The 62,039-nt window shown below is 40.1% G+C and overlaps 2 protein-coding genes and 1 pseudogene across 2 annotated transcripts; 2 read left to right on the plus strand and 1 right to left on the minus strand.

The window, feature by feature from the left end:
- Positions 1-18,606: 18,606 nt before the first annotated feature.
- Positions 18,607-19,281, minus strand: LOC124406400. The gene is made up of 2 exons (XM_046881809.1): positions 18,909-19,281; positions 18,607-18,818 (listed from the first exon to the last, which is right to left on the minus strand). The coding sequence occupies exons 1-2, from the start codon at positions 19,279-19,281 to the stop codon at positions 18,607-18,609; spliced, it is 585 nt and encodes a 194-aa protein (XP_046737765.1).
- A 7,247-nt stretch (positions 19,282-26,528) lies between these two features.
- LOC124406227 lies at positions 26,529-27,812 on the plus strand (annotated as a pseudogene).
- A 26,450-nt stretch (positions 27,813-54,262) lies between these two features.
- LOC124406228 lies at positions 54,263-54,947 on the plus strand. The gene is made up of 2 exons (XM_046881583.1): positions 54,263-54,663; positions 54,776-54,947. Exons 1-2 carry the CDS (start codon positions 54,263-54,265, stop codon positions 54,945-54,947), a joined length of 573 nt encoding a protein of 190 aa, XP_046737539.1.
- Positions 54,948-62,039: the final 7,092 nt, after the last annotated feature.

Below are 62,039 nucleotides of genomic sequence, written 5' to 3' on the forward strand. Positions count from 1 at the left end.
CGTTTACCATCGAGTCGGTTACAAGTTTCAATTCCGGATTTGACCCGATGTATGTTGATTATGATTACTGCTAACTCTTTGCTGAGTTGGAAAACCAGGTGGCGGAACGTAAATATTAGGCATTGTAAGTAGATAGGATATGAGAGTTCTGGATTCTAGTTCCAATTTCCGCCACCAGCCCCCCTATTCCTATAGGCCGGGGCGACTGCAGCGCCGCTAGGGAGCAGGGGGGGGAGCGAGGGGGGAGCGAGGGGGGAGCGTGGGTGGCAGGGGGGGGGGGGGGTTCCTGTCGGGTCTTGTTCGGCAGCGAGAGGCTCTAGGTTAGATAACGCTAGACCACTTGAAAAAATTCCTGGAAATGCTGCCTCTCAGCTCATGCCGATCATAAACGCAGTGGGATAGGGACACAAGAAGGAAATTAAAACCAGGCCAGAATATTTGGAAATGTGTTTATGCACAATTATGAACCATCGCAATAACCTTATGCAGAAATTTACCAAGCGGTTCAGTCTTGGCTAATCGTCGCAGAGTCGGATTCTCACCATCTGGGTGCAATAATTACTGACTGCTGCTACGTTTTCTCAAAAGCCTTTTCCCAAACAACCCTTTTCGTCAGGTCCCATAAACACAAATCACCCGGTCAAGAGTCTAGGGATCAGAATTCATCGATATGCCGCTCGAAGCCGCTTTTCGCCAGCCGATTCTCCCACTGGGTATCTTCAACGTTTTTTTCACCGATAGGGGAGGGGTAGGCGTGTGCAGGCTCAGACGTGATTGACCACAATTTTTATCTTGGAAGCTGCTGCTGCTGCAGAACGCGAAGACCCCTCCCCCCCCCCCCCCCCCCCCCCCAGGATCCTTCGGCATAAGGGCAACACATCCATTGCAGACTCATCAGTCTTACACAACACGTGAAAGTGAAAAGTTCAGAATATCATCGTCACCAACGTCAAAGTTATGGCCGCCGAAGCATACATGGGACTCGTCGAACAGATGGGGGAGGCGTACAATTTGTTGCGCGAGCAAACTCCCGGAGAAGGAAGTCACGATGTCTTTAATCAATGGATTGGTATTGGAGTGGCAAATATACAAGTTTTGCGAGATATTCTTCAACAGCCGAGAATGAGTGTGGGGGCGAAACAGCAAATCCAACATAAGATCTCCCTCATACAATCCTGGGTGGCAAAGATCCAGCAGCAACAGCGGCAGCATGGCCTGGTGACTGGCGGCAATATTGACAGTTCTGCGGGTGTACAGTGGGATGATGTCGATAGCGCTTTTGCTAACCGGATTCGCACCGGCATTGTCACCAATCTTGGCCATAAGGATTTGGAGGTCTTTTTGAGCGATGCGCGGCAGATCATCGTCGGAAAATTGAAGCTGGCACAGCGTAATGAGGGGAATGTGAAGGTCAACATGATATTGACATGCGAATTTGAACACGTCAAGCATGACGAGGTCGCTGTGGAAGTTAAAAGCTTCAATACATCCAACGTGACGATCCTCCCATCGAGTGATATAGACGGCTGGTTCGCGGACGCAAAGAACAAACTGCTCGTAAAGGTCGAAGATTTCGAACAATGCGATTCCGGCTGGAGTATGATCGAGATTTTAAATATTGCCGTAAATATCAACCGATACCAGCCTCTCGCTGCAGGAGCTTCAACATTCGTTACGCTACCCATGGACATTCAACGCAAGAAGGCAGTGGTCAACGTCAAAAACGAGGATGAAAGATGTCTTCTGTGGGCCGTTACCGCAGCTCTCCACCCGGTCGACATCAATGTTAGCCAGATGCATAGCTATCGCCGATATATTCGAGAGTTGGACTGCACAGGCATCAAATTCCCCGCTACTCTGCATGACGTGGAAAAGTTTGAGAAATTAAATAATTTGCGAATCAATGTATATGCAATAGAATCCAAAACTTTTTCGCATCATGCAAAATCCGCAAAAAGCGTCATCGTACCAATTTATTTGAGTAAAAATTTGCATAGCGCAAACGTTGACACGATTCATCTTCTAATGCTTGAAAGTAGTAATTGTGCCGAGCATGATATGAATCGCGAATTCACACCAAGATTCCACTTTGCTTGGATCAAAGATCTCTCACGATTGGTTAGCAAACAATTGTCTCAACATAATGGCCAACTGTTTTTATGCGACAGATGCCTATGCCACTTCGCTGTGAAACACGCCTACGACCACCATCGGCAGGATTGTATTATGTTGAATAAAGTGCGCATGGAATTTCCAAGATCTGAAGATTTAAATTTAAAGTTTAAAAATTTCAAAAACAAAGGCACTGTCCCGTTTGTTGTTTACGCCGATCTCGAATGTATATTAAAATCCGAACCTGTAGACGAATTTCAAAACCATAAAACATATGAAATTCAAAAGCATATCCCGCACAGTGTAGCATACAACGTACATTGCGCGTACGATGAGACCTTATCTGAGTTTCATGGTAAACGCGGCACCGATTGCATAGATTGGCTCATGCAGCAGCTTAAAGATTTATCGGTTAAAGTAGAGTCACGAATCAAAAATATAATTCCGATGGAGTCTCTGACCCAAGTGCAACGCGATCGTCACATGCGCGCGAAAAATTGTCATATCTGCGAAAAGCCGTTTACTCCGGAGGAGAAAAAGTGCCACGATCATTGCCACTTCACGGGTAAATATCGCGGTCCTGCGCATAATCGGTGTAATTTGAATTTCAGCGAGTCGCATACAATTCCAATAGTTTTCCACAATTTGTCCGGTTACGATTCACATTTTTTGATTAAATCCCTGGCCTTAAATTTTCCCGGAGCGGTTACACTGCTACCCATAAATAAGGAAAAATATATATCCTTCACGAAGCAGGTTGATGGGACGATGATGCATTTGAGATTCATCGATTCGTTTCGATTTATGGCTAGCAGTATTGATAAACTTTCTTCGTATTTAGGCGATGTCGATAAACGTATAACACGTCAATTTTACAATAATCCCGCGCAGTTCAGCTTGATGACCCGCAAAGGCGTATTTCCTTACGAATACGTCGATTGTTGGAAGAAACTCGACGAAACTCGATTACCTGCTAAGAATCATTTCTACTCGCACCTCTGCAATTCGAATATCACAGACGCCGATTATGAGCACGCTAAAAATGTTTGGGAAGAATTCCGTGTAGAGTCTTTGGGGGCCTATTCCGATTTATATTTAAAGACTGATGTTTTGTTACTTGCTGATATTTTCGAAAATTTCCGGGTTAGCTGTTTTAAAACATACGATTTGGATCCGTTGCACTACTACACGGCGCCGGGGCTTGCTTTTGACGCGATGCTTAAACACACAAAGGTGAATTTACAACTTTTCGATGACCCCGAAATGGTTTTATTTATTGAAAGAGGCATTCGAGGTGGCGTAGCGCAATGTTCTAATCGACACGCTCGCGCCAATAACAGATTTATGGGCAAAGATTTTGATCCGAACAAGGTGGAATCGTATCTTATGTATTTCGATGTGAACAATCTTTACGGTGCGGCTATGAGTGCACATTTACCAATCGACTCGTTCGAGTGGGAGCATGATCCTATCGATATAACAACCCATCCGGACGATTCGCCGATCGGTTACATCCTGGAGGTCGACTTGGACTATCCTACAGAGCTCCACGAGGAACACAAAGACCTACCTCTCTGTCCGGAGCATTTCACGCCGCCAGGTAGTAAAATCCCTAAACTCGCCACCACCCTTCTCCCCAAAACGAAGTATATACTACACTATAGAAATTTAAAGCAATGTCTGAGTTTAGGTTTGAAATTAGTCAAAGTGTATAGAGTTTTAAAGTTCGCACAATCTCCATGGCTCGAGCCTTACATCACGCTCAACACCAACATGCGCAAACAGTCCAGAAACGAATTTGAGAAAAACTTTTACAAATTGATGAATAACGCTGTGTTTGGTAAGACTATGGAGAATGTGCGAAATCACACGGATGTCAAATTAGTTACAAAATGGGAGGAAAGAGGTGGTGCGAGAGCGCTTATCGCTAGAGCAAACTTTCATAGTTGCACCGTATTCGAGACTGATATGGTTATTATAGAAATGAATCGCGTCAAAGTTTATTTTAATAAACCAATTTATATCGGTGCGGCGATTTTAGACCTATCAAAAATTATTCTGTACGATTTTCATTACAATTATATAAAGCCGAATTTTCCCGACAAAAAAGCTAAACTGTTGTACACCGACACGGACAGCCTTATTTACCAATTTAATGTGCCCAACATCTACGATATCGTCAAACGTGATGTTGACTCAATGTTTGACACCTCGGACTACCCTCCCGACAATGTGTACGGTATTCCGCTTAAGAACAAGAAACGTTTGGGCATAATGAAGGACGAGAACAACGGGAAAATTATGACAGAGTTCATTGGGTTGCGCGCGAAGCTGTACACCTTTACAACGATGGGCGAGGATGACGCCGATGGTACGAAAGTAAGCAAACGCGCAAAGGGTGTCAAGAATTCAACGCTGAACACCATCACGTTTGACGATTATAAGCGCTGCCTGTTGGCTTACAAGGAATTGGCTCGATCGCAATGTCTAATTCGTAGCAAAAAACATCAAGTAAGCACTATCGTACAGAAGAAATTGGCTCTGAGTTGGCAAGATGACAAGCGGCAATTGATACCTGGGCAGACCGACAGCTTACCTTGGGGGTTTGCCGCTGCCCCATAAGAGTGATCATAGGATTAGCTGTATGTATAAAACTGCCACGAATACTTACGTTCGACACCTTGGACGATCCTATGTCAAATCATTTATTCAAAAATGAAAAAAAGTTTTCAGGTAATGAAAAAAAGTTTTCCGGAAACAAAGATAAGTTTTCAGAAAACAAAATCCCCATTTGATTAACATGTAAAAAAAGTTTTCCGAATATAACAAAAAGTTTTCCAGAAACGAAAAAAAGTTTTCAGATAACGAAAAAAAGTTATCAGAGAATGAAAAAAAGTTTTCCGGAAACGAAGAAAAGTTTTCAGAAAACAAAATCCCCATTTGATTAACACGTAAAAAAAGTTTTATAGAAACGAAAAAAAGTTTTCAGAAAATGAAAAAAAGTTTTCCGGAAAAGAAGGAAAGTTTTCGGAAAACAATATCCTCATTTGATTAACACGTAAAAAAAGTTTTCCTACTATGAAAAAAGGTTTTCCAGAGATGAAAAAAAAAGTTTCCAAAAATACACATGTGTATTAGCCGGATGGAAAAAAATTCCTTGCATCATTATTATTACTGTTATCACGGATATGATCTATATGTATACATGAAAAAGAATTGACGAAATATTTTGTATAACTGTATGTTTTATTGTTATTCTGGAGAATAAATACAAATTATGCTACACGTCTGTTTTATTTATCCAACTGTTGTGTGAACTGTCAAATCCCAACCACGTCTCATGGAGCTGAACCCCACGCTTGCGTAATACTTTTCCCACTAAGTAGCCATTGGGGTATTTAACGTTACTGAGTTCCTCCTTCTAGAAGCCTCCTCCGATGGGATGATCTTGATAATCGGTAAGTTTGTACGTCGATTGGTATTTTTCAAGTCGTTCACGGTGAATATTTCCGTTATCCACGTGGGCATAAACATTAATTGCATAACATCGAATCATTTCACTTAATGCGATGCTACTTACACCGATCATCTGCTCATGAAAAGTACAAACCCACGCCAACGCTTATCATGTCCAACAGCCTCCCCCCCCCCCCCCCCCTCCCCCGAGACGTGCGGCCGAAATGCAGCGCGGGAATATGCAGATAAAAATTTATCAAGACACTTTACCAGAAAGGTCTCTACTCGGGAGGTTTTCCCGCCAAACACCGTAAAACTTCGTAACGTGGTTCTGCGCTGCCCGCCTTTCATCAAGTGATTTCTCCCTCCTAGCCACATTTGATTAACACGTAAAAAAAGTTTTCCGAATATGAAAAAAAGTTTTCCAGAAACGAAAAAAAGTTTTCAGAGAATGAAAAAAAGTTTTCCGGAAACAAAGAAAAGTTTTCAGAAAACAAAATCTCCATTTGATTAACACGTAAAAAAAAAATTTCCGAGTATGAAAAAAAGTTTTCCTACTATGAAAAGTGGTTTTCCAGAAATGAAAAAAAAATTTCCAAAAATAAACATGTGTATTAACCGGATGGAAAAAAATTCCTCGCATCATTATACGGTATTTTACGTCACTGAGTTCCTCCTTGTAGAAGCCTCCTTCGATGGGATGATCTTGATAATCGGTAAGTTTGTACGTCGGTGGATTGGTATTTTTCAAGTCGTTCACGGTGAATATTTCCGTTATCCAATTGGGTGTATACATTAATTGCATAACATCTAATCATTTCACTTAATGCGATGCTACTTACGCCGATCATCTGCTCATGAAAACTACTCTTTATCATCTCAATCCGCCAGCCTGTGGTGAAATTTTGAGTACGTGAAAAAATATAAATATCTAAATAAATAAGCAAGAACATTGAAAAGTGCTCGAAAAAATCATTCTGCATGCTAGTTAAATAGGAAAATGCTGGAAAATGCTGGAAAATGCTGGAAAATGGGGAAAAAAATCGAAATGCAGAACAACCAACACAATCAGCTAAGCCGTTTATTTTAACCCACAATATTAGGGGGTTCGGTAGGCTGAAAGAGCTAACTCCGAGTCAGGGGGCCTTTTAGCTACTGAACAGCAATGATCAGAAGTAATTCATACCTGGAGCAAGTCGGCACCTTACCTGCTATAAAATGTGTAGATATACCCGTTTGGCGCCTCGGGAAGTCCTTCTTCAGATCCAGACGCCACCCCTCCAAGGTCGTATTGAATGGATCGAAGTTTCAAATATACGATTTCACATTTTATGTATTGAGCAATTAATACATATTCAAACAATGGGAGCGGGAACATCCAAACCAGCATCCATGACGTCATATGCTCAAGCGATTGATAGGGGAGTTCAGACTCAAGCACGTTTTCCGAGCAGCATAGCCAACGTGATAACCAAAAATCATAGTTATAATGATTATATATATACGATTTGAAACGGCTACAGAAAAATTTCCATGAGATGAAAAAAAAAAAAATTTCAATGGTTGCAATTGTTGCAAATACCTACTCACAATCCTCGATAAATTTTCCAAGTATGCATCGGCGGGATTGATAGATATGAGCCAAGAGCGTGAAAGATGTAGCTGTAGACATAAAATTAATTCAACCCACAATATTGGAGGGTTCGGCAGGCTGAAAGATCTTACTCCAAGTCAGGGGGGGGGGGGGGGTCATTCCTGGACCAGATCGACACCTTACCTGCTGTGAACTGTGATAAATCCCGGTAAAACAAGGACGCAAAACTGAGTTTTTTACCTCAAGTATTTATAATACTCGTCTTCGTCTCACATATGCATACTTGCCTCCGGCTCGTATGCGTGCTCACCTACGACTCATATTATAAATACTTGAGGTAAAAAACTTAGTTTTGCGTCCTTGTTTTACCGGGATTTATCACAGTTCACAGCAGGTAAGGTGTCGATCTGGTCCAGGAATGACCCCCCCCCCCCTGACTTGGAGTAAGATCTTATAGTAAAATCGTATATTTGAAACTTCGATCCATTCAATACGACCTTGGAGGGGTGGCGTCTGGATCTGAAGAAGGACTTCCCGAGGCGCCAAACGGGTATATCTACACATTTTATAGCAGGTAAGGTGCCGACTTGCTCCAGGTATGAATTACTTCTGATCATTGCTGTTCAGTAGCTAAAAGGCCCCCTGACTCGGAGTTAGCTCTTTCAGCCTACCGAACCCCCTAATATTGTGGGTTAAAATAAACGGCTTAGCTGATTGTGTTGGTTGTTCTGCATTTCGATTTTTTTCCCCATTTTCCAGCATTTTCCAGCATTTTCCAGCATTTTCCTATTTAACTAGCATGCAGAATGATTTTTTCGAGCACTTTTCAATGTTCTTGCTTATTTATTTAGATATTTATATTTTTTCACGTACTCAAAATTTCACCACAGGCTGGCGGATTGAGATGATAAAGAGTAGTTTTCATGAGCAGATGATCGGCGTAAGTAGCATCGCATTAAGTGAAATGATTAGATGTTATGCAATTAATGTATACACCCAATTGGATAACGGAAATATTCACCGTGAACGACTTGAAAAATACCAATCCACCGACGTACAAACTTACCGATTATCAAGATCATCCCATCGAAGGAGGCTTCTACAAGGAGGAACTCAGTGACGTAAAATACCGTATAATGATGCGAGGAATTTTTTTCCATCCGGTTAATACACATGTTTATTTTTGGAAATTTTTTTTTCATTTCTGGAAAACCACTTTTCATAGTAGGAAAACTTTTTTTCATACTCGGAAATTTTTTTTTTACGTGTTAATCAAATGGAGATTTTGTTTTCTGAAAACTTTTCTTTGTTTCCGGAAAACTTTTTTTCATTCTCTGAAAACTTTTTTTCGTTTCTGGAAAACTTTTTTTCATATTCGGAAAACTTTTTTTACGTGTTAATCAAATGTGGCTAGGAGGGAGAAATCACTTGATGAAAGGCGGGCAGCGCAGAACCACGTTACGAAGTTTTACGGTGTTTGGCGGGAAAACCTCCCGAGTAGAGACCTTTCTGGTAAAGTGTCTTGATAAATTTTTATCTGCATATTCCCGCGCTGCATTTCGGCCGCACGTCTCGGGGGAGGGGGGGGGGGGGGGGAGGCTGTTGGACATGATAAGCGTTGGCGTGGGTTTGTACTTTTCATGAGCAGATGATCGGTGTAAGTAGCATCGCATTAAGTGAAATGATTCGATGTTATGCAATTAATGTTTATGCCCACGTGGATAACGGAAATATTCACCGTGAACGACTTGAAAAATACCAATCGACGTACAAACTTACCGATTATCAAGATCATCCCATCGGAGGAGGCTTCTAGAAGGAGGAACTCAGTAACGTTAAATACCCCAATGGCTACTTAGTGGGAAAAGTATTACGCAAGCGTGGGGTTCAGCTCCATGAGACGTGGTTGGGATTTGACAGTTCACACAACAGTTGGATAAATAAAACAGACGTGTAGCATAATTTGTATTTATTCTCCAGAATAACAATAAAACATACAGTTATACAAAATATTTCGTCAATTCTTTTTCATGTATACATATAGATCATATCCGTGATAACAGTAATAATAATGATGCAAGGAATTTTTTTCCATCCGGCTAATACACATGTGTATTTTTGGAAACTTTTTTTTTCATCTCTGGAAAACCTTTTTTCATAGTAGGAAAACTTTTTTTACGTGTTAATCAAATGAGGATATTGTTTTCCGAAAACTTTCCTTCTTTTCCGGAAAACTTTTTTTCATTTTCTGAAAACTTTTTTTCGTTTCTATAAAACTTTTTTTACGTGTTAATCAAATGGGGATTTTGTTTTCTGAAAACTTTTCTTCGTTTCCGGAAAACTTTTTTTCATTCTCTGATAACTTTTTTTCGTTATCTGAAAACTTTTTTTCGTTTCTGGAAAACTTTTTGTTATATTCGGAAAACTTTTTTTACATGTTAATCAAATGGGGATTTTGTTTTCTGAAAACTTATCTTTGTTTCCGGAAAACTTTTTTTCATTACCTGAAAACTTTTTTTCATTTTTGAATAAATGATTTGACATAGGATCGTCCAAGGTGTCGAACGTAAGTATTCGTGGCAGTTTTATACATACAGCTAATCCTATGATCACTCTTATGGGGCAGCGGCAAACCCCCAAGGTAAGCTGTCGGTCTGCCCAGGTATCAATTGCCGCTTGTCATCTTGCCAACTCAGAGCCAATTTCTTCTGTACGATAGTGCTTACTTGATGTTTTTTGCTACGAATTAGACATTGCGATCGAGCCAATTCCTTGTAAGCCAACAGGCAGCGCTTATAATCGTCAAACGTGATGGTGTTCAGCGTTGAATTCTTGACACCCTTTGCGCGTTTGCTTACTTTCGTACCATCGGCGTCATCCTCGCCCATCGTTGTAAAGGTGTACAGCTTCGCGCGCAACCCAATGAACTCTGTCATAATTTTCCCGTTGTTCTCGTCCTTCATTATGCCCAAACGTTTCTTGTTCTTAAGCGGAATACCGTACACATTGTCGGGAGGGTAGTCCGAGGTGTCAAACATTGAGTCAACATCACGTTTGACGATATCGTAGATGTTGGGCACATTAAATTGGTAAATAAGGCTGTCCGTGTCGGTGTACAACAGTTTAGCTTTTTTGTCGGGAAAATTCGGCTTTATATAATTGTAATGAAAATCGTACAGAATAATTTTTGATAGGTCTAAAATCGCCGCACCGATATAAATTGGTTTATTAAAATAAACTTTGACGCGATTCATTTCTATAATAACCATATCAGTCTCGAATACGGTGCAACTATGAAAGTTTGCTCTAGCGATAAGCGCTCTCGCACCACCTCTTTCCTCCCATTTTGTAACTAATTTGACATCCGTGTGATTTCGCACATTCTCCATAGTCTTACCAAACACAGCGTTATTCATCAATTTGTAAAAGTTTTTCTCAAATTCGTTTCTGGACTGTTTGCGCATGTTGGTGTTGAGCGTGATGTAAGGCTCGAGCCATGGAGATTGTGCGAACTTTAAAACTCTATACACTTTGACTAATTTCAAACCTAAACTCAGACATTGCTTTAAATTTCTATAGTGTAGTATATACTTCGTTTTGGGGAGAAGGGTGGTGGCGAGTTTAGGGATTTTACTACCTGGCGGCGTGAAATGCTCCGGACAGAGAGGTAGGTCTTTGTGTTCCTCGTGGAGCTCTGTAGGATAGTCCAAGTCGACCTCCAGGATGTAACCGATCGGCGAATCGTCCGGATGGGTTGTTATATCGATAGGATCATGCTCCCACTCGAACGAGTCGATTGGTAAATGTGCACTCATAGCCGCACCGTAAAGATTGTTCACATCGAAATACATAAGATACGATTCCACCTTGTTCGGATCAAAATCTTCGCCCATAAATCTGTTATTGGCGCGAGCGTGTCGATTAGAACATTGCGCTACGCCACCTCGAATGCCTCTTTCAATAAATAAAACCATTTCGGGGTCATCGAAAAGTTGTAAATTCACCTTTGTGTGTTTAAGCATCGCGTCAAAAGCAAGCCCCGGCGCCGTGTAGTAGTGCAACGGATCCAAATCGTATGTTTTAAAACAGCTAACCCGGAAATTTTCGAAAATATCAGCAAGTAACAAAACATCAGTCTTTAAATATAAATCGGAATAGGCCCCCAAAGACTCTACACGGAATTCTTCCCAAACATTTTTAGCGTGCTCATAATCGGCGTCTGTGATATTCGAATTGCAGAGGTGCGAGTAGAAATGATTCTTAGCAGGTAATCGAGTTTCGTCGAGTTTCTTCCAACAATCGACGTATTCGTAAGGAAATACGCCTTTGCGGGTCATCAAGCTGAACTGCGCGGGATTATTGTAAAATTGACGTGTTATACGTTTATCGACATCGCCTAAATACGAAGAAAGTTTATCAATACTGCTAGCCATAAATCGAAACGAATCGATGAATCTCAAATGCATCATCGTCCCATCAACCTGCTTCGTGAAGGATATATATTTTTCCTTATTTATGGGTAGCAGTGTAACCGCTCCGGGAAAATTTAAGGCCAGGGATTTAATCAAAAAATGTGAATCGTAACCGGACAAATTGTGGAAAACTATTGGAATTGTATGCGACTCGCTGAAATTCAAATTACACCGATTATGCGCAGGACCGCGATATTTACCCGTGAAGTGGCAATGATCGTGGCACTTTTTCTCCTCCGGAGTAAACGGCTTTTCGCAGATATGACAATTTTTCGCGCGCATGTGACGATCGCGTTGCACTTGGGTCAGAGACTCCATCGGAATTATATTTTTGATTCGTGACTCTACTTTAACCGATAAATCTTTAAGCTGCTGCATGAGCCAATCTATGCAATCGGTGCCGCGTTTACCATGAAACTCAGATAAGGTCTCATCGTACGCGCAATGTACGTTGTATGCTACACTGTGCGGGATATGCTTTTGAATTTCATATGTTTTATGGTTTTGAAATTCGTCTACAGGTTCGGATTTTAATATACATTCGAGATCGGCGTAAACAACAAACGGGACAGTGCCTTTGTTTTTGAAATTTTTAAACTTTAAATTTAAATCTTCAGATCTTGGAAATTCCATGCGCACTTTATTCAACATAATACAATCCTGCCGATGGTGGTCGTAGGCGTGTTTCACAGCGAAGTGGCATAGGCATCTGTCGCATAAAAACAGTTGGCCATTATGTTGAGACAATTGTTTGCTAACCAATCGTGAGAGATCTTTGATCCAAGCAAAGTGGAATCTTGGTGTGAATTCGCGATTCATATCATGCTCGGCACAATTACTACTTTCAAGCATTAGAAGATGAATCGTGTCAACGTTTGCGCTATGCAAATTTTTACTCAAATAAATTGGTACGATGACGCTTTTTGCGGATTTTGCATGATGCGAAAAAGTTTTGGATTCTATTGCATATACATTGATTCGCAAATTATTTAATTTCTCAAACTTTTCCACGTCATGCAGAGTAGCGGGGAATTTGATGCCTGTGCAGTCCAACTCTCGAATATATCGGCGATAGCTATGCATCTGGCTAACATTGATGTCGACCGGGTGGAGAGCTGCGGTAACGGCCCACAGAAGACATCTTTCATCCTCGTTTTTGACGTTGACCACTGCCTTCTTGCGTTGAATGTCCATGGGTAGCGTAACGAATGTTGAAGCTCCTGCAGCGAGAGGCTGGTATCGGTTGATATTTACGGCAATATTTAAAATCTCGATCATACTCCAGCCGGAATCGCATTGTTCGAAATCTTCGACCTTTACGAGCAGTTTGTTCTTTGCGTCCGCGAACCAGCCGTCTATATCACTCGATGGGAGGATCGTCACGTTGGATGTATTGAAGCTTTTAACTTCCACAGCGACCTCGTCATGCTTGACGTGTTCAAATTCGCATGTCAATATCATGTTGACCTTCACATTCCCCTCATTACGCTGTGCCAGCTTCAATTTTCCGACGATGATCTGCCGCGCATCGCTCAAAAAGACCTCCAAATCCTTATGGCCAAGATTGGTGACAATGCCGGTGCGAATCCGGTTAGCAAAAGCGCTATCGACATCATCCCACTGTACACCCGCAGAACTGTCAATATTGCCGCCAGTCACCAGGCCATGCTGCCGCTGTTGCTGCTGGATCTTTGCCACCCAGGATTGTATGAGGGAGATCTTATGTTGGATTTGCTGTTTCGCCCCCACACTCATTCTCGGCTGTTGAAGAATATCTCGCAAAACTTGTATATTTGCCACTCCAATACCAATCCATTGATTAAAGACATCGTGACTTCCTTCTCCGGGAGTTTGCTCGCGCAACAAATTGTACGCCTCCCCCATCTGTTCGACGAGTCCCATGTATGCTTCGGCGGCCATAACTTTGACGTTGGTGACGATGATATTCTGAACTTTTCACTTTCACGTGTTGTGTAAGACTGATGAGTCTGCAATGGATGTGTTGCCCTTATGCCGAAGGATCCTGGGGGGGGGGGGGGGGGGGGGGGGAGGGGTCTTCGCGTTCTGCAGCAGCAGCAGCTTCCAAGATAAAAATTGTGGTCAATCACGTCTGAGCCTGCACACGCCTACCCCTCCCCTATCGGTGAAAAAAACGTTGAAGATACCCAGTGGGAGAATCGGCTGGCGAAAAGCGGCTTCGAGCGGCATATCGATGAATTCTGATCCCTAGACTCTTGACCGGGTGATTTGTGTTTATGGGACCTGACGAAAAGGGTTGTTTGGGAAAAGGCTTTTGAGAAAACGTAGCAGCAGTCAGTAATTATTGCACCCAGATGGTGAGAATCCGACTCTGCGACGATTAGCCAAGACTGAACCGCTTGGTAAATTTCTGCATAAGGTTATTGCGATGGTTCATAATTGTGCATAAACACATTTCCAAATATTCTGGCCTGGTTTTAATTTCCTTCTTGTGTCCCTATCCCACTGCGTTTATGATCGGCATGAGCTGAGAGGCAGCATTTCCAGGAATTTTTTCAAGTGGTCTAGCGTTATCTAACCTAGAGCCTCTCGCTGCCGAACAAGACCCGACAGGAACCCCCCCCCCCCCTGCCACCCACGCTTCCCCCTCGCTCCCCCCTCGCTCCCCCCCCTCCTCCCTAGCGGCGCTGCAGTCGCCCCGGCCTATAGGAATAGGGGGGCTGGTGGCGGAAATTGGAACTAGAATCCAGAACTCTCATATCCTATCTACTATTGGAAAGCTAAACCCATTGTTTCGATTATTTCTATTATAATACTGGTGACTATTCTTATCTTGTTTTCGATTATATCTAACGTCCATCTGTTGAACATTGTAAGATTGTTGAGAATTTACGTGGTTATCCTTTTTCTCTAATTCTTTTTCTTCATCAATTAAGTCTAAATCAGATAAAGTTTGCAATATAGAATCGGACTCTTTGATTCCTGCTAATTTTGTTCTAACTCCTATTGGCATTTGACTGATAATAAGTGAATTTTTTCCCATTCTCCAGCATGTTTCATAATAATTTTGGCTTCGGTAGATTTTTTCAGAAAATATGTTCGCAAAGAACCGTCTTGATAGCTGTATCTACTATTATTCCAATTTCTTCTAAGCTTTATTTGTTGATCGACAGAGTAAAATTGTTGTTTAAATTGTTCTTCAAACGACTCAAAATTTTGAAATGTACTTCGTGAATTTTCGAACCATGCTTTTGCGCGTCCTTTAACTGCTGTCCCAACAACTGATAATTTTAAATCATCTGGTACAAATTTAAGTCTAAAATAATCTTTCAAGTCACGCAAAAAATCAAATGGATTATTGTCCTTTTCCTCTTGAAAAATCGGGATACTAACATCTATCGAAAAATTGTTATTTGAAACTTGTATCGGTCTGGTGTTACTTGTCACATTATTTGCGTGTTGTCCGGTTAAATGACTTTCCACGTGATGCGTCAATTCTCGTATTTTCTTTTGCATCTCCTCCAATTGTTGTTTATGGTAGTTCTATCGTTTTTCCAAAATCTTACGAATCACTTGAAATTTTAATATGACGTAGAAGATACAGTCATAAAGAAATGGTCAAATTTTTAAAGTGATTCACCATCTAGTTTGTTAGATAAACGCTATCAAAAATCATGTTTCTGGGGCACGTTTCCTATACTTAACACGTGAGAGACTCCAACTACAGTTACGTAAGTAATTATAACAAGAGAACGGATCTTACCAATTTTTTGAAAAAATAACATATTATTCTTGACTATATATAGATGCTTTAAAAAAAAAATGAAAATTTTTGACCATCTAGTTTCCGATTTATAGTCTTTCGAAAGTAAGAATTTGCGCTCGACACTGAACGTGCAGGGGAGTGATTGTGTTGACGCGGCAACGATGCGAGGCGACAGCTGGCCAAGATGCGCGCGAAATTTGAATCGATAGAGCCCAAATTTTCTGTTTCTAGCAAGGTGAAGGAAGGAATGTTTTTTTTTGTCTGAATGATTGGAAAATATTTATTCATATTTAATTATTTTAATTTACATTATAATGTAATAATGAAATATAAACTTTTATTATAGAAAAACAAAGTATTAATGAAGATAATACATAAAAACAACATGAAATAACGAAAACTCAATATATTTCGATATGCTTGAGAGTTTGAAGTTAAGACCTACTTTGCAGGTGCGATATTATATTGTCGATAATTTTCTTCATTTTGGTAACGCGTGGTTTTTTTTCCGTCGTTTCTTTGGTCAATAATTCCCTAATTGCAGCTTCTCCTCCTGTCGCGTAAACTGTTGTCAGAATTTCGAAATCGAACCCAGCGCTTGCTATTCTTTTGATAATTGCGTCCGAAACTACGCCTTTCAAATTTTTCAAAGACGGTGTACAAATTTTCATTAACACCGAGTTTTTATATGGTTTACAGTGCAAACAAAAATCTTCTTTCTCGACAAGCAGATGGCACAATTTCTCTAATATATCAACATCAAATAATGCTTCGTGAAATTCGTCAGTCATTGTCAATTTTAAAAAATCACGTGCCAGCGTCTCCAGTTTAAACATTCCATTTTCTTTTTTTCTTTCGGGTAAAACTTTTCGCAAAATCGCCAAGCTGTCTGAAAATCCTGCGATCTTTTGGAAATTTAGAATCATTCCATTTTGAATGATATACCGAAGCAAGTGAGCAGAATCAAACGAAACATTATGAGCTACAAGAATGCAAGGTTTAGACGAGAAGTCGATAAATTCTTGAAATGATTCTAGGGCGTCCCGTGGTGACATCGACGGGACTTTTTTGCCGTTGAAATACAGATTTCCTTTAACGAACTTTAATCCTGTAATTCTGGACGCAGTAGAATCGATAGCTTTCGATGGATTGACGTATACACTGAATTTTCGATCTTCAAATTTTGCTGCAATTTGTAAGATTTCTGATGTTTTCGACAATCCAGACGTTTCGAGATCGAAATAAATGATGTTGCAGTCGTCCGAAGATAAAAAAACATCGGGTAAATCTTCAGCAGTATTTCTCAGTGGTACATTAATACTTGTAGAATTTTGCACGTCGATATCCATACCACAATTTCTCTCGTATTGTGTTCCTTCAGACTTCTACATTGATTTTCTACAAGTTTCTTTCGTTTGAGTGAGTAAATTTCGACGTGCTTTACTTGAAGGCAATTTCGCCTTTATCGCTCTCTTTTTTCTCTTTTGGTCCAACTTCTTAGTAAAAGATTCGGTATATTTTCCAGGAGAAAGATTCAAATATTTTGAATTGACGTTCAAAACAAACATTTCTCCTTCGTTTTTCGTGCACACGGTGCTGGCTAATCTATAATCCGCTGCTTCGCTTTGACTATAACAACCATTTTTCGGTGTTTTGTGAGCCATCATGTTGTTAAAACTTTCGTTAGGCTGACTGGATGCGACAATCGAAAATTTAGCAGCGTTGCCCGCATATTTCTCGAATATTTCCGACAATTTTGCGTGCAGTTGTACGTTTTGTAGCACTATTTTGTGCGGCTGTTTGCACCACGTTCCACAGTTTTCATGGCGACCGAAGAAATGCTCCGGAATATTGCGAAGACTTTTGGCTAGGTTGGCGCTGTCCCCTTTATTTTGAGCCAAAGCGTAAGAGAAACATTTCTTCAAATGGGGAATAACTTTCTTATCCCTCATTTCTTTGAAATTTTTCCTCAAATCGTATAATGCGCTCATAAAGTTTTTTCTCAGATGATTTGCATCTGTCAATTTGTGAACCGACTCAGGATTGCCTTGTCGTACTGCAGCGATTGTTGAACTATCCTCGTCACCGATGAGCACTTTGACGTTTAATCCAATTTCTTTGAGAATCGTACTGTCATTGACTAGAGTTGCTCCTACATCAGGCTCCATCGCCTTAGCACTACCAGAAAAGTTTTGTCGGCAATCATGGTCGGATTTATCATGACCAGTGCTGCAACGTTTGCATTTCCTATTACGCGCTGCAAAATCTAAAACTTTCCCACTTAGGAATCCGATTATGGTACCATAACCATTTAAGCTATTATAGCTCCGTCCGTTGCCTCGTTTGCTCCAACCCATATCATATGATACGATGATGTTGACGATATTTCCAACGGCTGCATCGAATATTTTTCTTTGGTCCAAGGCATCCTCTGTACCTTCAGGGTGCTGAACGTCGACATTCGTTGAAACTCTCAGAGACTCCATGAAAGGGAAGATGTCTTGGACTACATCTTTTGGCCTAATTACGGTAGAGAAAATAGAGAAAGAGAAAATCTGTAGGATGCATGAAAGACTATAAAACACAAAATTTGCCGAATGTTCCAGTTTATTTCTTGACATCAACTGTAATTGATAAAAATACAAGTAATAAAACTTGAAAAATTAGAATTCATAAAAATACGAGTACTAGGTGAAAAACGTCTTAAAATAAATCGTATGTTACAATTATTTATATACAAAATTCCTATAAAAATAGCTGTAAAATGCTATGAAAATCTAATTATTAATTTACACGATTAATCTTATTGTTCCAGCTTTTGCTTTCCAATAATTGGTGTCAAGGCACTGTATCGTTCAACAATCTGAAAGAAAACAAAAACAAGAGCAACGACAATGAAATTGTGCACTGCGAGGGAAATTAAAAAACTATCTACAGCATCAAGGGAAATAATTAACTTTGATCCACCGTTGAGTTTTTTTTAAAGTACATAAAATTGTCTATTTCAGACATTTTTTAAAAAAAACTATTGTAAATACAGAGTAAACTGTACCACAGTGGATCATGTTCTCAACCGCAGCAGGAAATTTTGTAATTTCTCTTCTCCGCAGTACCTAGTTTCATGATCATCACTCATTCTGCGAAGAATGTCTTCTCAATATTTTGTACTCACCGTAGCAAATGCTTTTGTTACAAAGCTTTACTACGCTAAGGAGAAAATATGAAACTTACATCTCCTGACATAACTTGTCGACATTAGCTATGACTAATTGTTTTTCTTCCTTCGCAGCTTCTCGACATGAGTCTTTTGCAGCAGCTTCTATAGCTGGCCCGATTTCCCGTTCATATCTCTTGTACAGGTTTGCTGATATCGGAGGAACATTCAAACAGGCCAATAGCTTGTTCAAAGCTGTTTCCCCAATGCCGGAGTGGACAGCACCTGAAAAAATATTAAAGATATTTAGGCTCTAGTTAACTCATTTTTAATTATCAAAAACCATTCTATAATTTATAAGAATAATTTACTTACCCAACACAGCTTTCGTATTGACGTCGGCTCGATTTTTATTTTCTCCTGTGCCATGCATTTTTCCGGTGTGCACTCGTGTCAACGTTGAACACTCTTCGCAGGAAATATTTAGAATACAGTTCAAACCCATTCGCGATTCCTCTACCGTATTCCTCAAAAAAATATCTTTTTTGCATTTCATGCATTTCAAATGTTCCGAAAGGTATTGCATGTCGACAATACGTCTACCGTCGAACGAAAATTTGAGGTTAGGCGGGGATCTTGGCACGTTTTTCGAAAGATGCGCTTCACGCATAGCCGCCACGGCTTTCACTTGTTTATCACGCACTTTTTTCTTGATAAAACGACCCTTTAGTCGTACTCTATCTGACATTTTTTATCAATTTTATGGAACTGTTTAAATGTTGACAAAAGTTGGGAATCGCGCTGTTGCCACGTTCAGTGCCGCTATGTGTTTACGTGTGAGAGCTCGTTCATATATAACAGTTCCGTGTAGAGGCGTACAGTCTCTGTTAAAAGTTTTTGCCCTACCGCGAAATCTAGAAATAGGATGTAACTACACGGAGCGGGCTAAACTTTTGGCTCATACGTGTACCGATAGAACTACCTTAAGAACTTGTGTCTCATCCTGTATCTCTGAATCCGGAATTTTTGATTTTTTCTGAACGATTTTTCGTGCACCGACTTTTCCTACAGGCGTACTGGTTTTCTTTGTCGATTGAAATTTAGATCTGGTGAACATCAAACTGCATTAATATATAACTTAACTTACATGGGCATACTTTACTACTATTTCGATAGAGTATATCTGTCAATTTCTAAGAACATATGATTGTTATTTATTTATTATTATTTATATGAATATCGAGACATGTGAGTAGTAATTGACTAGATGGATTCTATTTTGTTCGGGCGCCAAATTGTAACGGATTACTCTCCTTACTGTTTTTAAATATTAATAAGAATAAAAAAAAAAAAATAACATAAAAATGAATAAATAAATACTAATGGCTGAAGTCTCTATTTATGACGTGTTTATAAAGGTGTGAAAATGGTGTAAAAGTAAAAGATGTAAAATAAAATAAATAGAGATGTATAAATTGAAAAACAAAAAGGTATATAATAAAATAAATGTAGATGTAAAAATAAAACAAATAAATAAATAAACATTAAATAAATATAGACGTAAAAATAAAACTTATCCTTAAAATGGCCAATAATTATGTCTCGTTGTTTTCCACTTATAACAATTTGAATCTTCGTCTTTGTACCTCGCTCCTCTCTTATTTAAAAACAGATGACCTGTGTGGTTTCGTAGTCTTTTTTTATATATATATATATATCGTGACGAAAGGATCTTCGCCGATTCTGAACACTTTCCAAATTATAATGAAAAAACGTATCTCTCACACCCTTTTCGCAAAAATACGTGTTCTTACTTATCTAGTCGACGGAGGAGTGAGCGAGGTTTGGTCACGGCGGAAATTATCGACGTACAGATCTGAGGTCGAATTTGTTTGGTCAATAACCTGGTCGAATAACTTTTGAGGCGGGCTTATTTGAATAGTACAGAATAACCTGCTCGAATTGACTTATCTTTAGATCCGAAGATCGACGAGATTGATTGCCGTCAGGTCGTGTCAGTCAGCGTCAATGTTATACTGGAGCAGAGCCTCACCGCAGATCGGTACGAGTAGTTCAATGGAATTTGTTGAAAGTCAGCCACTTAGTCTTTGCGAATTTTGAATTTGTATTGTTTTGCCAAAAGTTATTGTGCAGGATGTTCGATATTTCAGTTGTGGTTGTTTAGAACAATATGATTAATTATTATTTGATAAAATTGGATGTTAATTAAAATTTATAATGAAGTTTAGTTATTATTACGTTCACTTAAAAGTACCTGATCTTGCGAATCAGGGCCTAACTTGATTTGTTTGAAGGAAATGAAATATCATGAAAATGTCTATTCGCGAAATAATTCGAACAAGTAAAGAACAGGAAAGAGTTGAAATTGGGCGATAGTAAGTCTTTTCAATTCACAATCCTAATTGAAAGCTCGAATGAGCTGAAGACTAGGACGGTTACAATGAAGATAATCCGATCACTACTATTGCTTCTAACGGCTAATACGGGTTGACGTCAACGCACCTCGTGACTTAACAGATGAAAGACACGGCCGAGGACACGGCTATTTGGGCCTGACGGTCCAAAGGCCCTCGGTTGCAGCAAGTTACAACAATTATCCATACTGTATATTAATTAGTTTATTTTAATTTGTTGCTTCTATTGTAAGTGGTTTAGTCTAATTATTGATAAACAGTTTCAATTTAAAAAAAAAAGAGATTTCTGAGTTGAGCTAAAATTCAATTTCAAAAGAAGAATTTGAAAAAGGTTCTCCGAGGCGATACGTCGGGGTGTAACACTGTCATTCCGATTCCGTGGGGCTAGGCAAATTCTTATTGACTTGTCAATTTTTTCCATAATTACTATGTTATTCCCTCAGTCTGTTGGATAATCTACTTTTTCAGTTACATTTTCAGCTTCAAGTTTCTCAATTGTTAGTTCAAGCATTTATTCAATAATATCTAGTACTTTCCCACAACAATTGACTCTTGGTTGTGCATCTTCTCTAAGCAATATCTTATATTTGTCTGGTTATGTTCCCACTCCCGTGAAAATGTCCTTATTTTTGGATATGAACTCATTCCTTGCTATGTTATTGTCTATAATTGGGGATTGAGTTTTTATCCCTGCGACACTTTCACTTAACCTTTTGACCAGTCCCAATTTTACACAGGTCCTTAGACCTGGTATTGGCATACCACTGACGTCTAGGATTATGAATTAAATTTTTTCTTTGACCCCTTCTACCATACCGTCTAATACCACTTAATCTATTACCTTTGTCTTGTCATTGATAAAGCTTATCACTGTGAGGTCTGTTTATCGAATCATTATTGATTGCAGTAGCTGTATTTTGTTGAATATCGTCAACGGTAGGACGTTGCAATCTGCCCCTCTGTCTATCTTGAAAACAATACCATTACTTTTTATTTTTATTTCTGTAGTCCAGATTTCATCTGTTTTCAAGCTGTCTAGAGAATCCATAAAGAGTTCATTATCCAAGTCCTCTTCGTTAACTGAGTTTACGTTTTGACCTCACCACTCTGTTTGGTAATATTTTGTCTCTGACCTACTGCGAAATGATCAACATTACAACACAGATTACACTGTTTGCCATAAGCACATTTGTCTCTTTTATGACGCAGCCCACACTTTCTGCAGTCGTATGGTTGATATTCTCTTCCAATGAATCCCTTGTAGACTGGTTTCCTTGTGTTTTCTCTGCTTCTATCTGTAGTTTTGAGTGCGTCGACGGCGCTGGTGTCTCCCGTGTCACCTATTTTCAGCGTTTGTTGCTGAATTTTGCTCATCTCATCCAGTCTGCACTTTTCGATGGTTGACTGTAAGCTCAGGCTAGGGTCTCTTAGCAAGCGCTGTTGCAAGGCGTCATCTCTAATCACTATTATTACACAATCTCTTATCAGCAACTCTACTTGCTCACCGAATTAGCAACTCTTCGTCAGTTTTCTAAGTCATTCAGGAATAAATCAAAGAACTCACCAGATTGTTGTGTACTAGTGAAAAATTAGTTTCTGTCAATTACGATATTAGATCGCGGTTTGACGCACTTTTCAAAAGCTTTGAAGACCTTCACCAATGTCTTTCCTTCTTTCGGAAGCGCGAACGTATTTTGAATATCCAATGCTTCGTTACTAATACAATTTAGGCACATGGCTATTTTCTTCTGTTCACACGCTCTCTTCTTGTTTGTGGTGGTTGGAAAAATTCTGAACCTGTGCTCAAAACTTATTAAATTGTTCACTGCATTTTCGTCTAGCTTAAGCTCACCGGATAGTTCAAATCCATCCATTTTCATTTTTCTCATTAATTTTCCTTAACGACTGGGTGTCTTTTCTTATTGTTTTGAGGTTAGAATTAGTGTTGTCCCGTTAATACAGTGACGTTATAGTCTACGTGACGTTATAGTCTACGGACTAAAATATTATTTTCGATCCATTTTTTGATACCATGTTATGTTTCATATTTTATTATAATTATATTGTATATCAAAGGTTACTTGACTCTGGCGGGGGCAGTGTAACGCAAAGGTGCGTATTGAGGCGGCAACCACGTCCGCGAGCCCCCAAAAATTGACGTGGCGGGGCAGTGGGGGGTGAAGGGGGGGATGGCCGTCGAGCCTCCGGCGACGGTCTAGTCAATATGATACAAAAGTTCTTTAAATCACACGATTGTCGAGTGCCTTTGAAAGTGTGAGAGTGTTTGCGCGTGCTAGCAAGAAGATATCACTTACTTGATCGCAGCCTACTGGGGACTGTTACAGAATCCCCCTGAGGTAATAAACCCACATTAACGTCAATAAGCCCACATTAGCATCTTCGCGTCAAGGATTTATTCCCTCCTCTGCTTCTTACACCTCCTTGAGGTTATCTCGAAAGCCTCGCTCAGTAGCCGTGCTCCAGTCACAGACGCATGGCCCTTGGGCCACCGACTGCTGTTAGTTAGAGGCAACTATCCTAGTTTGGCTCGGAGCTAGGTAATAAAATTCAAGTCCGACCTGGCGCTGTACGAAATAAGGTAATTTATTGAAGATGTGTCTATTATAGTGATAAATTATACACAGGCCCACGAGAAAAAAAAGATCAATTAAATGTTCATCAACAAAACCATAGTATTCCTATGTATTTTTTCGCTGAATCTGAATCTGGTGTTGGTTGAACCGTATCACGTCAGGTTCAAGGACATTTCAAGGTTAAATAGCGAAAAAAAATATGTGAGCCGGAGAAGAAAGTATACCTCCACGTATTTGGGTTCACTGAATCCGAATTCGGTTTGAGTTTAATCATATCTTTCTGGAGAACTTGAATGCTGCTGATATGCTGGAATTGGCCTGTCCATGTTTTGAAAGACTTTCGAGGGAAAAATTGTGAATTGTGGATTCCATGATAAGATTTGCGCGCTCGAGAATATACAACTTAGGGGGCATCCATAAACGACGTCGGCGATTTTTCTCGAATTTTCGCTCCCCCCCCCCCCCCCCCCCCCGTGTCACAGTTAGTCGCAATATTTGAACCCCACCCCCCTACGAAACGTCCGATGGTCACTATTACGAGACAATCGCAGACCTTAATTCTCTAAAGTCGCAAGTGACGTGAAAAATACTTTAAAAATTATGTATTAAAATTCTTTACAGTGTCAACTATAGTATTGGAATTATTGAAGAATGAGCATGTGAATTAAGCTTTTTGGTCATTTCTAATTACCTCATGCGTCGGTCGATTTTAAGCTTAATATTTCGTCCACGGATTGCTTAACCACTCATTCATGGAATTAATAACTGGCATTGTGGTTTCAGTTCTTGCGTCCACAACCAATGGAATATCACATTCGGTACCCTCCTGCTGAACCCACTCGACGTCCTCTGCTTCCGTTCTAGGGTCTTTCACGACACACAAGAGCTCGTCTTTCCTGTTTGCGATAACTTTCGAAGGTTTCAATTTGCGAGACCTCGTCTCTTTCTTATGTTTGTCCTTAAAGTGTGCTCCAGCGAACTGAATAGAAGCATGATATGCATCGCACTCCTTGCATGTCCTGTCAGCAAGGTGAGATTGTACAGATGGGCAATACATGTCGTGTGGGATTTGTTTGAAACCCTTTAATTCTGGGTACAAATCAGTGGCCAAGCGAAGTAATAAAGGTGCCAAAGTTACAATCTTTTCTTCTGAAGATGGCATTCGAAGTCCCGAGGGCGTTTGCTGTATGGGTGCAGGGGGTGGTAAAACCCGAATTTTAGAATTTTCCACAGGCTGCTACGCCGGACACCGCAACAATTCTGGTCCTCACATTTCGTTATTTGAAGACAGTATTGAGACTTACGCAAATGCTTCAAACTCCATGCAGCATCAGCGAAATTTGTCGATTTATTGTCTTGTAGATCTACGTACTCTGCAAGCAATGGATGACTGTCAATGACAAGAGAGCTCCATATCGCTGCGAGTATATCACCGGCATGTGCGAAATTCTTGCGTTACAAGTTTTGGTCGATAGTCTTGTTTGTCGAGTCAAGGCATGTTCCGAAACGATCGTACGGTAAGATCACTCTACTCAGCGGGTTGCTCAGTGGAGCCATTCGCCTCTTCACTCTGTTATATGCGCTCCGGCCAGGTGCGTTTTTAGCACCGTATATAGCATCCAAATTAAAACTTTTGAGATGCTGAATCCCACAACAAATTACACGAGCATATCGCGGGTTTTCATCTGGTCCTCCATCTACCGTGATAATCATCACAGATTTTATCATGCCTTCCGCAGTTTTTGTCAGCAATTGGAATGGTGGTGATTCCAAAAGATATTCTAAATTATTCGCATGTGTTTCTGCTGTGGACGAACAAGGCTTGCCACTGCGGATGGCTATGTACGTTGGTCCGGAGTATGAAACGCACTCTGGGCAACCTTCAGCAATCGGCTGTATGACAATTCCCGCATGAACCGGAAGGATCAGCTAGTGACGCTCAGCTACCACCCAATCGTAATCAGGGAAAATAACTCTGTATTCCAGATGCATGAGTATCGGCGATTGTCTCTTCGCCACAGTGAAACCAGGCGGGATTCGCGATTTGTTATCTTGCGATAAAAAAATCATCTCGTCAGGTCCAAATCTGAGAGCGAGTGTCTATAAGGCTCGAATCGTAGCATGACAGAAATGTCCATCATGATGTTTTGCATGTAAACCTGCCTCTGGTCGGCTGTACAGTACAGGGTACAGTTTCGACATGACGTTTTTCTTCACCGTTGTTCCATTACCTTGGTATAAGTCGAAGGTATACTGCACGTTTTTTGATTCTGAAATCCGCCTCTTCGAGTGCCACAGTGAGTTTCGCCAAAGTCTTACAGTTCCTGATAACTGATAAAACAAAAACCGAATATAGATACTGTTATTTATTTTCAAAGTCCCGATTAACAGATTTCACTATTTCAAAATATGTAGTATCAATATCGCCTAGAAAATGCATGTGTGCTCGGGAAATTCAAAGAATTTATCATTATTATTATTATTATCATTACCAGATTTTTGTTTTCGGTTTGGATGTGAGTGGCAGGTGTGTAGAAGAGTGCGAATAGTGAGGTGGAAGTAAGTAGGGTAGCAAGGGCGAGGAGGGAGAGAAATAGGGTTGGGAGGGTGCGAGAAAGAGCAGGAAGGGCTGGGTGGTGAAGGAAATAGGGGGGCCAAAAAAAGGAGCGAAGGACAGGTGAAGAAAGGGTTGGAAGTTTGAGGTTAGGTAGCGGAAACTAGCGGCTGGCAGGGGAGTAAGGCAACGGAGAAGAGAAGGTGACGACATCTAGGGAGTAGGAAAGGGGGTAGAGTAGAGACAGGAAAGTGATGGGTGGATAAGGTAGGGAGCAGCCGAGCGAAAGTAAATAAGTGAGGCGGGTGGTCAGGAAGGAGGGGCAAAGAGAGTAGAAGAAGAGAAAAGGAAAGGTAGGCCGAGTGCAGTAACATTAATAGGAAGGAAAAGGAACCATAGTTTAGGATCAGTGATGACGGTGACAGGATCTGCTAAGAGTAATTAGGGAGGAGTAAAAGATAGGGTTAGAAGAAGTTAAAGGGCAGGGAATGGGGTTCTGGGGAAAAATGGTCAAGATCAAACGGGAAATGAGGAGAAGGGAAGGACAATGAGAAGTAGAAAGGAGGAAGATGAAGGGAGAAATGAGGGACCTGGGTAAGAGGCTAGAGGCAGTAGAAAAGCGGGGCGGAGGGGAAATGGAAAAGGTAAAGGAAAGGCTGGCAAAATTAGAAAAGGAACGTGTAGAATGCGGGGCGAAAAGACGGGGAAAGGGGGACACAGGAATGGTGCAGATAGCAATAGAGAGGCTAAAAAAGGTGGAATGGACGTTAGAGAGGAAAGAAAGGGAAGAAGGAAGGGAAAATATAGTAGTGAGAGAAGCAAGAATGGAGAAGGGAAAGAAAAAGAAAAGGTTGCAAAGGATTATGTAGGTAATAGGGTTAGAGATTAAGGTAAAATATATGTGGTAGGTAGCTGCGAATGGGGGAGGCGGGGGAGGGAGAAAAAGGGATATGGATAGCAAGGTTGGGGAACAGGGAACAAAAGAGGCAGGTAATGGAAAGGAAAAGCCGCCTTAGAGAAAGGTGAGAGAGAATAGAGGAGGATCTCACCTGGGCAGAGAGGAAACTGAAAAGAGGGAAAAGGGAGTTAATAAAAAGGGTCTGGACAGAGGAGGGCAGGCAGAGGTTCAGAAGAGACGTAAAATGGGAGGTCGTAGAGGAAGCGGATGTAGAAAAAGAGATAGAGGAAAGAATAAGGGAGTTTAGGAGAGCGATGGAGGCAGGAGGGACAGGGGGGTAAGGGGAAAAAGGGTTGGTGGGATGAGAAATGTAGGAGAAAGAAAGTAGAAGTTACGGAAAGTCTAAGAGAGTGGAGAAAGCGGGATGGGGAAGGGAAAAGATATAGAAGGGAAAGAAAAGAATATAATAGGCTATGCGAGGAGAAAAAAAGGAAAGAGAATGATGGCTTCATAAAAGAACCCGCTGAAGCAAAAACGGAAAGCAAGGTATGGGAAATAGCAAATAGGGAAAGAAAGAAGTAGAAGTGGGTAAATAAGGCAATAAGTGATAAGGAGTGGAGGGGGTATTTCATAGGACTATTAGGTGGAGTGGAGAGCAGGGTAACAGGGGGCGGGGGGAAGGCAAGCAGGGAGGGGGACGGGGATGGGGAGCTACAGAGAGAAGAGATCAGAAAGGCGGTAGGAAGGCTGAGGGATGGAAAGGCACCACGAGGGGATGGAATAGTTAGTGAGGTATGAAGATATGGGGGGGAACAAATGGAGCAATGGGTATAGAAAGTATGTAATAGAATATGGATGGGAGAGGGTTGGCCGGATGAGTGGAGAGAGGGATGAATAGCACCAACAGTGAAGAAGAGGGAGTGAAGAAGGGTGAAAGAGTACAGGGGGGTAACGCTGATGCCAACTTTGTATAAGATCTACGCGATGGTGTTAGTGGATGGCTTAGAGAGGGAAGTAGAGGAGAAGCGAATAATACCTCATAATCAGACGGGTCTTAGGAAAGAGATCGACAATGTATACGTGCTCAATTATCTAATTATTAGGCAGGTGGGAAGGGACAAGGGCAAGATGGCGGCGTTCTTTGTTGACCTAAAGGCGGCGTTCGATTCGGTGGACAGAAAGGTGCTGTGGGAGGCTATGGAAAGGAGAGGGGTAAGGGTAGGGTTAAGGGCAAGAGTAAAGAAGATCTACAAGGAAACGAAGAGTAAGGTGAGGAGCGGGGAAAGGTAGAAGAAGTGTTCTGGACGGCGAGGGGGTGATGCAAGGTTGCCTGCTCAGTCGGCACCCATTTAATCTGCTGCTGGCGGATGTGGCAGAGGATATGGGCAGAGGGAGAATGGTAGAGGGACTGGTGTTGACTGGACGCAGGGTCTGGACATGAGCATATGCCGACGACATGGTGTTACTAGCAGAGCGGGAAGAGGATGTGGAAATAATGATTAGAAAGTTAGAAAAGTATATGGATAGGAAAAGGTTGATAGTAAATGTAGGGAAATCGAAGATCATGAGATTCAGGAAAGGGGGTGGCAGGAAGAAAAAAGTGGATTGGAGATGGAAAGGTAAAGAGATAGAGGAGGTGAAAGAGTTTTGTTACCTGAGGTATACGGTAAAGTGTACGGGGGGACAGGAAGTGCACGTGAAAGAGAGAGTGCGGAAAGCAGGGGTAGTAATGAGGCAGGTATGGGGAATAGGAAAAAGAAGGTTTGGGAGGGATTGGGAGAAAAGTATTTGGCTATTTGACAGGCTAGTGTGGACGGTTATTGAATATGCAGCGGAGGTATGGTGGTGGAGGGAGTGGGGAATGGTTGAGGCGGTACAGGATAGATTTTTAAGATGGATATGAGGAGTGGATTGGCAAACACCGGGGTATTTAGTCAGGGAAGAACTTTGAAAGGAAGCTGGAGAGAGGGGACGGTAGCGAGTGAGCTAGGAGATGCTGGGAAGAGGTAAGGAAAATGGTCGAAGCGGCGAAACAAGGATCGAGATGGGAAGGAGAAAAGAAGGTTTCTTTGCGAAAAAGGGAGAGGAGGGGAGAGAGGCAGTCGGGAGGAGGGAGAGAGGGAAACTGGAATTTAGGGAGTTAGAGGACAGAGAAAGGGAGGAGCAGAGGAAAGAGAGATGGGCGAAAATAGGGGAATCTAGGTACAGCAGATGGTTTAGGATAGTAAAAGGAGAAGGGATACCAGGGTATCTAGGAAAGGGCTGGGGAAAAGTAAGTGGAAAAGGGTTGCGAGATTCAGGTTAGGAAGCAAAGTATTGGAAGATAGAGGAAAAGAAAAGGTGTAGGGTGTGTGAGGGGGGGGGGGGGGCGTGGGAGCGCGTTTGGAAAGGTACGTAGGTTGGGATAGAAGGGAGGAGAGCTGGCAGAAGGTAGCGAGGGAGATGTTAGGGGTGAAGGCGGAGGGGGAAGTTTGGATAAGAGAACTGGAAAGGATCAGAGATGTGAGAGAAAAGGGAAGAATGAGAGATGAATTGAAAACGGAAGCCGAGTAGGACAAGAAAGGATAGCAATAGCATAAGGTAAAATAAGTTAAGGTTATGTGAATTAAGGGCAAAGATGTAACGGAAGAATAAGAAGTGAAGTGAGAGGATTGGCAAGGCAATGCACAGGGCGCGGGCAGGTAGAGAATAAGTAATGATAAGGTGGGATGTAAAGATAGGATAAGAAGAGGATAAGAAATAGGGTAAGACAATATGTAAAATTGTATGTGAAAGGAGAGGGAAATGGGAGCCTTTGTAAACCCAAGGGGAACAATAAATATGACTACTACTACTACTACTATTATCATTATTATTATTTTACTTTTGTCATTCTTTTATTTAGAGTACGTCAAAAAGCGAATTTTTCCATTGAATTCAATAATCTTTCCCCAGAGCAATTCATCAGTTACCTTCCTATTAATCAGAATCACTACTCTTCACGCCTTTATGAATGATTTATCTGGTATAGCAAAGTACCCAAATTCTGAAGGAATTAAAATTTTACTGAAGAATTTATTTCATGCGGCACTACCAAACGTTGCGATATCGATTATTGCTTTCGGGATATCCGGTTGATCTTCTTTGATCCTCGGCCATCCGTAATCTTCTACTCTCTCTCTTTTTCTCTTTTTTTTCTTTTCTCTGCTCTCTCTATCGCTCCGTGCACCAAGTGCTGGATGTCAGGTGTAGGCCCCTCTACGTAATTTAGTTTTTAGTTTCAAGTACTGCTAACTTTGTTCTATATCTATCTCTTTCGGTCACAAAGTAATTTTTTTATTTTATTTTCTTTTTGTAATACTCTGTGACTATCATCATTGTCTAACATTGCTATACCCACACAGCACAATGGCGTCCCTGTAAGATCCTGTGGATATCTTAACGGGATATGATGGATATCCGTTGCAGGTCCAGAATAGTCCTTGAGACGGATATTGGATATACTACGGATCCCCAGATGTCCGCTTATGCGACCGTCCTGAGAACGTTTAAATGATATATTCTCAGTACTTCTGCAGATATCTTTGGACATTTCAGAACGCCTTCTAGGATTTAATGAGGCTATAATTAGTACTTAGGAATATTTCACAACAACATCTGCAGATTTTCAAGGAAAAGGGTGAATAAAGTAGGTCGATTAGCAAACATCAAAAACTGGTATTAACGTTCGTGAACTAGTAATTTATTTTTCACATATACATATTATGTATTAATAAACGCAATCTGGACTAATCAAGTATGACAATTACAGGTACGTAGTCTGTACACTTGTGTGCAGTGATCCTGAGACGACAGGCTATAATCAGAGTACACAGAAGCTCAAAAACAAACTATAATATAGCGCCCGTTGCAGGATCACTGCACACAAGTGTATATTTGCGATGTTAAATTCTATGAAATATATAAAGCAAGTTATATAATTATTGTATGCAAACCACTTTAAGAGGATATCGAACAAAAAACAACAGATTTCTATGCAAAAAACACGTGGCGTCTAAAATGCAGAGTAACCTTAACCTCCAATTGCAACCAAGTAATAATATCCGTTCAGAATTTACATACATATATTGGCCCTAAAACACAAAAAATATAACAGAATGATAAGAAGTTTGAGTTGATCAGTACTGACCACTTTCTTGTCGAAGTTTTCGTGATGAGATATATCACAATCACAATCTTACGGGCCGGCCCGCAGAATCCACGCGTGGTCCGCGCGGCAGCTGACGCAGGAAAGGGCCCGGAAACGGCGAATTGCGATCGATATCGATTCCACCCGAATCGCAGAATCTACATCGCCTGAGTTCTCGTACAATTTGCGCTCTATTTGAATCGCAAATAATTCGCGTACGGCACGAAATATTATGCCTGATATTGTTTTTAATGTTTTTAAGTTTTGATTGCAGCTGAACGAAGAGTACAACGTACGTAAAATTGAACATTAATTACGATACACTTTATATGGTTTTGTTCACAACAGGTGGGATGCTTCTTAGAGTTGAAACATTAATATATATGAAAACTCGCAAACCCAATTCAATCGAGATGAGGATTAGACCTTAGTTGAATTGACCTGAAGAGCCCCATATATATTTAATGCACATTATGACAAATTCCGAAAAATTTCATCGATGTATCCGCTATGTGATATCCTCAGCATGTCCATGATAAATCGAATCACGTGCCGGATAAATTATAGATATCCATGTGCGACATATACGTATCTTCGATTTTATAAATATCTCCGAAATATTCTATACATCCTGGACATATATTCCCATTTACAGTACATTCAAGGTACATTCTGGGACGCACTTCAGATGTATAATGGATATCCCCGCGATGGGTTATTCATTTTGGATATCCTGAACATCATACAGATATCTTACATATCCTGGAGATATTTTAAACCTGTACAGGATCATCCTCGGGATGTTTTGTGTTGTGTGGGTAGACATAAAATACATTATCCATCTATCTATCTATCTATCCAGTGACACCGTCTCTGAATTTAAGATTTTTCTTCAAGTCGGGATACTTCTCACACAGGTGTTTCATTTTCATTTTTTGCGTTTCACGACTTTCTTTTCCTTTCTGCATCCTTCTGTTTCTTCTTCAAAGTAATTTCTTCCATTGACAGTTCTTTCTTGAATTTTTTTTATCTGATGTTCCGTATTATCATTAGCAAAGCCAATATCGCACACGCTCACGAGGTTTGTAATTTTTGTCTGTATGGATATGATGCGTTTCTTGGAGGCATCTTGAGGGGTGTTGTTCGTGAGGTTGTATCCGGGACAACGTCTGTCTCAGTATCTTGCCTTTCGTATGTGACAGTTTCGATGCGTGGTCGATAAATTGTAGTCGGGGGATTTAATAAAGAGGCGGGAAGATCATAGTTCGGTGACGTTGTTGCAGGGTATTTGCGATCAGATATGACACTGGCACTTTTTTTTAAGAAATGCTCAATACTGTTTTTAATTTCAGTTGTTTTTGTTTGCAAGGTTTGTATCCTCTTGTGCTCAGCCGAATAAGGAGCACTATCGTCGATAGCATCTGCGTTCATCTAATCCCATTCTTTGTTCAGATCTACTTGGAGCTCGTCTTCAAGACAAGTAGGGTAGGCTCGCTTGAAGCATACCCACAAATTTCGATATAAGTGAGCCCGTGAAACCACTTTTTTAAATTTGTTTTCGTGTGAATGTGAATATGTGACGTTATTAATTGCTTAACTGTTGCAGCGATAATGCTAGACACGTGACTGCTTCCACCGCCGTTTAAATAGAATATATAATATGAACAATGCGGGATGGTCCGGCGAAAACCGCTACCAGCAAGAGCTTGCAGGAACGAACAGGCACTGAATGTGTGTTGCTTTGTAACTATTTTGTATATTGGTAACACACGTTCATTTTCTCACTCCGTCTTGATCGCAGATGCGCTATCGCTTTCGCACTCGTTGAACGCAAAGTAGTAACAAGTCGACGTGGAGACTGCCGGAGAGGCAATGTAAAGATTAACAATTATTTTATAAAAAGAAAGAACAAAGTTCTTCATATGATTTAAGGTGACGAAATACTTTGAGGTCTTTCTGACCACCCAGCAGTCTCTTGAAGAAATCTATCAAAGAGTATTCAAAGAACTTGCCTTCCTTACTAGTGCAGTTAAATAAAAAATAATGTTTATATTTATCTACCCATTTCCAATAAAATATGCTGAAAAACAATTGTGACAAAGTATCATATAAAATTAAAGCATCGTTTCATGTTCAAATATGGAAATCTGGTTTTTTGAGTGGACGTCACACCCGGTATTCCCCCTCGCTCCCCGACTCGCTCCAGTCACAAATAGTCACATTTCGTGAACCGCGTAAATAACTTACTAATAACGAATTTGCGATAATATTAAAAAGGTGGAAACCGCAATAACAATGGGCAGCTGAATGTAAATCAACGACTTCTTAAGAAACTGTTTTGAAACTACAGTGAGGTGATACTACCAAGACAATGAGACCTCGTCCTACGGGCTGATGCATAACCGGTTGAGCATTTCTTTGCGGTGCTAATTAACGATGCTGTTACAATGTGTTTCGGTATGATGGAGTGCAATGACCCCGATGTAGTTGACAGACTTGCGATGATCTCACCATTTGATACGATGCATCGTAAGGATAACGTATGAATATACTTCGACTTCACCGGGGTAACATATGCGAGGGTTAGTTTACGGAGAAAAATATTGAGCTGTGTAAACTGGGATGTATGCAGAAATAGCAAAATGTAGATTATACACTAAAAGTACTGTGTAGGTTTTACATATAATGCTGATTAAATAAATTCTATGAGGAGTAAACAAAACAAAGCATCAAACCTAATAAGATGGATATTGACGTATAATTTTAATCAGATTAATAATGGTGACATATTGAATAACATATAGATTGAGTTCGAATGGAGAAAAGAGAAATGACGACAACATATTCATTGCATTTAGTTATAATAGTGTTATGGGGCGAGTTGAGCTTGACTATTAATTACGTGTGAAAACCTCAACTCATCACACAGATTTATTGGAAAAAGATTGCTATACTATATGATTACCTGAGGTAAACACTATATTAGAATGGAAAGTCATTTACCTTTCGATGGTTTGGGTGATTCGGGCTGTGTGCGGCTTTGCGTGCTCAGTGGGAGTCTGAAGAGTGTCTTTTGTCTATTAATTTATAAAGGTTTTAAGGGTTGAATGAATGAATTTTAGTAAAATTAGGTTTAAGCTAGCACCCAATGAAAGATAATATTCATTCAATGGAGGTGATTAGATTATATGAACAATAACTAAAGGTAAATTTAAAGGATTTAATTGAATGTAAGTTTTTAAAATGTATACAAAACGACCAAAGGTATATGAATGAATTTGGTTGAACCTCAGAATTGTAGAATGTATAAACGAGGGTTTAAACAAGAACGAGAGATTTCATGAAAGTGAATCCGTCGAGTAAAACTGAATAAGTGTCGTTTCGTTTAATGAAAGAACTGGAGTGGATGTCTTGTCAAATGTAAGAACTAAAGTCGTTGTTTTGGCGAATGTAAGAACTGAGGTGAAGTCCGCGAAAGCAAAAACTGTAGTAAACTCTGCAAGCACAGAAACTGAATTGAAGTGAAAACTGTTGAACGGAGTTCTCCCTTAGGATCTTAAAACGAACCGGAAGAAATCCCTAATGGGTTCCTTACTATTTCAGGAGGATAGAACCAATTAGAAAAATGAAACATACTTTGTAAGTTCTGATTGAAGCAAATATGAAGCGGAAACACACTCTGATTGGTTTTCCACGATTTCCGGCAGGTGAGACCAATCATGGAAAAGAAAAGATATTTAGCTAATTCTAATTTGCTGATATTTTGCGTGCCTCGGACCCAGGGTAGTGGGACAGTTACGCGCACTACCGCTCTACCCACGGGTGCAGATAAGAACCTCTCGTCCCTTATTTATACTTACTAAATAATCTACTCTATTGTGGCTGTATCTTATGTACTACCTTTATGGGTGATTTTATCGCCCCGAATATGTGCACTAGACTGTCTAATCCTCAAAATATCTTCCAGTATTTTAGAGCATTTATTTTAGTATTTAGAAAATAATCAAACGAATTCCTGTGGCGTTCACATGTGGTGGCTTATTTAGGTTTGAAAAAGAGAAGAAATCGAGAAAAACTAACGAGCCCTGCAAGCGGTTAGTGAGAAATAGAATAAAATGGTATGGTTATTGATATTTAACGAGAATGCTTTGTATTTAGGGGCAGAGGGCACCGAGGATGTGCCAATAGAAACAGAGTAACGGTCTCAAAGACATATTGAATACTGATAATGCACTACGCAGATTTATTTGAAAAATAAAGTTGAAACTCTCAACCATTCACACAAGAGCCTTCACCCGCTTACACAGCCGTCAAGTTTTTGTAGAGTGTACGGAGTGGCGGAGGCTTTTTTCGTACCTCCGACATTTGAATGCGCCGTAGATGTGAAAGACATAGATGGCACCCAGATGGCCATAATTCTCGCGATCGAAACTGAAAGGAATAATTGTGTGTATAAACGGGTGTGGTGCTGTAGTTTTCATTTTGGAGGTTTTATCGTGATTGACTATTGCGTCACGAAAGAATTGACGCAGAGGAAGCTAGTCCCTCCCAGCTTCACGATCCCGGTACGGCTGCCATATAGAACGTGTCCCTATTGCTCTTCAAAATCTGCTACCCGAGCCGAGGGAGGCATGTGATGTACCATTTAATTTTGTGGTGAGCACGCAGACAATAGTGAGGATGTTGTCGGAATCCGACATAATGACTGTTGGTTTGAAACTGAATTTTCTTTGGCCCTGGTAGATTTTATACTGCAACGGGCTGTATCGAAGGGGGTAAAAAATATCGGGGCACGTTTGTCCAATTGGAGGGGGCGATATCCTTGTTGTTTTTCGATATTTTATGCTCTGGGGGAGTTAGGTGTGAAAATAAGAAACGGGCGACGATGGGGGAAATGCATTGTAAAAAGGGGGTGAATAGCTGCGAATACGTGACACTGGCGATACCACATGGGATAAATAAACGGTCTACTTATCCCGAATCAATAATAATCCAATTACCGACGTACTCCATTTATCCTATCGATGCTATGATGCGGACACATTCCACTTACCTTGATGAGAAGTACACACGCGTTAACCCACAGCGAAATTCACCCCCACTTTGCTGCATTCACTAATTATGCATAGCTTACTCATACATGAAATGCCGAGGGGTGGGGGGGTGGGCGTGGGTAGCCAGTCACACAAGTACGCACCTAGGTAGGTTAGCAAATAAACAGATTTTGCACTATGGAATAAAGCTTGAATCACTTCACTTACCAAACTCACAAGAGCACAGCAACCACCTCTATCACTTTTCGCCAAATGATGTCGAACGTATTTAAAATAGAGGTGCTCCAGTAGAAGTAACAATGCTGCCAATAGGATTCCACACATAAGGAGGAGAAAGGCACTCAGGAACTGTTCCAGGGCTAGAGGATCACTACTCTTTTGAACTTCCCTTCCAGGTTTACAAGTTCCCGTCATCCAGTAACGTCTCAATCTTTCCAAGTCCCCTGCGAAACGTTGAAACATGGCATTTTATATCTCCATTCTTTGATTGCTTGAAACACTTAGGTTTTTTATGTAATGAGATCGCATGAAAATCATCTTCACGTTTCGTTCTGTTCCGTAAGAAACATGTGTTGAAAAAATAAAAATATTATCACCGGCTTAACTTACACAGCGCTCAAACAGAACTGTGCATTTTTTACACCTGACTCCGCGTGGATAAAATTCATCTAATGTTTGCACAGTATGTCTTCCAAAACAACTGCTTTCAGAAGCAGTAAAACGTAAAGAAAATTTTGTATAAGAAGTTGAATGATTTTTTGTTCCGAATTGACCATTTTATCATAGGACTTACGCATCAAGATTCACGGTAGCGAATCGCCGCTAAGTAACGTTAAGGCGAGAGCTAGCCGTGAATTATTTACCTGGCCGAACTACTTTCCTATCCTACCGTGCATAAGCATGTCGTTACATCTCAGGAACGCGAGAATATTTTCAAATGAAACTTATGTATCTGGTATTGCCAGCTCAGGTGACCTCAGTGTTGAAGTCTGATCGAAATGTTACAAGTGGTTTGCGCATAATTAGCTGTCAAAGATGATGAAAAAAACATTTTTCTTTTTCTTCTTCTTCTTCTCCACGCCAGAGCGCGTTGTGAATACGATTCCAATCGAACGCGTGCATCAACGGACTTCAAATTTTTAACACAGATATTTGGCATCGTAATCTTGACCCCTATTGATTTTGACATGAATCCGAATCCGTATTCGACCGGTATATTATCTTAAAGTGGCGAAGTGATTCGATAATATGAGAATAAAAAAAATGGCTGCTGGGTAGAGCAGTTGATTAATAATGCAACCGCTCAATGGCACCAGAAACCGTTAAAACTAAAATAACTGCCTCTACGCTGTCACGCTGTCGAACGTGAAAATATCTATGATAATTTATTATTATCATTCATTTACTTATATATTATACAATCTTGAAATTAATTTATCAATTTAGTGGAAATTGGTTATGCCAGTTGTTTTATGTATGAAATAGGTGAATGAGTGAAACAGTCATCGAGTGTCATAAGGGTGGACAAGTATGACGACTGTGGTTTCATGCGAGTAATGTTAATTATTACCAACGTCTGCATTGGGGGCTCTTGTGATTTTATAAAACCGATTTTCTGAGCTAGGTGTAAATAAGGAATTAAACCAACGAAGATACGATATTCTGCAAACGATATTAATTTGCAAAAGAGCTTGAATAACAATTAGAAACGTTTGTGTCACGCACAAATAGCTAGCAAGAAAATGCCCAAAAGAAGGTTGTTCGCACGTCGTAAATCTGTCAAAACAAAGCTAACCAGAGCTAGTGGAAGGATAGTCATTATGCATCAAATCAGACGGCACATTACATACGGTGATTTTTAATAGATTATTTTTATTCACACAACATGTAGACGATAAATAGACCAGCCTAAATGTTTGCGCGCAGTATAAGTTACATCGTACATTTTAAGTCTCGCGCGCGAATCTTAAGTTAGCAAACTGTCGTCTTTTCGACAGAGCGCTCTCGTCGACAAAGGCGAGAGGTGGAGCGGGGGAAAAGCGACGGACAGTTGCGAACCACGCAAGCGACGATACCCACATTTTTACTTTTGTCAACAATATGTATTAAAATAAAATGTTTATGAGAAAACAAACGGGAGTGGGTTCAAACCATTAATTTGAAATCCCATCCTCGACCCTAAACCCTTCCACCCAATGGATGATTTATTTGTTAGTTGATTTGTATTGTACCGAATTTGTTACATACAATTTGAATCATTAAAATAACATGTAAAGGAACAGCACACAATGAATATAATTGAATAGATATCCGATAGTTGTATATCTTACTAATGAAATACGTGTAAATGATAGCGATGCGTTATTATTCTTAAAATTAGATATTTAATTAATTTTACTAACGAATCTGTTTTTACATTTAAAATAGGCGATGTTCTATTGAATTTATCTTGTCTTATTTGTCGAGTCTTGATGAGTTGGTCACGTTCATTTGCTTTAAATTTTCCCACAGGGTTCGTCGAAATAATAATCAATAAAGAGGAATAATTTGAATGAGAACAATGATAGTTACAATTCCTTCACTTTGCTTGGCCGAGCTTAATAATACGATGTGATAAGTTGAACGTTTGATGACCGACTAACCATATAGCTAGCAAATCTTAACGCGTCGCCAGTGCCGCACACATATACCTCAACATACGTGTAATGTATATATTCTACAGATTCTTACAGTATGTTTTCTACCATCACCTAGAATATGTCTCAATTACCATTCCAATAAATTAAAAGAACATGGTGGTTGAGGTTAATAACAAATGACGCATTTAAAAACAAATTCGGCCTACTGCTTTAGATCACTCAGTCGACATTGATCCAGTATCATATTCCATATCTGCTGCATTAGTTTGATTCACATGAAACACACTTGAAAAATGAGAAGCGATGAAGCGGAACCTTTTCGTTGATTGCTTATTGTTTTATATGTTTTACAGTCACTTGGAACATTTCTATCCTATTATCAATCCGTTGAACAGGGAGACCTTTCACTTTGGCGGGACGATGGCACGAAATAGGAGGTAGCCCGCAGGTGTGTCGAAAGTTTACACTCTATGTATCTCATCAGAATGAACCAACTTCCACAAGACTACCAATCATGGACTCATCCTATCTATACTACGGTATCACTAATTGCTTGCCAAGAAGACTGATATAAATGTCAGTACGCGTAATCTAATAGTATGCTATACATTTCCATATTCTATTATATGATACGTACAAACGCAGGGATAAGTCATCATCGTATGTTTGTTTCATCCAACTACATACATAATAACACCATGATTGTCTTATATTTCATATGTTTCGCAGTCACCTGGACCATTCCTATTTGATTATTAATCCGTAAGAACAAACACAGATTCAACTTCAACGTGACAACATTCCTACAAAGAAGACGGTCTCCAGTCGCTCCGAAATTGGCACTCCACGTGTCTCTCATTGTCCTGGACCAACTTTCACTGGCCATTCAAATTATACTCAGTCTTGATGACAGTGAACTGTAAAATTGTTCGAAATCTTAGCAGCATTTGAAACCATTTTGAACCTATGAAATGATGATAAATCATTCAACTACTCGTGCAACTGGTTCACATTAAATTTATTGTAGACTCGTTTGAAATTTGCTGATATTATGAGTAAACAAGTAAAATCTTGTGAAATAAATATGATGAAATGATGTCAAATCAATTTGAAAATTTTTAAATAATTTAAAGTGTTACAAAATCTTCTAAGATATTTGTGAAATCAGTTGAATCACTTTATATCTTGTGAAATCTGGTCACATCAGTTGATAACTTGCAGAATATGCTATCTACCAGATTATTAAAATGACGTACGTTACAATAAATATGTCATTGGCTAATCGCTTCGAACCACACGACTTGCATCTGCCAATTCAACATTGGATGTAATTCCTTGTCATTGTAATATGTTAACCAATTGTTATCATTCAAGTCAATCTATTGTTTATCCTAATACTAACAGTTTGAATGTTATGTCAAATATGTTACAACTATGCAACGCGTGCCTGATTAAGTATTAGTAAATTATTACAGACATTTGCCACTCAAAAATATTGCTGTATATAAATCTCAGCTCATGTTAGGTTGATCGCAGTCTAAGATTATATTCTACCTACTCGATACAAGAAATCTAATATGTAGGGTGCAACTTGAAAGTAGCTAAACGAAGTGAATACCACTGTGAACTCTAATATTGAATAGAATTGTATCTGTTTCAGGAAAGTTTAAGAGAAAAAATTTGCAAAACTTGAACTATAGTAAAATTACTTAAAGTATGAACTGGAATCACCCCTCAACTATACGAATGGGCCAACTTATAAAGCAAAGAGTCATAGACCTGATAATGACCCATAAGAAGAGAAAACAACATTATTAATGGAGATAAAGTATCTACTTTAAACTGCAAATAAAATAACAATGTCTATACTCTGTTGGCAAAAAAATTAGAAAAAAAATTTATAATACAAACTGGGTGAATATTACAATGAGGTTATGGTTACAAAACAGTTTCGTGTAAAACGCATTATATTATATTATGTTGTACGAATAAATGGACGCATATCAGATAAATCTGAATATCATCTACGGTAGCATTCTGTCAACTTGTGAAGAAAAAAATCATCATGTAGTGAAAAATACTTATAAAGTCCCAAAGAATTTTGATTACTCAAGTAAATGTAGTTCTCTGTATGTGTGTAAGGAAGAACTCCGTTCAACAGTTTTCACTTCAATTCAGTTTCTGTGCTTGCAGAGTTTACTAGTTTTTGCTTCCGCGGACTTCACCTCAGTTCTTACATTCGCCAAAACAGCGACTTTAGTGCTTACATTTGACAAGACACCGACTCCAGTTCTTTCATTTAACGAAACGACACTTATTCAGTTTTACTCGACGGATTCACTTCCATGAAATCTCTCGTTCTTGTTTAAACCCTCGTTTATTCACATTTCTGTGTAGTTGCGGAAATGTTGTCGCTTCGAAATGTGTTTACATCAAATATTCATGACTGGTGGTTATTGTTCGACAACCATCCTAAATACGTGATATGAAAACATGATCGTCGTTGCGTATGACTTTTCACTGTCGCGTCACAAAAATAACAGAAATCAGACGAATTCTACGATCGACTAAATGTTTGTATACATCAGTATCAAACACTCGGGACGGACCGTGAATAGAGCGGCATGACATTGGTCGTCCCTGAGTCTTCATTTATGATTTCAGACAGTTGAACGAAGGGTAAAAACCTACGGCTATTTGTGAAATCATGATGCCGAGCAGGCTGTGAATCAGCACCGCTGACTGTGAGATAAGTGTCACAAGATTATACGAACAATGTATATAATAACTTCTTGGATATGAAGATCGAGTGAAAACAACGAAATTATTTTAACGTTTCGATCCGAGTGGGGGCCCTCCTCAGAACAGAATTTGTTTACTGCAATCTGTCAAGTACACAAAACCAATATAACATGGCAATATAATTAGCCTGACTTATCAAGTGTTTATAAATGTGGTGTTATCGTTATAATACTAATGCCTAACCAAGATAACAGCAACCTTAGGTGTAACAATTGGTGTTGCACTGTGAACATTAACCTATAAGTCGTTTAAAATGGTAATCACCTGGCATGTTGCGCAGCTACATCAATGGCACGGACGAACGACAAAAAATGCCGTGGAGAAAAATATTTCAAAATTATATGCAATAGCAATACAGATCTCCTAACTCAGCATCGTATATATAAATTTTAGGTGTAAAAGGCCGCAGAAGTGAAGAAGAAAAGAAAAAGAAAAGAAAAATTATTGACAGTAAACACAACGTCAATCGTCCGGCAACGAGAAGCAAAAGGAGGAAGGAGGCAAGGCTAGCAAGCAGCGGTAAATCAATCAATATAGATTAGGGACAACAGACAATGCTGGCGAAGAAGAGCAAAACACAGTGGATAATGAGGTAAACTACGAAGGAAGTATCACTGGAGTACAGATGGAACTCAGATGTTCTATGTCCGAGCGTAAATTAACAGAAAGAGGATTGGCGACAATGTGACACATCTCCAGCAATAGTCTTTTGTAATATACGGGATCAACCGCCAACACACTAGCACCATCGAAATTGAACGCATGATCTTGATCCAGAGAATGTCTAGTCAAAGCAGTGTAATTGTCCTCGTGTTCGTGAATATTGCGTCTATGTTCAGTGACTCTGGTGTGTAGTTGTCTACAGGTTTGCCCTATGTAAATTTTATCACACTGTTTGCAAGGGATCTTTTATACTATGCAAGAACATTTATTAATCTCTAGAGAATCTTTACCTGAATCGAACAGGAAGGACAAGTCACGTTTGTTTTCTCCTACAAATTTGATGTTGTAACGGGCGAAGGTACGATTCAATGACTCGAAGAGGCCAAGAACATAAGGGATAGACACAAACCGTAACGGAACAACCGGATGAACATCTAGATTGTTATTGTCGGAGTCTGATGGTGTGACGATGGATTTATGTCTATCCCGTATGTGTTTACTCAACATGATGGAGGGATAATTGTTCTTCCATAGCACTTGATAAATTAGGGATAAATTCTTATTATGATAAGCTGGACTCGACAATCTAATGGCTCTGTCGACCAGACAGTTCGCATGCTACTATCATCCGCCTGACGAATACGTTATTGTCTTTAGATAATTATATTGTCTCTATCTTACCATCAGCAATGGCAAACAAATTTCTCCAAACACAAAGGGTCAAACTCGATAATCAATTCCTTGCTCACCGGACAGCCAGCATCAAAAAATTGGACAAGTTATTAAGCGGCAAGTCCTCTCGTTTCAATAACAGTGAGTAGTAATACAAGGGGGATTCTGCGAAGAAATACCTACTTTACCGGCAGAGCACCCTCCCCCTGCAGCCACCCAGCCCGGACGCAAACCCATCAAGGTTATCCCTACTCCGGCGAGCTGTCAGCGTTCTGCGTTACCATCACTTCGAGTCTTGTCGGTAAGGGGTTACCATCGTTTTGATCCTTGACGGTGAGAAATCCCCTAGAGTGGTGTGCCGGTCGGTAAGAAATCCCCTAGATTGACATGACTGTCGGTAAGAAATCCTCCAGATTGACGTGCCGCTCGGTAAGAAATCATGCCGGTCGGTAAGAAGTGCTGTCAGTTATCATAGGGGTTTTACCCTTACCATGCTTACCGAGCGTGATCGAGCGACTGCATTACCGAGCGCAACCGCGACCCTCAACCGTTCAACGCCAAACCCTCGCACGTTGAGCTTCTGGAAGGTTCCATGAGTCAGCTTCTGGAAGATTCTTCCTCCGACGATCAAGAGGTTTCGAGGCGGAAGTGCAACGTTGGGAGGCTTATGCAATGACTCCGACAAGTTTCGACTTGACGTCGAGCGGCCCTCGGTCAAAGGATTTCGGTGCAACGTTGAACGTGACGCCCCTAAACGAATTCTCGGAATCTTAGACCGACAAACAGTTTTCGCAATCGGTCGACGAGTTTCGACTTGACGTCGAGAGGCCTGCGTCCATCGGTTTTCGGTGCAACGTTGGATTCTGGAAGGTTCCGGAGTCGTGAGAAAGATAACCTGCGACCCTGAACCGAATCTTGGAATCTTAGGCAGACATACAATTCTCGTAATCGTCCGACGAGTTGCGACTTGACGTCGAGAGGCCTGCGTCCATCGGTTTTCGGTGCAACGTTGGATTCTGGAAGGTTCCGGAGTCGTGAGAAAGATAACCTGCGACCCTGAACCGAATCTTGGAATCTTAGGCAGACATACAATTCTCGTAATCGTCCGACGAGTTGCGACTTGACGTCGAGAGGCCTGCGTCCATCGGTTTTCGGCGCGTCGTTGAATTCTGGAAGATTCTGAAATTTGTTAACGCTAACTCTTAACTGGCAGGGAAGAGGTTTTGAATCAACGGTTGATAATGGTAAAAACTCTTTTTTTATTGATAATAAAGAGTACAGTTTTACATGTTTGCTGTTATTCAACGGTATCCTGACCATCGAGCTCCGGACAGTAAGAATTAAGAACTGGTCGAGTAGATGCCAACAGGCTTTTGTATTTCAACAGAAAATTTCGCAGTCACAATACGTTTTGAGCAGCACAGTTTGAATGTGATATAGAGTAATGTGTACAGTTCAATTTAGTATCTGACATTTTGTTCCATTTTTGCAACAACGGACAACCCAAATCCATTAGATTGACAACTTCAGCGTTTTTGCCTAGAACTTTCTGCAGCCAAATCTTCTTCTCCAATCCTTTTATGTAAACCGTTGACGTGTCACGCAGCGACACGCATTCGACAGTGAAATTAAGCTTCTCGAGAGGTACATTACCGCCTTGCCAGGATAACCCGTGATGATTCCGTGACAGCCACAAATTTTCGCTCTTAAACAGAGCGAGTAAAGAATTCCAATCGTACGGCGGTTGGAAGAGAAAAATTGATGGGATAGTTTCTTCGTTGACTGCTATAACTGCCAACTCTTTTGGCGTAAAACCAGGGCCTGGTCTGTTGAATCCTTGCACGTCAACTATGAACTCCATCGTGAATAAGACTGAATCGAAAATCGCAACCTTCAAGGTTTTTATACCAATTTTCTCACCCTGCCACTCAGTGGATTATACTCGATTATACGATCGTGTAAAACTAAGCAATAGGCAGATGTACCGGCGGGAAAGTTATTTTTAGCCTCGAATTCGATATGAATGTCAACCGGTCCAGATTTCAGAGCCTCGTTTTGTTTCGAACAGTCGATGAACATCAGAGGTTCGTACTGTAGAAATTCGCTCTTTGTCAACAAAGGTTCGGGTTCCTTGCCGTAGTACGTAGCCTGGAAGTTGGCATACATCTCGTACAGCAGTGCGAAGCGATTATGACTCATGTCCAGGTTCAGGTTACCGTACTAATAATAATCGGAATTCAAGAAGAGCTTGACGTCGGTGATGTTACAGTGATCAAGATGGTTGGCATTTTTGTCGGCTTTGTTTTTTCGATTCGTTTGAAAACCGAGAATAACGAATCGCGGTTTCTCCAAATGAGTGGACGTTTTCACAGTCCACACGTGTTTTGTGGTTGCCGGTAGCAGAGGATATTCGTACATCTCCCAACTGTGGAAGCTCATGCAGACAGGTGTATCTTTCTCGATGAAATTCAACAGAGCAATTTTTCGTTGATCCGGAAGCTTCACGTACGGTACCAACTATTCCACTTGATCGATCACGACTCGAAAGTCTTCGTCTTGATTTTAAACAATGGCATTTGAATCGCTCTTTGATCTTGTGAGAATCAGCTCATGCTTCGCGTTGACGATCTTGCGATAGTCTTCGGCAAAGCCCAATATCATGCTCAAGGGAATAACCACATCGAAGTTACCATTGGCGTCAGTTAATTTTTTCGTTTCTCGAACATCCAGCCATCCAGCGTTTTCCGTAAGCCAACTCTGACCAGGGTTGAGCGAAGCTAGGGTTGCCATCCGTCCGGGTTTCCCCGGATTTGTCCTAGTTTAGAGGGCATCCGGGGAGCGTCCGGGCGGGGTTTCATTTGTAGTCCGGGTTTAAAAATTTAAAGTTCACCGTCCCTCTGCCGCTCCCGTCCAGTTGCCACGGTGTGCACTTTGACTTCGCCGCCACTGGCAGTGAGTGGCAGGACGGTTATTAGTATAGACGTCGTTACAGTTGAGCGAGTGTACCTACGTACACGTGGTCAGTAGACGAGATTTTTATTACATATCGTAGTTGTAATTCTGTACAGTAGTGTGACACTGCTCATCTGAATATTCTGAATGCTATCCACACTTTCATTATAAGTGTGAAAGTAACTCTGTCTGTTTGTAACCTTTTTACGCGAACAGATTAGGCTGAAATTTGGCATAAATAATGTTCATATCCCAGAGAAGGACAAAGGCTACTTTTTTTTCAAAAGTAATCATGGAGGGGTGTAAATTAGGTCAAGATGCGGTATCATTTTGCTTTTTGACAAGTTTACGGAGATTCTTGCTTAGAGTTTTCGATTCTTTTACAGATTTTCAAGTATGCTATTTTGATGACAAAGTCGCACAGCTAGTCATTATTATAGTTCTAATTTAACCCCTTGTTTGAAAACTCTCTAGTGACTATATTCTTACTTTTTTTATACTTTTCAGATTAGATACCAAAATGCCTAAGCGTAAATGCTTATTTGAGAGTGATTTACAAACTAAGTTTCCGATGTTAAAAAAAGGAAAATATGACTGGGAAGCGTTTTGTACCGTTTGTTCCACGAGTATTTCAATCGCAAACAAAGGCGTTACAGACATAAATGAGCATTTGAGTACTCAGAAACATAAAACAAATTTGAAAAATCAATCAAGTACTTCAAATATAGCCACATATTTTGTAAGATCGACATCGGAGGACCTCCTTATTCAAGCAGCGGAAGGCGCACTCGTCTATCATACAGTAAGCCATCATATGTCCTTCAATTCATTGGACTGCACTTGTGCTCTCAACCGCGAAATATTTTCGGGGTCAGATGTTGCAAAAAAAGTTACATGCAATCGAACAAAAGCAACTGCGATAGCCACCGGAGTGCTGAGCCCTTTGTCGGTTGAAGAACTTGAAAGAGATTTGCAAGATATACCATTCATCAGCGTGGCTACTGATGCTAGTAATCATGGAAGCACAAAATTATTGCCGTTGATTATTCAATATTTTGATGCAAAAAAAAACGGAATCACTACAAAGGTGCTCGAAATAGAAAACACGAAAGACGAGACATCCGACACAATCACTGAACTTATAATAACACAGCTTCGCCAGCATAACCTCTTGTCTAAATGTATTGCTTTTGCTGGAGATGATTGCAATACAAACTTCGGTGGAATAAAACGATGTGGAACCAACAATGTTTTCCACAAGCTGAAAGAAAATCTAAACCCAAACATGATTGGTGTGGGATGCTCTGCACATGTCATTAACAACGCAGTGCACCACGGATGTGATTTACTGCCAGTAGACGTGGAATCCATCATCTTAAAAATTTATAATTTTTTTGCCACTTACACAGTTCGAACGGAAGCTCTTAAAGAATTCTGTGAAACAGCTGAGGTCGAATATAAACAGCTTCTGTATCATTCCAAGACGCGTTGGCTAAGCCTGTTTCCAGCTATCGAGCGACTCCTTAAGCTCTACCGTCCATTAAACGATTATTTTGAAAGCATAGAAAGGCCACCTGTTTTAATTAAACAGTTTTTTGAAAATCCTCTCTCGGAGGCATACTTGTTTCTCATACACTCAATTATGCACACCGTTCACTCAAAAATACAGAAATTAGAGAAAAGTGATAATTCAGTCCTTGAAACCAGAAGCATACTTGCATCCATAACAAAAAGCTTAGATGACCGAATTAAGGAAAGTTTCGTGCCGTTGAATGTTCAGCGTATTATAAATAAAGAAGATCAAAACACGAAACAAGAGTTTAAAAAATGCACGCATGATTTCTACAAGGAAATCAAAACGTACATTGAAGAATGGATGAAACCGTTAAAACAATTTGAGAAATTTGACTGGATGTTTTTGCAGAAAATTAATAACAACACAGAATGGACTCTTATTGAAGACACTGTCCTTTATCTAAAAGACAAGAACATAGATATTGACGACGCAAAATTAATTGACGAGTGGGTGAATTTAAAGGCTTTTAGCCAAAACCTAAGTGAACAAGATAAGCTTTTAAATTCAAATCAACTTTGGGTACAATTTTTTAAAACACCGAATGCGAATTTATATTCGGAATTGCTGAAAATTGCACAGTATTTTTTTTGCATTCCGGCTCATAATGCCAACGTGGAGAGGATATTCTCGTTAATTACACAACAATGGAGAAAAGAAAGAAATTTACTAAGCGTAGAAACAATCTCGTCAGTAATTAAAATCAAATTCAATTTCCAAGAATACAGCTGCATTGATTTTTACAAGTTCCTTCTAAAAAGGGAAGATATTCTGAAAGCTATCGGAAAGAGTGATAAATACAAAAAAACTGAAAAGTAAAAAAGGCAAGAGGCTGAGGAAAAAGCTTTGATAGCTAAATAGTCAAATGATATACTTTTGAGTGCAATAATTTCTTTTCATTTTTGTAGTTCAAGTTATGATTGTTTTTATTACGTAAAAGAAATTTAAAATATGGCTGTTGATTAAAACTTTAAGGTGATATAAATGAGTATAGTTTTTGGTTATTTTATGTTTTAAAAAATTAATAATGTAACTTATTTTACATTACAGTAAGTCCAAACTTTAAAAAGGTTCAGTTTTGTTGCTTAAGAATTTAGTTCATATTATGTTAAGAGATATTTTGTCGCATAAATGGCTGCTGATAAAAATTTAAAAAAGATAATTATTATTGAGTTAAAAGAGTTACCTCAAAAATTGTAAGACTGAATACTAAAATGATCTCAGTACTTTTAAGATTTTTGTTTAAAAATTTAATTGAACTTTGTTAGGTTTAATATTTTAATAAGGTTTTGTTTTCATAACAGAGTATATGAATAATTTGTGTTTTATTTTAAGAATAAAAAAATTCTAATTGTTTATTGAAACAATTTGTAACAAACTGTAATAAGATTCTGTTTTGTTGGTACATTTAAAATGATGATAAAATTTTATCATATAAGATGACTAAATTTGATTTTAAGGTCTGAAAATAAATAAAAAAGGTGATTTATGACATTTTCAATGGTTTTTTATTACACTGACTATGTTTAAAAAAACCTATTGACATGTCCGGGTTCTGGGCTCTAAAATCCGGGGTTTTCACGCGTCTTGTCCTGGTTGCCAAATTTTAGAGATGGCAACCCTAAGCGAAGCGAAACCCTTCAGCAAACTGGTTAGACCAACGTTTTTGCATTTGTCAATCTCTACAGCGTTTAGCTCGTACCGTACGTCTTCGAACAGATGGCAGATGGCATTGTTGACCAGGGTTGTAACCGCTGCTGGACTGCCATCTGATTTGACCAATTTTCCCGAGATATGCAGCGAACTCTTGCTTGGTAATATGCATAAATCCTGATGCTGAACGGTGATGCCAATCTCGTCGCTGTTGTTAAAAGTTGATGACGCATATAGCTTGTCTGCATGTATTTCTTGGTGAGCGATCGACTCATCGAAGGCGACGGGTGTTTGAATGCTCAAGATTTCCTCCTCCATGGTACGTAGCAGACAACGAAACAGCAGAACCGTAGTTTTATAAGTTGGAAATTCCTCTTCTAAAAGGTGTCACTTTTAGACCCAGAGCCATCAGAAATTCCACGTTTTGACGTGTTAACGGTTTGGGAATCGATCGATGACTGACTTGATCGGGACGCCTTACTAATGTAACTCTTTTTGGGTAATCTGTTATATACAATACCCATATTTTATTGCGATTTGATGTGCAGTCTCACAGTTATAACTTCTCCGCGAAAATTAACCAAGTCTCCGTCTTGATCTACCAACCGAAGCTGTATGTGATCTATGGTCTTAACGGTGATCGGAAGATAAATGACGTGCGACGGCACTTCCACGATCTTATATCCCGGTGGAACGATGGGGAAAAATTCGTGAAAAGTATGAACTTTGCGCTCATTGACGTAGGCACCCGTTGTAATGCTACATTCGACTCGCAACGCGTTGACCTTGAGAGTAGCTACAGGCATATCCGATTGGGGAGTTTGGTTAGCCGTCAATACACGCGGTGTGAATCCAAGAAGCCGACCAACAGAATTACTAGGCTCAAAATTCACGACGTGGTTACATTTGATTTTGCTGCATAACGTATTATTGTTAGGATGGATGCTGATTTCAATGTCTGTATTCTTCACAGCGTCTTGAACATACTTTTCGATATCCTCAATTTCATAGCTGCCGGTAGATATGGTGACTACCTTATCACCTATGTACAATTTATTGTGGCCAGCGTCAACGTTGGGAATGGAATTGAAGGTTAACAATTGAACGAGACCGAGAGTGTAATTTTTGTCTGAAGCAAGTTCGATCGGGGGGAAATATTGCGCTTCGAGAATCGAAGACGTTCCCGATATCGTTAACGTAAACGAATCATCCATGGCTGCAAGTGTTAGACTGCCTTCACTCAATTATGTACGACGTTTATATAGCTCACCGCTCAGAAATTTCATACACAAGTGTCCGCAATCGAACGTACCGTAATCTTGATATCTTTCATCGTTATACTTTACGCTACCAACACCGAGATATTGCACGAGGTCCAACGGAGGTTGAAGATAACCGAAACTGTCGAAATAGATGACATCGTTGCCACGTTTCTTATACGCAACCCAGTGTGTCCCAGGACCGTCTTTGTCGTCAAGATTGACGACGGCTTCCTCGTTTTTACGCGGCCCGTTTTTGGGCATTTCGTTTCGCATAAAGACACCTCGGAAATATGGAATTTTCATAATTTTCGCATATTTCAACAAATCCCAATTGGTTAACGCTCGGCGTGGTAGCGTCACATTTAGTTTTTTGAAAGATGAAAAACAAAACCTTCCTCGTACGGTTTAAGATGGAGACCTTTACCTAATGCGATCGCTTCCATTGTTTTGTTGTGCCGTTTACATTCCTCTAATTCTCGTTTAGCCGCGCTCGTATCGTTAACAGCTTTTGCTATACCCGCAGCACCTCCCGCTAATGCACCCGTAGCGCTTAGACCGGCAAAAATAGATATGAGAAAAGGTAGAAATCCACCAACTTTTGAGGGGACCGGTAGAATGCGCGGTGATTGCACGTTATGTTTACCGCTATCTTTTTTCACAGCTTCACGAGCACCTTTCAGTGCAGATTTGATGCTTGTTTTTGCGTTGTGGCTCGGTACCATGGATTGCTTTGCCGCGCGTATGATTTTGTTCAAGGGAACGCTCTTGGGTTTTCGACAACCCATGCCTAACTTTGTTTTTACCTTCATCGTGTTCGCTACAGCCCAAGCGGTTGCTTTTTCACCTAAATTTGCGTCTTTTGCTAAAACTCGTTTCCAGGCTTTCTCAGCTGATATTTTATCCGCGACGTTTCTAGCCTCGAGATTTTCACGATTTTTCGAATATGCTATATCGTGTTCCTTACACGCTGCGTCGAGAGGATTGATACCGGGATCATCTCTTGCGAGTCTTTTCGCCAACTTTGTACCAGGACCGCAGTATTGATAACCGGGAACATGCAGCTCGATCAGGAGTTTGTTGATGATGCTATTCACCAATCCTCTCCCACGTGATCGTTTTTTCGAGGATCGCTTACGATCGCGTGTGTGCACAATCATGTTCGCTCTTAGACTGAGGGAAAGTCCTTATAAACGATGCATTTATAGAAAATCGAACAGTCACGTTCGAGACGAAGTTTGAGACACAATCGATCAAGCTACCTATGGTGAACTTTCACAAATATACGCAGCAAAATGAAAAACCGAAAAAACGTCACGGTGAACTGTTACCGAGTGGTGTACGTGCGGTATTTTGTGGACCTTCTAACTGTGGCAAAACCATCGCATTGTTCTCACTTATAACGCGTCCGAATGGTTTGAGGTTTGAAAACCAGTACGTTTACTCAAAATCTCTCAATCAACCGAAATACAAGTTTCTCAGTCAAGGGCTTGAAAGCGTCGACGGTGTTAAATACTTCCCCTTTAACGAGCATGAGCACTTCATCGCACCGAACGAAACGCAACCCAACTCAATCATGATATTCGATGACGTAGCGTGCGAGAAGCAGGACAAAGTACGCGCATACTTTTGTATCGGGAGACACCATGACGTAGATTGTTTCTATCTTTGTCAGACGTACGCGCGGATCCCCAAGCATCTCGTACGCGATAATACTAACCTGCTGGTCTTATTCAAACAAGACGGAATGAACCTGAGACACGTATACAACGATCACGTAAACACCGATATGACGTACACAGAGTTTAAAAACTTGTGTGTGGCATGCTGGCACGGTGACAAATATGGGTTCCTCGTGATCGATAAGAATCGAGAGCTCGACAATGGTCGATATAGGAAGGGATTCGACAATTTTATAAACATGAGAAAGGAATAAAGTACACGGTCATCGAGGGGAACGACACAGTAGCGTTGCTGAGCTAGTTGTGTCAACATGCAGGAAATTCGGAAGTAAAAAGAAGTCTTGCACTGTATTGCTCAAGCGAGTAATGCAATTCGACGGAAGCATAAAATCCTCAAGACGGGAAAAGAGTCGCTGCAGGAAACAATGAAGGATGTCTACAGACCTGTGGTAACCCCGCTGCAGAAATTAGTCAACGTCTCGCGAGATACCAAACCTGAAAAGCAGGAGGTGAAGGAAGAAATCAAAACTGAAACGACGGATGAACCGAAGAACGAAATGGAATCTGAAGCTGAAGATTCTTTTGCAACTGCAGAGGAAGAGGGTCAAACAATCACAGAGTCATCTGCAGGATTGAAAGATGAATATCTTAGAATGCTCGAGGATAAAAACAGACAGAACGAGCTGGATACTTTATACGGGGTACGGAACCTTTCTACCGCCGGGCTGATGGTTGGTGACTCGCCGATAAGCTTCGAGCGCAATTCCATTCGCATAGGGAGTACAGTCTACCCGAAAACTCAAGGTCTGCTGGAGTTGTTGTTCAAGAAGATGCCGAACAGCGTTCACGTTACCCCCCACGACAAGAAGAACTCCAAGAACTTGTCCTTCTCGCAACAAATGCTCACAGAAAGTATTACAGCGCCACCGAGCCTATCCGAAACACCCCCAGTGCCAAATTCAAGCACCCAACCGCAGAGCTGCTCAACATCAATACATCATCACCATCGTCATCGAAGCGTACGGGCAAATGTGTTTTGCTACCTCAGGCTTGGGTTACACGACAAGGTGTTAAAACAGATTATATTTCCTGGGACGACGCAAACGAGTTGGTGGAACGTCTTCGTTTGCTTACGGCATCTCAAGCGGCTGGGAATACAAGTCACAACAACGGAATTATGTCGATTCTCGAAGAAATGCGGGAAGCTGGAATCATTTATTAATCATCTCACGCCGTTTCTGCAATCATTTACGAGATGAGCGTCGACGTGTTTGGACGTCATCTGAACAAAAACACAGCTGCGAGCACACGAGGTCCTCCGGGTGTCGGATTTCACGTAACAGCGGACGGGCACTACGATATACGCAACAAAAGACTATGCAATATAGCTGACCCCGTGGAGCCAAACAATGCTGTAACTTTGAAAATCTTTCGTCGTAAATTCCACTTGCTGCAAAAACAACTCGACAATCTTGATCAAATGATCAAAGCATTGGATACCACCACAGGGAAAGCCTTGGACACCATCTACACAGATTTTAGAACAGGCAGAGACCTGTCGATTCGAAACGCTGAAATTCTTTTCAAATTGGATACCAGCCTGAGAGCATTGGAAGATGAACGGGGAAAAGCTAGCGCTGGTGACGGAACTGCATAAGCCTGCACGCCGGAATTACCCACGTCGTCGTGTAGATGTGCGTGGCATCGACGAGACCTGGCAGGCGGATCTTGTTGATATGATTTCGTACGCTGGACAAAACAAAGGCTACAAGTGCATGCTCACAGTCATTGATATTTTTTCAAAGTATGCGTGGGCTGTACTGATAAAGAGCAAGTCCGGGGATGATGTGACAAAGGCGATGGAATCTGTGCTTGTTCAAGGACGTGTACCGAAAAAATTACACGTCGACAGAGGAACGGAATTTTACAACTCAAAATTCGGATCTCTTATGACACGCTATGGAGTCAAACTTTACTCCACGTACAGTAATTTGAAGGCTTCGATCTGTGAACGTTTCAATCGTACGCTAAAAAGCAAATTGTGGACACAGTTCAGCATGCAAGGAAGCTACAAGTGGCTCGACATCTTATCTGATTTGGTATTGGCTTACAACAACACCGAACTATACGAATGAAACCATCGGACGTCACGGTTGTGAACGAGAGGCAATTATTACGTCAGGCGTACGGAGGGCTTCGAGCGATACCTACCAAACCGACAATGTTCAGAACTGGCGACAAAGTCCGAATCAGCAAATTCAAAAACGTCTTCGAGAAAGGTTATACTCCCAATTGGACGACTGAAATATTCACAATAAGCCGAGTGGAAAATACTCATCCCCTGACGTACAAGCTCAAAGACTATCAAAATCGACCCATCTCTGGCGGTTTCTATGAACAGGAGCTCCTCAAGGTTGAACATCCGGACATCTATCTCGTGGAGAAGGTTCTCAAAAAGCGTAGAAAGAAACTATATGTTAAATGGTTAGGTTTTTACAGTACACACAACAGTTGGATAAATGAATCTGACGTGTAAACATCATTATTGAATAAATGAAATTCTATTGCAAATAGGCATGTGTTTTTATTTTACATCCTATATAATTATATACAACGTTGTACAACTATATTTCATAACCTATAGATTACGATACGGTAATTACAAAGCTCAAACGTATACGCTAAGGTCCAGGCTTATAGCCCCACGAAAGCGTGTCGATCGTGTTGTGAAACACGATCCGCTTGTCGTCATTCCAGCTCAGTGCTACCTTTTTCTGTTCGACAGTATAAACCTCATGCTTCTGACTCAAGAATAAATTCTGACTTTTGATCAAATTTCCATGTTGAAAAGCACATTCCAAATAATTATTAAAAGTTATTGTTCTCAACGTTGATCCCTTAATCCCTTCAGCACGTTTTTGTCTTTCTTATCTCCTAAGACCCTGAATGAATATAACTTTGCTCTTAATCCTATAAATTCTAACATTATTCGACTATTGTTTTCATCCTTCATCAAGCCGAGGACTTTTTTATTTGCTAAAGGCATTCCGGAAGCGTTATCGACTGAGTAATCAGATGTATCGAATTTATGCAAGTCCACTTTCATACACTGGTATACGTCGGGGACGGTGATGTGATATACTAAACTATCGGTAGCAGTGTACATCAATTTTGCTTGGTTGCCAAATTTATTCTTAATATAATTGTAGTGAAAATCGTAGATATAAGTTTTCGAAAGATCCAGGATAGAGAAACCTGCATACAAAGGTTTGTTTAGTTTGACTTTCGTATTATTTATGTCGACTATTACCATATCTTCATAAAAAATGGTGCAGCTATGGAAATTTGGTTTAGCTATAGTAGCTCGAGCACCGTATCTTCCGTCCCATTTCGTGATCAGTCTGACATCTCTAAATTTCCTAACATTTTTCATTGTTCTACCGGAAACTGCGTTGTTCATCAATTTGTGAAAGTTTTTTTCAAATTCGTTGTTCGATTTTTTCCGTAAATCAGTATACAAATCCATGTAATTTTTTAGCTATGGTGTTTGCCAGAATTTGAGAACTTTGTGAATTTTAACCAACTTCAGACCTAATTGTAAGCATTGTTGTATTGTACACGGTAATGAATAACATAGTTTTATTTGGGAAGTAGCGTGGTCGTCAATTTCGGTTGCTTAGTACTCGAGATAGGAGATACGTAGTGCTTCGGACACAGTGGTAAATCTTTATGCATTTCATGCAGTTCCACAGGATATTCCAAATCTACCTCTAATACGTAACCAAACTCCGCATCGTCCGAGATAGTAAGAACGTCGCATTGTCTGAAGTCTGATACCCATTCGAAGGAACTGTATGGCAGAGCAAAGCTCATAGCAGCACCGTTCAAATTGTTAACGTCGAAGTACGTGAGATAAGATTCTTCGACTTGTGGATCGAATGCTTCTCCCATACCGGGACCATCTCTAGAAACTAAACAGGAACTGCGCATGCGCGAATTTAAATCCGCCGTCCGTGCAGTCTGGCCACCCCGAGACCCTGCTGTCAAACTCTGTTTCTGTCGGCGATGTAGTTCACATGCATTTTTGAGGTCAGAATCTCAAGTCATTCAGATAGTCACTCGGAAAGGCTTGGGAAGCATTTGTTATTGAAAATTGATTGTTCAAAGAACGGTCGGAATTTAATGCTGATGCTCTTTGAAAATTCGTCCTATTTGATTGAAACAAGAAATCTGTTCAAATGTTGGGTGCTTGGAAGAAACGAAGCAGGTACGTGGGGACAATTTATTCAATCATTTTCATTACTTCATACATTAAGAATAACAATGAAATTTTTTTCTTTCAACAGAAAATACAGCCAAAATAATAGCATCTCTGCTGTTAGCTGATGTCTTCTCTTCCCATTCAATTCATGACACATGCAGAGATCATCAGCCACTTTTGTTGGTTGGAAAAGGAAGTTGTAGATCTTACGGTTTCTTTCAATTTCAAATCTAATCTAAAGAAATCTAATCCGAAGAGTAAAACTCAGAAACATTCTGTGACACAAGTTAAAAATCAACATTTTCAAAATGTGCCTCAGTAATTAACTTTAAGGATAATCATGTTTTAGAGTAATGTTCAGGACATTCATATGAAAATATTGGCTTATCGGATTCAACATTGTACCCCTTGTTCCTTTGAAACAAATGAATATCTAATTTTCACTGAAGTTCATGAAAATATTTACTCAAACCTAAATCAAATACAATATCTTGTTCATAGTGCTCCGAACATCATCCAGTAACATGAATGTCCGGAAGGAATCCCTCTGTCGCAGAAACCGTTATAAGGTTCTTTGTTTTTAACTTGTGCCACTAGATAACTTTTGCATTGCAGATTCCATTTCCAATCTTAGGATGAGATTTTTTGTTTCGAACAGTGTTAACATGGGATGCAGAATTAATTGTAATAAATGGAGTTTCACAAACTCTCAGTTTCAATGAAGGACCATTGTTAGAGTATAAAATTGAATCTGGTTTCAAGCTTTCAATAAGTTACCGGATGACTCCCTGATAAAGATTCATCATAAAAAAGTTAGCCAGCAAGTAAGTCCTATTGTAGACAAAGTGATCATTTGTAACGTGTACTAGTAAGTGAATGCATTCCTTAGACCTTGCTGGGGTTGAACGAGGCTCAAGCACGGATGATAGCTGCAACTAGCTAGTCAGATGATACTGTCGATTAATATTGACTTTAAAGACATTTTCAACTGAAGTTATCCAACATTTTTAGATTGAGATTGGTTCAGTTTACACATCAAAATTCATCCTTGGAATCTGATTTAACACTTAAAACACTATTCATCTGAATTGAATACCAAGAGAGTGAAAAATAAAATATCAAAACTGCCGATAATAAAATTTGAAAAATAATGTGGGCCAATAATACTGCTTGGATTACAATGGTGCACGGAATGATTGCTCTGTAAAATTAGTTAGCAGCAATTGTTGAATAACAAACTTATTACTATTGGCTCGATAGATCTAAAATAATGGAATATTCAAACACCATGATCTGTAGCGTGTCGTGCTCTTCAATTTTGCCACGACTGATGTTCAGAAGGTGGCGATGACCAGAAGAAATTCCTTCGGATACCTGTTGTCTAATGGAACAACGGAACAACCAGGTTCGATGGTTGGAATGGTGGCACCAATCGAGAAATTAGGGTCCTAGCCACCAAAACGTTTTGACCATCAGGTAAGGTATGATTTTCATCCTATTATCCAAACTTGAAACTTTAAGTCTGTCAGAACAAACGAATTTTATCATTGAATACATGTGAAAATATTGTAATATGCAAATATCATAGCATCAGAAATTTACTTACACGCTTCAACGCCTGACAACTTTAGTCTCGCTTCGATGATGGTTGTTTCCCACCTGAAAATATTAAAAGATATTATCATCAGACAAGAGCTTCTAATTGTTTTGGATACCACTAATTTTCAATAAATTGCGACAGAAAAACGAATTGCTACTTTTTGTACTCCTAAGCTTTGTGTTTCAAGATACACTATTTCTTTTATTCCTTGTTACTGATTTTATTTTAATATTTCATGTTCATCGGCACTGATTACTGGCTTCCGGAGCACTGCACTGTAACAAATCTACTCTGGAGCAACCTTCTACTGGGTTTCAACAATCCATTTATTTTTAATTTTATGTAAATAAAGAATCTGTTTGAAATAAACAATATTTTTACTTACCTGCCTCAGTTTGTCTAGACTCCCACTCGTTGATGACGTTCCACATTTAATTTCAGTTTTCTTCTTTCAATAAATAACTGATCCAATTTCTGTAGCTTTTGATATTTGTTTCTCCATTGACGCCTTTATTGTGTCGATTAAATATCTGCTAATATCAACTACAGTATTGCTGAATGACACTTTTCTTAGAAAATTCACGATAAGTAGGAATAAATATCAACATAACCTCAATACGCTACTTTACGCGCGAGATATTCAGAGCCTTGTCACATTTCGTGTACGTTGGTCGCCTTGGTTAGCTGACGAAAATTACTCCGCGGGGCAATTTCGCTGACCAATGAAATTGAATCATTTGGCGCATGCGCAGTTCTTGTTTAGTTTCTAGAGATGGTCCCGGTATATCTGTTGTTAGCCTTTGCGTATCTGTTCGAACACTGCGACACACCACCTCGAATACCTTTTTCTATAAACATAATCATATCTATATCAGTGAGAAGCTTGAGCTCGATGGCGGTACACTTTAACATTGCATCAAACGACAGACCGGGCGCTATGTAGTAATGTAATGGGTCCAGTTAGTAAGTTGTCCAACAATTCTGTCGAAAATTTTCAAAAACATCAGCTAGTAAAAAAATGTCCGTCTGTAAATACAAGTCCGAGTACTCTCCCAAAGTTTGAACGTTAAAAGTTTGCCAAACTTTACATGCATGTGCATAGTCGTCGTCTGATATATCCCGATCGTTTAACTTCGAATAAAATTTTGGTTTGGTCGGTAATCGTCTGTCCTAAAGCTTCTCCCAATTATCGATATACTCATACGGAAAAACACCTTTTCTAGTCAATAACTATAATTTATCTAAATTACGGCGAAACTTTTGTGTAACTTATTTCTGATCATCACCCAGATACGTTGCTAACTTCTTAAGACTACTGGGCATAAAGCGGAACGAATCCATGACTCTAAATTTTACATCTGTTCCCTTGACATATTCTGTAAAAGAAATGTACTTTTCTTTGTTTACGGGTAGAAGCTGGATTGTGCCTTCGAACGATGTAGCCAACGCTTTAATTAGAAAATGGGAATCATAACCCGATAGATTGTGGAATATCACAGGAATTGTATGTGAGTTTTGATAATTCAGGTTGCAGCCTCGATGAGCAGCACCACGATACTTTCTAAGTTTCTAACGAATGTGCCAATTTCTCTAACTCAGTCACAAACCATTGAACGCAAGTCTCTCCACGATTAATTTCGAATTTTGAAATTGAATTATTAAACGCACAATGTAGATAATAGGCTATACTGTACGGCGTATGCTTCTGATAAATTGTTCTGTTTTCCCCAAGACTTTCAAGAGTGGGTTGCAGTAGACATTCTAGATCTGCGTAAATGCAGGATGGAACAGTTTCTTTATGTTTGAAATTTTTGAATTTAAGAATCTTGTCCTTTTCTGTCGGTAAAATAACTTCAGTTTTGTTTAATTTCAGACAATCTACATTGTGCTTTAACAAACATCTTTCAGATTGAAAGTGTGACAGACACCTATCGCATAACCAAGTACGAGCACGGTGACCAGAAATTTGAGATCTTGTTAATCGTGATAAATTTCGAATACATGCAAAATGGTGTATTCTTCTATTCTTTGTGTAATTTTCCATACCATCATCATCATCATCATCATCATCAATTTCACACTCTATCAATAAAAGATGGATTGTAAGTTTATCAGACTTGTGTCGACTCAAATAAACGGGTACAATTTCACTATGCTTTTGCTTCTCAGTACAATCTATACCATGAACGTTAATCGAAAGATCGTTGAGTTTTTCAAATTTTGGAATTTGATCCAAGGACATTGGAAAATTCAAACCATCATACCGTAGCACTGAGCTGAAATGTGGGTACGAGCTGACTTCATTGGGATTTTTATTGTTGGCTGGGAAGAGGGCTGCGGTGACCGACCATAGAAAGCAATACGAGTCGCTGTTACGGATGTTGACAACGGCCTTCTTATCTTGAATATCTTCGGGTAGTGGTGTATATGAGAACACACCTCCTCGTAGTGGCACGTAATTGTTGATATTCACAGTCAAATTGACGATTTCAGTCGAAGACCAGCCAGAGTCTTTTTCTTGGAAGTCTTCCACCTTAGCCATCACTTTCTGCTTGACATTCTCTTCGAACCACCCATGTATGTCCGTTGGTTGGAGGATAACTTGATTTTTGGTGTTGAAAAATTTATTGTCTTCCACAATTTCAGCGTTCTTTGTAACACTGAATTTACAGGATAAAACACAGTTGGCTTTCAAACTTCCTGTCTTACGTAGCATGTTCTTGAGTCTTGCAACGACCAGGTGTTTGGCATCTTTCAAAAACAGACCCAAATCCTTGTGTTGCAGATTGATTACAGCACCCGTTCTAATTCGACTCTCGAACGCCGTCTCCAAATCTTCCCATTTTACTCGATCGCTCCGCCGTCGTCTTTGTAATCCGTCGCCTCCTTTTCGAAACTGTTGGAATTTTGCAGTCAACGATTTCAATATTCCGATCGTTGTCAAAATCCGTGTCTTCTCCCCAATCGTCGAGGCGTTCTCCCGTCAAATTTTGTTCAGAAGCCTCGTATTTTGGGTTGCAAATCGCATCCATTTTTGAACCTCGGCCGGTGAAGATTTCTCGCTCAAAATCTTGAACGCCGTGTCCATGATTTTTATCATTTTCAAACACTTTTCGGAATCCATGTTTGTTTCTTCCTCAATCGCTCACTTGACAAGAGTTATCGTTGCAAAGCTTGCTTCGTAATGATTACTCTACGCCGACGCGGTCCCTTTTATGGTACATCGTGACTCACACATATCATCGAACCTTAGCGAACAATATTCTTTAACGAAAACTTTGAGATCTTTATCGAGCGAATCTGCTGCTCATGTAAGATGGTAAGACAGTTCTTGGAACCCGACGATGAAGTTTCACGCGCTTCATGTACAAGACAGAGCTGTGGTAGTGCAATAGTATTAGTAGATATCGTTCTCTGAGCACGCGATGAGGATGTTTTTACTTTGCCAGTAGTGTCAGGTCTACGGTTTCGAGACCTCTGCACTTGTTCAGTAGAGCAGAGTAAGACAGCGGTAATTTACAAACGTAACCGACAACTGTCAACCACTTTGAGATTTCATATAGGTTTAATTGTGAACCTAAACACTTGAAGAAGCTGCACGAAGAGTGGAGTGCTCCATAAGCCTGATGAAATCATTCGCAGTCGAACTGTCAACGTGTCAAGGTGGGTGATCGAGATCAATGCAGTTATTATAAAGTTTTTAACGTTTATGTGCAACAACTTTTGATTTTACTTGAACGAAGAGAAATAATTTAACGTGTGTGCCTTTTTTCAGATTTTTTTCCCCCGGGAATTCGAAAAAAAGAATCGTTTCAAAAAAAAAAAAAAAATATCGGTGAGTTTTATCAGAGTATCGAAATTTTTTTCGTCTGTGTGTGATGGGCAATCAAGACTTTGGATATCTAACGGAGTTATTTTTTTTCTCAGAAATGAAGTATGTTCACATTCTACCGAACATGAAAGTGACTCGAGAATGGGCTGAGCACCTACCTCGAGGCTTCCTCGTTCGATCGGTTCAACTTGCCATTATGATCTATGGCGATCGGG

This window comes from Diprion similis, chromosome 5 (assembly GCF_021155765.1).
Source record: "Diprion similis isolate iyDipSimi1 chromosome 5, iyDipSimi1.1, whole genome shotgun sequence".
Taxonomy (NCBI): Eukaryota; Metazoa; Arthropoda; class Insecta; order Hymenoptera; family Diprionidae; genus Diprion; species Diprion similis.

What these genes read in the sequence shown, in the direction of transcription:
- LOC124406400 (XM_046881809.1), bottom strand. Translation starts at nt 19,281, where the DNA reads ATGTCAGATAGAGTACGACTAAAGGGTCGTTTTATCAAGAAAAAAGTG. An exon ending in CAATACGAAAGCTGTGTTGG is followed by an intron (nt 18,819 to 18,908) that starts GTAAGTAAATTA and finishes ATATTTTTTCAG; the next exon opens with GTGCTGTCCACTCCGGCATT.
- LOC124406228 (XM_046881583.1), top strand. Translation starts at nt 54,263, where the DNA reads ATGAAACCATCGGACGTCACGGTTGTGAACGAGAGGCAATTATTACGT. An exon ending in TGGATAAATGAATCTGACGT is followed by an intron (nt 54,664 to 54,775) that starts GTAAACATCATT and finishes CATAACCTATAG; the next exon opens with ATTACGATACGGTAATTACA.